General features: G+C 46.7%; 1 pseudogene; it reads right to left on the bottom strand.

The window, feature by feature from the left end:
* Positions 1–36,997: 36,997 nt before the first annotated feature.
* LOC147749160 (large ribosomal subunit protein uL11 pseudogene) lies at positions 36,998–59,462 on the bottom strand (annotated as a pseudogene).
* Positions 59,463–72,089: the final 12,627 nt, after the last annotated feature.

Here is a 72,089-nt window from a genome sequence, read left to right as displayed (position 1 = left end):
GTCGTCCACCTCTATGCCATCATTCACCCAGAGCTCTCTCAATCGTCTAAGCAAATCAACTCTCACATTAATGAGTTTCTTGTACGTTAGGGAGATAGCGCTGTCCGGCATGTGGCCGTCCAGCACCCGATCCTCCAGAGGTGATGACTCGGGGATCGCCTCCCCTACCGATATGTGGGGGGAGAGGGCATGACTGAGCTGGGCGTGCCGGAAGTATTCCGTCGCCGCCAGTTGGAACTCAGACTGCAACGCCTCAAACGACTTGATCCTCCCCCCAGCCACCATGTCCCCAACCTTAGATATTCCGATGGTGTCCCATCTATCGAAACCCTTGGTATGCCACAGCTTCCCCAATATGTCCGAGTCATACAATGGAGTGGCCATGGTAACCCTATCCTGCCAGCCCAGAGTTTTAGTGACTGCGCGCCATATGTGTACCATCGTCTTAGTGGGGCCCGTCAGCTTCCGATCCAGAGACCTGGAGTACAATGCTCTATAGTAGTTCCCGTCCCCCACCAGCCACCGATCCATGGCGTAGCCCGGGTTGGTCGCCGGGCCATAGAGGCCATGGTTGACTGCCGCGAGCTGGGACGCCCAATAGTAGCGTCGCACATCAGGCAAGGCAATGCCCCCATCATAGCTCGGTATGGTCAGCTTGACCAACGAGATCCGTGGTCTACCATCCCACAACAACGCTCGCTGCAAGGATTCGATCTCCCCGAAATACTTAGCTGGCACGGGGTCTTGAGTATTCTGTAGTGCATAAAGGAAGCGTGGCAACGCCATCATTTTGAGCAGCGCAGCCCTGGCCATCAGGGAGATCGGTAGTTTTTTCCAACCCTCAACGTCCCGGCGCAACCGCACCAGAGGCGGAAGCAGGTTGTGCAAATACCGGGCTCGGGAGATCCGCGACACGTAAATGCCCAAGTACCGAAAGCCCTGTTGGGCCAACTGTATTGAGCATCCACGGGGGAGGCGCGGAGTGTCTCCACACAACGTGTACAGTGAGGACTTGGACCAGTTGATCACCAGGCCCGAGTGGGCCCCAAAGGTTCCCAACAGGTCGAAGACCACTATAAGTGAGCGGCAGGGAGAGGTCAGGTACAGAAGGATGTCGTCCGCGTAAAGCGACACCCGGTCCTCGAAACCTGGAGACCACGTTATCCCGGAGATATCGGGGTGCGTCCTGACCCAAGCCGCCAGAGGCTCGAGCGCCAGGGCGAACAGGAGCGGCGAAAGCGGACAACCCTGTCTAGTGCCCCTGTGCAACGCAAAGGAGGCCGACAACCGACCATTAACAGCCACGTTAGCCAGCGGGGCAGAGTACAGTAGCCGGACCCAGCCGATGTAAGCGGGTCCGAACCCCAACTTGGTCAGGACGGCCCATAGGTAGTTCCACTCCAGCGAGTCGAAGGCCATAGTGGCGTCAAGCGAGGCGAGAACTGTGGGTTCACTAAGCAGATGAGCGCGTGCCATGACCGCGTGAAGCCGTCGCAAGTTGAGCGCCGTATTCCGGTGCGGTATGAAGCCAGACTGGTCCGGGTGGACCAGGTCCGAGATCACTCCCACCAGCCGGTTGGCTAACAGTTTGGCCAGAATCTTGGGCTCGGCGTTCAAAAGTGAGATGGGTCGGTAGGACCGGCAAAGATCACGCGGTTTCCCCTCCTTGTGTATCACCACAATGGTGGCGAGACGTTGGTCTAGGGGGAGTTCTCCGGCCTCGCGGGCCTCGAGGAACATGTTCAGCAGGGGTGCGGCAAGTGTGTCAGCCTTGAGTTTATAAAGCTCAACCGGGATGCCGTTGGGCCCCGGCGCTTTGCCAGAGCGCAGCGACCGGATCGCCAAAGCCACCTCATCAACGGTCAGGTCCCGATCCATGTCGTCTCGCTCGAGATCCGAGAGGCAGGGAAGTTCGATGTCTTCCAGAAGGGAAGCCGAAGCAGACTCCGGGAGGGGGTTCGCGGAGGTATAGACCTCTTCAAAATATTCCGCAAAGGACCCAACTATGGCCGCCGGGTCCGTTAGGGACAGGCCGTCCGCACCCACCAACTCTGGGACCACCCGGGACGCAAGCTCCTTTCTATCCAGCCATGCCAAGAGCTTGCCCGCTTTGTCTCCCGAGTCATATATCCTGCCCTGTTGTTCCCTGCTCAAGGCCTTCGCCGCATCCGTGGCCGTCGCCCGGAGTTCGGACTGTTTGAGGGAGAGAGCGTGCAACAGTTTGAGAGATGGGCCCAGTGCCAGCTGGGAGTTTAAGTCAGCGAGGTCAGACTCCAGCCTCACCACGTCTTCATCCCGCCGACGGCGGGCTTCCGCGATCAGGGAGAAGGCCTCGCCGCGAAGCACGGTTTTAAAGGCCTCCCAAAGGGAGACGGCGGATTCAACAAAGCCAGTATTCTCGGCGAAGTACCGATCCATAGCTTTAGCCAGGAGCGCCCTGGTCTTCGGATCGCGGAAGTACCATGGGTTAATGGGAGCAACCCGCGAGGACGCGGGTATCTGGAAGTCAAAAGAGACCCAAACTGGGGAATGATCCGAAATGCCCCTAGCCAAAAGACGCGCGGTGGAAACAGACTGCGCCTGGGCAGCCGGGGTGAGAACGTAATCTATTCGAGAAAGGCTGCCGTGGGCACCCGAGAGAAAGGTGTACTGCCGCTGGGTAGGGTGCAGCAATCGCCAGCAATCCACCATCCCCATGGAGCTCAGAAAGTCAGGTAGCCAAGACTGAGAAGGACGCAGGTCTCTGGATGGGAAGCGGTCCAAGTCCCCCGAGACTACAGAATTTAAGTCACCACCCACGAGTAGCAATCCCTCGGGGAGACCTAAAATGGCGCCACCCAGGTCCCTGAAAGTAGTCTCCTGCAGCCCTGGGGGAACATAAACCGAAACCAAAACTAGCGTGCGGCCCTCCCATTTGCCCGCCACAGCCACATACCTGCCCCTCTCGTCAACAAGCACAGACACCACCTCCAACGGGAGGGACATGCGCACCATGATGCCCACCCCTCTAGATCCCGAGGAGAACCCCGAATGTGCCACCATTTTGAACCCACGTCTATTCAAAGCCTTACAAGCGTGTCCCACTAGGTGGGTCTCTTGCAGGAAAACCACATCCGGCGAACAGCGCTTGAGCATTTGTAAAACAATACCCCTTTTAATGCGGTCCCCCAACCCGTTCACGTTCCAGCTCAACAAGTTAAGAGATTTACCCCCCATCATCAAGGACGGTCCGCCCCCTCCCCCCCGCCCGTAATGGCGCCCACAATGAAAACATATCAGTCCAATGAATCCTCAGCCAGAACAAGGAATAAAACAAGGAAAGAAATAGAGAAAACACACCCCAACTACCCCCCACCCTGCACCCCTGCATTAGACTATAATCCACCCCAACTAGCAGTGTGCCTGTCGCCCCTTAACTAATCTACAAGAAGCCCACAGAGGAGAAAGGAGGCATCCTATCCCCCCCCGTCATCCCCCATATTATTGACAAAACGAGTCAAACCGATAGCTGCAGTGTCTTAAGTCGATGCCCCTTGCGGCAACCCAGCTCCCAGAGAGTCAAGTGATGAAACAATCATTCCTGTGCGTCTGCGCCTCCGGTGGTCTCCTCCGTCTGGTCAGCCGGCTCATGTCGTTCTTGGGGCAGGGTATCAAGCCAGTGTCCCACCTCATCCGGGAAGTCGAAAAACAAAGTCCGGTGGTCTCGTTCGATGCGGAGTTTGGCAGGATAGAGCATGGAGTAACGCAGGCCCATCTCCCTCAGTCTTCGTTTCACCCCCGCAAAGCTCTGGCGCTTTTTCTGTACTGCCTGGGTGAAGTCCGGGAAAAAGTTCACATCCGAGTTCTGGAAGCGTAGAGGGCCCGCGGTCCTCGATGCCTGCAGGATAGCGTCTCTGTCCCTATAGTTGAAGAGCCTTGCGATGATAGGGCGAGGGGAAGCGCCCGACTTTGGCGGCCCACCCGGTACCCTGTGGGCTCGTTCCACCGAAAAGAACTTACTTAGGCCCCCCGGCGCCAAGTTCTTAACCACCAGGTCTTCCACGAAGAGTTCAGTCGAGTCCTCCTCAGCCTTCTCCGGTACCCCGGTGATGCGGACGTTCTGGCGCCGCGCGCGGCCTTCGAACTCATCCAGTCGACGCGCCAGCAGTCCATTCGCCATCTTCAGGTCCCGCACCTCTGTCTGGATATCGGATACATCAGTGACCAGGCTAGAAGTCTTGAGATCCAGCGATTTCACCCGGTCATTAGTTTTCCCGAGGTCGGTCCTGATGAGGTTTAACTCAATCTTCAGGGAGTCAACCTTGCTGGACAGCGCCTCGTGGAGAGTGCATCTCCGTCTTCACCCCCGTTATCGCGCCCATGACGTCTCGAAGTGTTATTTCAGAGTCGTCTGGTGATTCATCCCTTCTCGGGTCTTTAGTGCGGCCCGCCAGTCCCGGTGATCCCTTAGACTGGGAGAATCGCTCCGGAATGGTGGATTGGGACTGGGACGGTTTTCTGCTGACCCGCTGAGACTTGCCTTTGTCCAAGTCTCCTCTGCCCGCCATGTTGGCACTCCCGGGCCGGGCGGTCAACAGGGGCGAAGGAGCCTCGTGAGGTGTGCGCAATGTGCGCAATGGTGATGCCAAGGTCCGTTACTGAGGCCACGTAGCAATAGCGTTCAAATACCAGAGGCAGTCCTCGGGGGGACGAAGCGCAGGCAGGGAGGCACCGTGTGAAGACACCGCTGTACCCCTCGACGGTCGCCAATGACACGGGCGGAGCCTCCGGGGTCCGTCGAGCTAACTAAGTCCAGGAATGTCCGATTTTCACTCCGAAAGCGGGTGCCATCTCAGGACCGGCTTAGCAGTTGATTCCCACTATCGTGGGACAGGATAGGTAGCAGGATTGTTGCGGAGGATCGGGAGGTCTTCGGAGCTCCGAGCTCACGCGGCCATCTCGGTCGCCGGCGAAGCTCCTCCCCGGGAATAGTAATTTTAACCCCAACGCTATCCAACGCTTTCCCTACTGTTGCACCCACTGGAGTGGGAATAGTAATTTTAACTCCTACGCTATCCAACGCTTTCCCTACTGTTGCACTCTTTGGACTGGGAATAGTAATTTTTACCCCTACGCTATCCAACGCTTTCCCTACTGTTGCAACCACTGGAGTGGGAATAGTAATTTTAAACCCTGAGCTATCCAACGCTTTCCCTACTGTTGCAACCACTGGAGTAGGAATAGTAATTTTAACCCCTACGCTATCCAACGCTTTCCCTACTGTTGCACCCACTGGAGTGGGAATAGTAATTTTAACCCCTACGCTATCCAAAGCTTTCCCTACTGTTGCACCCACTGGAGTGGGAATAGTAATTTTAACCCCTACGCTATCCAACGCTTTCCCTACTGTTGCACCCACTGGAGTGGGAATAGTAAATTTTACCTCTACGCTATCCAACGTTTTCCCTATTGTTGCACCCACTGGAGTGGGAATAGTAATTTAAACCCCTACGCTATCCAACCCTTTCCCTACTGTTGCACTCATGGAGTGGGAATAGTAATTCTAACCCCTATGCTATCCAACGCTTTCCCTACTGTTGCACTCTTTGGAGTGGGAATAGTAATTTTTACCTCTACGCTATCCAACGCTTTCCGTACTGTTGCACCCACTGGAGTGGGAATAGTAATTTTAACCCCTACGCTATCCAATGCTTACCCTATGTTTGCACTGTTTGGAGTGGGAAGAGTAACTTTTACACTTTTGTTATTGTACGTTAGTAATATTGGCTAATATTTAATTATATTTTGTTACTATATATATATATGTTTTAAGAAATATGAATTGAATTTTTTTTTACTTTCATTAATTATTTAATTTTTATAAGTTAATTTAAGTATTTTTAAGTATATTTTAGTAATTCATTTTTAATATTATTTTAATTTAACATTGTTTTTAGTAAAGTCGATATTTTTTAAAACTATATTTTTGTAAATAATATTTTTAACTCAATATTTTTGTACTTACCTGTTTGTAGATAGAAAATCGATATTTTGTCAGTCGATATTTTGTCAACGATATTCTTGATGGTCGATATTCTGTCTCTCAATATTATTTCAGTGATCCTGTTGGGACTGTGATTTGTGCGCTGGGTTCCCCTGGTTGAAGCAGACTGTGCTTTGTGCTTGGTCTTGTTACCCCAAGGGCCCGAGGTGAGCTGGCTCCCTGTTTGGAGACACAGGAGCACAAAAGTTTCCAGAGGAGTTTCGAGCAACTCGGTAGGGGCGTGATGTGGCAGCTTGAGACCCTCGGAAGTTGTGCCCTGTGATCTTGGACACACGGAGAAGTGGACTCGGACGCGCTGGGTGCGTGTTGTGGTGCACAGGAGGCGTTAGTGAAGAGCGCCTGCTCAACCTGTGCATTGGAGGTGAAGTGAGACACAGGCGACCTGGATGCATGTCGTGGTGCACCACATGCGCTAGCGAAGAGCTCCTGGTCAGCGTGTGCATCGAAGGTGAAGGGAGTCTCGGGCATGTATGGGGTGTGTCGTGGTACACCGGAGGCGTTGGTGAGGAGCGCCTGGTCAACATGTGCATCAGAAGTGGAGTGAGTCTCGGATGCGCAGGGTGCATGTTGGGGTGCACCGGAGGCACTGGTGAGGAGCGCCTGGTCAACATGTGCATCAGAAGTGGAGTGAGTCTCGGATGTGCAGGGTGCATGTCAGGGTGCACCGGAGGTGCTGGTGAAGAGCGCCTGGTCATCGAGTGCACCGGAATTGGAGTAAGTCTTAGTGAAGCAGTGTGCGTGCTTTGATGCAACCTGGGACTGTGGAGGTGATTGGCTGATCATCGTGTGCACCAGAAGAAAGTGAGTCTCTGCAGTGCGGTGTGCGTTTCTTGATGCCAACTGAGAGCGCAGGAAGGAGTGTCTGGTGAACATGCACTCAGAGTTGATGGGAAGTCCCATCAGTGTTGTGAGTGTGGCTTCGTGCCATAGGAGACCCGGAGGGTGCTGTGGTGAACGTGCACCCGGAGTAACGTAATCTCAGAGGTGTGGGGTACATGTGCCCTGCGGCCGCCTGAGACCTTCCTAACAGTTGCGGCCCAGACCGGCAGCCCCGGAGGAGCTGAGCTGCCAGCCCGAGCTGCTGAGGCCCATTAAGAAAGTTCTGCACAGAAGGCCCAGTTGCCTGAAGGAGGAGAGGAGAGTGGGGTTGCGCCCCCCAGGTAAAGTGTTTTACTGCCTGGGCGGGGCGGAGGGACACTCTCTCACCCTGTACTTTATGTCATCGTTGATACATGCGGGGGGCAACTGTTATCACACATTGCCATTTTGCTGCTAACGAACTGCCGGACTGTCTTATGACACCTGACATTATTTCTGCATAAAGTACACAATTGTAGCACTACGCATTGCCTTATTTCTCCATTGCAAAGTACAGAATTGTAGTGGCCCGCATTGCATTATTTCTTCATTGCAAAGTACAAGATTGTAGCGGTGCACATTGTATTATTTCTTCATTGCAAAGTATGTGATTGGGCTATGACGCATTTCATTATTTCTTCATTGCGCAGTACATGATTGTAGCGGTACGCATTGCATTAGGTCTCCCATTGCAAGGTACCGAGATGTACTGTTACGCATTGTATTATTTCTCCTTTGTCCAGCAAAGGATTGGATCGCTATGCAGCGCACTATTGTTTGTTTATTGCAACGTGTGTGATTCTAGCAATACGACCAGCATAGCTTTATAAAAGCAGTAGTTGGGATTTGAACCTACCAGCCAGCCGGAACAAATATTATCCTTTATTATATGTTGGCTTTTGTTGTGTGGTTTGATCGTATATCTTTTTACGTAAAGTTTATACTTGTTTTATCAAACTCGTGTGGAGTCCATTTGTGGTGTCACCAGTGGGTTGCTGTGAGTGTAGTTGTACATACTGTACACTCGTGCCTTGCAGATAGACCTGGCTGCTCGTGCCAAGCTACTAAGGGGGTGAGCAGGGCTATCTCAAACGGTGTCCTTACTTGGCCTAACGTTGAGGGAGGAGTCCCGGGTCCCGCATTTGGTTACATTGGTGCGGATTGGGACTCTGGCTTCCAACACTTCTAGACACTACAATATGTAGGCATGACCACAAGACCTGTGAAAACCAGTAACAGCAAACACAAGAGTATTGTTTGCTGTGGTCAAACAACTACAAAACTGATGAGCCAATTCCTCAAGTTTAAACACACCTCAAAATACATAATTTGAGTTGGTGCTGAGATAGTCAAGGATAATGCAAACACCAAGGAGTGTCTATTTGAAAATGAACAGAGATGGGTTTTTAAATTGCAGACATCTAAGTAGGAACTTAGTGTTGAAATACCGTGGTCCCTTTTATCACACAAATGATTTTAGGATCACAAAACCTAAGAATTATGAACCCCATTTGTAAAACACAGGATTACACCAACACGCATGGAACGCAGTATCTTAATATGTTATGATATATGGAAAAAGTACCTGTCATACATTATAAAGACACTGAAAGTCACAGAGGGGTTCCATAACCATATAGAGGAACGAGGTCGTAGGCAGAGTTCCTTTATAAGATTATGGAACTCCAAGGTGACTTTCAATATCCCTAGCATGTACAGCAGGGGGTACTTTATCCCATGTAATACATGGTCACACCATCACCTTTACCAAAAACCACTTAAAACCTTGTGGTATAGCTCTGTCAGAAAGAGACAGCACATTTGCAAACATGAAGAATAAAAATAGAACCTCTAGTGCAAAATTAAACACATCAAAATCCTGGTAAATATGTGTTGCAAAAAAATATTAAAAACAAATCAAAACAGGTCAGTTGTTTAAAAAAAGAAAAAGCTGCAGTATCCCACAATGTGTAGGCACAGGCAGAAAGCGTCTAACTTTTTAAAGAAATATAAAAAAAATCATGTTCTTTCTGCTAGTCGCTGTAAGCTAAAAAAAATAGATCTGAAGAAAGAAAAGCAATGTTTCATTTTCGTTGCTTTAAACAGCTGCTCTGTGATCTGACCTGCCATTCATCTTGGCTGCTAGTTCTGGCAGGAGGCACAATGAGATCAGAACTCGACTGCAATAACTTATTAAAGTCGAGGACTGATGTCTTTTCTTTATAATCAGCAACTGAGTGCTTCACTAGGTGCCAATTATAAAGAAATTAGAGGTGTGCATTTATAAAGGGATTGCAGAATCCCATGTATTATGAATAATAAAAGATACCATAAATTTGCCACTTTGTAACAGCATGAGCGGTATCTATTTTTCAGGAAGCGACTTGGTTTACAGGGTATATCTTCGGTCCCAGTTTTGCCTTTCTTTTATACATTAATTTAGAAAAGTTGGATTCTTTTACCACTTTAAGATGGTGCCCAATGCAACATGTATGGGTTAACATTCTTTATGACCACTTGCAGTGACATTTTAAGATGGCGCTCAATGCAATATATATGGGTTAACACACTTTATGATTACATGCGATGACACTAACACTGCAAACATGGCGTTTTTAGTCCCTGTGTTTCCTTTCTTCTTACTTTAATTTAGGAAAGTGTGATTTTTTTGCGTTTGGGTTAAGCATGCTTTTTGAATATACGCTGTGATCCTAACACCGCACGCATGCTGTCATGACAGCACCGTACATCACGCTAAAGCCCCAGCAAATCAGGAAATCGGAGCTTTAATAGATCCTCTGTGTCCCGCAATCAGCATATCTCCGATCCCAGGTAGATTGTTTACAGTCCAGAGAGGACCTGGCCTGGCAGTTCTGGCTGGACTGGTCCCATTGGGCGCAGGGTCAAGACTAATTTGCATATGGCTGGGTTCAAACTGGAATGGCATGGGGAGCAAAAAAAAAAGATGGATTGAGGCCTAGATCTCTGTATTGGGGTGAATGTATGACATTGTTCTGCATTCTGTCCATCAATTGTTCTTTTTGCATTTGTCACCCTGAGTGGGACATGGGTCCTGTGCTCTCCATGCCACTGGAATCAAGCTATCCTGGCTGGTGAGGGGTGAAACCCAGAAACCGGTCCTAGGATGCTTGTTTCCAGTACAGGGAGGACCAGGCCTGGCAGTTCTGGCTGGACTGTTCCCATTGGGCGCAGGATCAAGACTGATTTGCATATGGCTGGGTTAAACTGGAATGGCATGGGGAGCAAAAAATGATGGATTTAGGCCCAGATCTCTGTACTGGGGTGAATGTATGACATTATTCTGCATTCTGTCCATCAATTCTTCGTTTTGCATTTGCCTACCCAGAGACAGGTAGTCATAAGGCAGGGACCTTCCAAAGGAACAAGTAAGTATTCTATTGTATGAACTTTAAACCAGGGCTGCATTTAACCTTTAATGCATATTCTGAAGGCCAGCGCTCTCATGCAGATACTCCAAATTGATGATCCTTGTCTACGAGTAGCCAAGGAACTGATGCAAATAGAGTTTGAGGTGAGACTTTCTTTTCTTATTTATTTCAGAAGGAGACCAACACAGCTATTGATTTGGCACGATTATGCATGCAGCATGAGGCATGTTCTTGTGTGTACACACCATTTTTGGCACAACACAGGAAGTTTAAACGAACAAGCAAATAAGCATGATGATGGCGTGTTTGCATGATTACATCATACGAGAAAGCTCCTTTTTTTTAACAGCATCAAGATATTTTCTTTTTGATTGCTGTTGCATGTCTTGTCTATCTTTGTATTTCAGGCCTTATACAACACAATAGGGGGGTTTCTCAACTTGGGGTAATTTCAGACTATTGACACGAATAGTCTCTTTGCAGTGAGACATCAGGTGTGGGGCTATCGAACAGGGAACAGCAATACTTCCTTAATAAGGTAAGGCCCATCATGGAGATTAGGCACTAGAACGGTGGTCCTGATGAATTCCAATGATCCATTTAGGGACAATACCAGGCAAAAGACAGGGTTGATTGCATGGATCATTATTTCCCTAAGCTCTCCATTGTTTGTAACATTAACAAAGACCCCTATGATTAAAAGTGTGTTTATGGGGGCTTTTAGGTAGTTTTATCTATTCCTTCACTCACCTTCCTGGCCAATCTACCCTACACACATCAAGTCTGAAATTTCGGACTCTAAGGCTGATCTAAGGCTGATCTAAGGCTGATTTTGAGAAGATCTCCAGCAAAGAGCCCCCTTGAGGAACTGCAGCGCCAGCCCGACAAGGAGAATGAAGCATACCACCAATTGGTGGGTGAAAGCTTGTGCTTTATAAAAAATATTGTTGTGGTTGACCTCTATACGTTCTACTTGTCACAACAGATAGTCTGAACCATTACTTCAGAATTGTACACATTGTTTATAAAGCTTACTTTGTTAGGGAGGAGGTGTGCTGGACAGATCATATCCACTATTCCCCTCCACATTTAACCCACTGGCACACAGACCAAGTCCCAGATATAGCATATATTCTCCTATGACTGTAACTACATACAGTGATGGAAAGTTGTGTCAGAGGGGGCTGTCTCATTCAAGTTTGAATGTCGTGAAAGAACACCTATTCACACTCTCTCTTTCTATACAATTGATCTGTTATGTTCGTCCGCAGCGCTGGGACGCCCCATTGCTGGGGTAGCCATGCGCTATACAAACTAACCTAACATAACATAACCTATTAAAGCTTAGTGGAGTTATGGACTTAATTACTAGGGCCGCACCAGGTATACAATACAAGATTCATACTCTGATACATGCTGCTATAAAAAAAGAGCAAAGCAAAACCAAAGGGGGTGAATGTATGACATTGTTCTGCATTCTGTCCATCAACTGTTGCTTTTGCATAAAAGAAGAGCAGGCATATTTTGAAAAGGAAGCTGCAGTAACAATTGGGGAATCTGACAAATAAATAATGCAGAGCGCATTTAAAATGATCAACAGTAGCGTTTAAACACTTTCCAAACATATTCCCATAATCTCAACATTTGTTTCTTCTGCTCTCAAGCTTTTAAAAGAAGATTTGAATCTATTGCAACAGTAGAACAGCTGGAGAGCACTCTGTTTTCTATAGCAGAAGATCCACATTTTATGTTACTCTGCATATAGTAATTTTATAAACAATCACTGCTTTTCATTCGTGCGGTATTTTAAAAAGCGCATCCTTGGGTTGGTATGAAAAATTATGCAATGATTTTCTTAAATATGTATGGATATTTTCTATTAAATTCAGCTTTTGCATAAAAGACTAATTAGCACATCTGGATGCAGTAATCCATTAGGATACTCACTCATTTCACTTTATGTGGAGCTTGGAAATCTTTAAATCCCAGTCTAACTTGTAAACTCCTTGTAGCACCAGCCTAATTCATTCTTTCTTATTGTTAGAATTGGGGGTCTCTAGTTGGCACAGGTGGGTACTTGTGACAAATAGGGATCCTCTCCTCTAGTCAGGATAAGAGGATTACACTCCTAAAATAACCCCTGCTCACCCCCTTCGTAACTTGGCAGGAGCAGTAAGGCTTTATCTCAGAGGCGTTGTAAGTTAAGCATTTGTGACCACATACAGTAATCCAGTGACAACACTACAAATGGACACCACACAAGGTTTTATATAAAAAATAAGTGTATTTTATATAGAGTTACCACAAGACCAATAAACAACAAAAAAAATCCATAATACTATTAGATTTCAAAAGTTCTGGTTAAAAGGCTTAAATTAAGGTTCTGTGCGAGTCGGTAGCCTTGTCTGGCTAAAGCGTTGTTTGAAATAACACAGAGTCTAGCAAATCCAGCGGACCTCGTCAGTACGGGCCCACTCAAATGTCAACAGAATCAGTCACAGTACCTTTAACTTGAGGAAGCCGGCACGGATGTGCGAGCCGGTTCCGGTGTTTGTCGCGGTGCAGAAAAGGAAGCGTTGCAGGACGCGTTGTCTCTCGATGCGGTGCAGACAGCGGCCCTTTGACAGAGTCGGTGAATCCAAGGCGTGCGTTGCAGGGCGAGACGGTGCTTTGATGCGGTGCTTGCAGCTTGCGGTCCGGCGACAGAGCCGGAGTTTGGGAGATGGTGTCGATCAGTCCGGATAGCGGTGCGAGTTGGGCGGTGCGTCGCAAAGCATGCGAGGCAGTGCCAAACTCCGGTGCGTTCACAGGACTCAGAGTCAGCAGCAGTGACTGCGTCGGTTATACCAGTACGAGTCGGTGTAGCGAAGCATTGCACATCACGGTGTCCACCAGTCACGGTGCAGGCAACGGCTCGGTGACGGAGTCAGTGAGCTCAGAGCTTGCGTTGTTCGAGGCGGACGTTGCTTGATGAGGTGCCTACAGGACACCGGGCCAGTCGTGAGAGTCGGCCTCTGTAGCCACTGAAACAGAGTTTTCAGCAGCAATCCACAAAGGCTGGTGAAGTCAACTGGTTCTGAGACTTCGGTCAGGGCGCAAGCTTTCTTCCAAGCCCTTGGAGATCTTTTCACAAGTTGAAAGTAAAGTACACAAAGTTCTTTCTCTTCTCTTTGGTAGTCAGGCAACCACTGCAGGCCAATCCCCCGAGCAGCACTTCAGCTTGGGAATAGTCTCTACTTAGTTTCCTCAGGTTCCTCTCTTCAGCAGAGGTTTTGTCTTGTAAGTCCAGAAGTGATCTAATTTCTTGGGAACAGGGTCCCAATAATTAGACCCCAAAATTCTTTGTTCTCTTAGGGAAGAGGGGCCTGTGCTCAGTCAAAACCAGTTCTGAAGCACTCTGTTTACCAGACTTCTCCTTTCCTTTCACAGCGCAGGGCAGGCACATCAGACGCCCCACAGGAGGTGGAGCCAGCATTGTGGAAGGCAAGTACAGTCCTGGAGCACTTTGTTGACAGTCTTCCTTCTCTTCTTTCAGTGTGCAGGGCAGAGACATCAGACACACCACAGGGGGTGGAGCCAACACTGTGGGCGGCGGGCACAGTCCTTTTCAGGTCCCAGGTGCAACTTGTCCCTCCCATCTAGATGCAGATCTCTCTATTCACCACTGGGCTGACTCATTCTGTCTCCTGAAATCCCCCAGCCCTATCACTCAAACTCCAGACAAGGAATGCACAACTTCGCAGAGGCAGGCTTAAATGGTTAGGCAAACAAATACCTACTTTCTAAAAGTGGTATTTGCAAACACAGAATATTAAAATAAACGTCACTAAAAGATGTATATTATTATTCCGAGTGCAGGCATACTAAACTCAAATTTCTACCATGTTCTCTGAGTCTGCTAGGATTATAAACAGGTAATAATCTAGCAGCCCATTCTGGCCTATGGAGAAAAGGTAGCCTTGCAATAGTTAAACGAAAATGGCTGTAATTCACTATTAGGACATGCCACACACATCAGGGCTTGTCCTACCTTATACTTAAAATGCACCCTGCCCGTGGGCCTTCCATAGGGGTGACTAATATGAAGAAAAGGGAAGGTTTAGGGACTGGCAAGTGGGTGCACTCGCCCAGTCAGCATGACAGTTCCAGACTGCACGCAGGCTCTGCAATGGCAGACCTTAGACACGTTTTACAAGGCCGCTTCTGTGGGTGGCACAACCAGTGCTGCAAGCCCACTAGCAGCATTTGGATTTACACGCCCTGGGCACACTCAGTGCACTGTACTAGGATCTGACAGGTAAACCAAATAGTCAATCTGATGTAAATAATTAATTTACTCTCTTAATTTCTATGCAGGTAAGTACTTAATCAATAATAACTCAATCGGAAAGAAGGAAAACAGAGTCCGTGGTGTAAGAGTTTCTAAGGGTTTTATTCCTCATAAAGGAATCAGGATATCATGTTCTGACCACCACACAGGATGTCAGAAGGGATAGATGAGCGCGCCGTCGTTTATTGACAATACATAGCTTATATACTTGATTTACATCATAATGTTCAATGTAAGAGGCGTAACAGCTGAGAGAAGACAAGATAACAGTATACACGTGGTGCTAGTACATCATCAAGAGGCGTAAACTAGGCGTGAACTAGGGTGTGTGCTAGAAAACGTCACTGATAGGTGACGCAAGTGGGTGGCACCAAGGGGTGGTGCTAACAGAATGTTGCAATGTCAGCAGAAATCGGAAGCTTGGATGCGCGCGCAGCTGCATGACGTGTGATAGACGGGGTGCAGGGGACTTGACATTTACACTGGCGGAAAGAGACAGAAGTCTGGCATGTCAGATCAACTTGTGCTTCTATCATATCTGATATCTGATGTTTAGGAACTAAGCTATCTGGGCAGAAAGGTCTCTAGAGCAGAAGCTATTCTATACTTGCTGTGAGTGCGTGTATAAGCGCCTGAGTGTCTGTATGAGAAGCGTGGGGGCATGGGGCCTTCCATGGAAGCATGGCAACAGAGGCTATGAATTACTTGCATAAAGACAGGTCGGCCCTTTAGCCCTGTAGCTGAGGAAGGATGTTTACTGAAGCTAGCAGGCTGGAATGTATCTTCGGGGAGGAAAACAGATAACTCGAAGGTTATAGTCAATCTTGGCAGGCAGCAGGCTGAGCTGAGCACGGAGGGCCGCGCTAGAAGTAAGTCAGAGTTCACGGGTACGGGGGCTGCTTGGGCAGAGGCCCTCGCAGTCAGAAGCCAGAAAAGAGGCTCGGTGGCAGAGATTCAGGGCCTACTTTCAGCCAGGCTGAAAAACGTAGGAGTACACTTCAAAAAGACGTTGGCATAGCATACTTAGGAACGGACCATCAAACCCATTCATGGTGGGTCTGAAAGAGGACAAGTTAACGTTGGACGCAAATGTATTTGCGTCTTCATAGCTGGTACAGGAGGGAAGTTACATGCACTTTTAACTCGTACATGGAGTCGGTGGGGTACTCGCTAGGGAACACAACATGACCATAAAATTTATATTACCTCATTCCCTCCTTGTTCCCTACGGACCCTTCATGATATATCGATCCTCATAAATCGATCAGTTTGTTCTTGTAACATTATATGTTCGTCTTTCTTTCTTTGACTGTTTGAGAGGCAACTGGAATGCTTAATGCAGGATGTGGCACACAGTCCACATATCGCTGGCCCACACTGCAGGCATAGGCAACAACTGAATACTATAACAAGACCAATGCCTAGGAAGGATAAGATCTTCCATCCCCAAGCCGTTAACGTAGTCCAGAACCAACCGGACCAAGTCCAGGTGCCTGGATTCTGATGTATCTGATTTGCAATTTTATGTAAACGGGTGATAGCTTGATAGACAGATGGTGCGTTTTGTGGAATGAAAACACAGCAACTTGACCCGATGACCTTACAAGCTCCACCTCTATCTGCCAAGATGACGTCAATCACAAGACGATTTTGAAGGACAACAGTCCGTATAGCAGACTGCTCCTCTGTTAAGTTACCTAGAGCGGAGGCAGTTTCGTTCACTACTGCTTCAAGTGTTCTCGTTAATCTGCGTATTAATTTACTGTTTTGGACAGGTCCTAGGAAGAAAAAGAATCCTTTATTGAAATCAGTGTACTGTTCCCATGCCGTTTCTGTGTAGTCGACAAGGGGAATATCTCTTTTGGGTCTATTCGGTGCTAGATTCGTATTTCTATGGTAATCAGGAGGAGCTAGGAAAACAGGTGGCAGAAGGAATGCAATGTAACAGGTACCATCCCAGTCTGGAGGCAAACGTATGTATGCGGTATGACCACAAACAAAGTAGGAATGACTGATAGCTTTAAAGGACGATTTACCATGGTCACTGAACTCGACCACAGTAGTGCATTTACTATGACCTACGTGTACTGAACCTTTCTTGCTAACACATAATTCACCTGTGACTGGTAGTACTAACATATGGGGCAGAACTGGAGCAGTTTCAGATTCAACAGTGAGGATCATAAGGCTAATTGTGTAATTACCTAATCCATATACTTCATTTTCTAGATCAGTTCCTATTCGAGTGGGAAGTCCCTCTTTATCCGGATAACAGACGTTGAGCAGGACTAAGTTCAAGTTTCCCCAAACCCAGCCCCCATCGAAAACAGCAATATCAGGATCTAAAGAATTAATTATTTTAAACCATGCTCCACAGGAGCCATTGTGAGTGAATGGGTACGGAAAGAGAGGCAGAGCTCCCTTGTAATTCTGGTAGGGAGGGAGTCGGCCACATATCCAACAGTCTGTAGCATTATTTGTCTGATGGGAATGGTGTAACATACTAATGAATGTATTGTTGCGCAGCGCAAGTCTGTAAGAGAGTTCATGTGCAGGAAGTTCACTAAAAGTGTGTTCAGCAGAGACATTGTAAGCAGATTGTTCACGCCTGAAAATAGGCCAGTACATAGGAAGCAGAATGCTGGCAATAATAATAAGAATACTCAAAATAAAACATGATTATTAGTGTCACTATGCAGTGACTACGAAGTGATTTGCAATATGTTCTTCTCTTTTCCTCTCTCTCTCTAACTCGATCTAGGGGATACATGTCAGAAACTATTTAACCGATTCACCTAAGGGAGGACTTAAACAATTAAACTGTCTGACTTGCTAGATCGAAGCTTCATTCGGTAAAGTTCTTGAGGAGTCTTTTCTCTTTTAGGCACAGTAACGTCTTGTGCTTCAACACAGTCTTTGGTGGGGGTGGACGAGTCAGAGTCCTGTTTCAGTCCGTTTTTTAGTTCATTGCATAGTTTGATGTGACTCGTGTGGACCCACCCCTTTCTCCCCTCGATTTTCACGGCGGTCCTGGTGGTAAGCAGAACGGTCTTTGGAGACTTCCAGCGGGGCTCCAGCGGACTTTTCCGGTCGAAATTCCGGACGACTACCAGGTCACCTGGGCGGACCTCATGCGCCTTTACATCGGTGTTGTCAGGGAAGGCTGCGGCAACCTGTGAACGACATGATTGGAGTGCAGACATCAAGGAGGCAAGGTAATCTGTCAACATGTTACAATCAATATCAGTGATCTTTTTCGGAACGGGCGTCCCCCACATATTCGGCGGTCTGCCAAAGACCACTTCGTACGGGGATAGCCCTGATCTCGAGTGGGCAACCATCCTCATGTAGAATAGTGCCACGGGCAGGGCGACTATCCAGTCGACCCCTTTTTCCTGACAGATCTTGGCAAGACGGATTTTTAGTGTCTGATTATGCCTTTCTACAAGGCCAGCTGCTTCGGGATGTCGGACACAGTGGAACCTCCACTGATATCCTAGCAAGAGGGAAACTTGTCTCATCAGCTCGGACGAGAACGGCTGTCCGTTATCTGAGTACACGACACGGGGCAAACCGTACCGTGGGAAGAATTCACGAACCAACTGTCTGGCAGTGGTCGGAGCAGTGTAGTCTGGGACTGGGTATGCTTCGGTCCAGCGGGACAGAGCACAAACAATTACAAGGACATACTTAAATCCTCTACAGCTATTCATCTGGATATAATCCATCTGGAGGACTTCAAAAGGGTGATCGGGAGGATGAAATCCACCTTGCTCAACAGGGACGCTTTTACCTGGATTGAACTGACAACAGATCATGCAAGTACGCACTTTCTGTTTTGCTGCTGCTCGTAAGTGTTTGTTGTACCAGAGATTCTGTAAACTGTCTAACATGGCTTTCTCTCCAAGATGGGCAGGACTATGTGCTGTATTTATCATGACTTGAACCATTGAGTCGGGGAGAAACCATATAGATTTTCCCTTCGTCACCCAACCTTGATCTGTCTGAATCCCTCCTAGTTCAGTCCATTTCTTTATCTCCTCTGGAGTAGCATGTGTCTGGATATCAATTACATCTAGGGCGGGATCTCTAACTGCCATACACTGGGTCTGAACTATTGTCTTTGTCACATCAGTAGTCTGGGTGTAAGTCAATGCTGTATGTTTTGCTGTCTGGTCTGCCAGGTCGTTACCCTGGGAAACAGAATCTGTGACTTTAGTATGTGCCTTACACTTCATGACTGATATGCCCGAGGGCAAATGTATTGCTTCTAACAGTGCTTGAATGAGGGGGCCATGTTGTATCTTGGCCCCATGGGAAGTCAGAAAACCTCGTTCTTGCCAGAGGACTCCGAAGTCGTGTACAACTCCGAAGGCATAGCGGGAATCTGTGTATATGTTAACATTTCTGTTCTTGGCTAGAATACAAGCTCGAGTCAGAGCGATGAGCTCTGCTGCTTGAGCAGACAGGGTGTCAATACGATGTGTTTCTTTAATTTCAGTTTCAGTGGTCACGGCGTACGCGGCCACTAATTCTCCTGTACTTGTTCTCATGCATGAACCGTCCACATAAAGTGTCAGGTCTGGATTTGTCAATGGGACATCTGTTAAGTCTCGTCTAGGCTTAGTTACTGCATTAATTATTTCTATACAATCATGCGGAGCTGGATCTGTCATAACTGTAGGTAACAGTGTTGCGGGGTTCAGGATGCTGCAACGTCTGATTTCTATGTGTGGCTGGAATAGTGTTAATTCATAACCTGTCAGTCGTGCTATAGTTAAGTGTTGAGTCTGGGTTCTGTTTAACAAAACCTCTACAGAATGTGGTACTTGAACTGTTAACTGATGACCTAAAACAATTGAATCACTTTGTCTTATTGCTAACGCTGTTGCTGCTACTGACTTTAAGCACGCAGGGAGTGCTTGAGCTACTGAATCCAATGTACTAGAAAAATAAGCACAAGGCTTATGTGAACCTGCTTGGTCTTGAGTGAGGACAGACAACGCTGTGCCATCACGTTCTGTAACAAAAAGTGTAAACGGTTTGCTGTAACATGGTGTCGCTAAAACTGGTGCTTGGCATAAAACTTTCTTTAATTCTTCAAAAGCTTGTGTGTGTTCCTGAGTCCAAGGGAGGACAGTCGAAGTCGCTGCCTCCTGTGTCGTTAACTGGATGAGTGGTTTAGCTAAGAATGCATACTGGGGAATCCATTGTCTGCAGTACGAGGTGAGGCCTATGAAGGCCCGCACTTCCTTTTGTGTCTTGGGTTGCGGCATGTTCACAATTAACTGAATGCGATCGGGAGTGAGCTGTCTCCCCACTTTGGACAGCAAGTGACCCAAGTACACAACTTGCTGAACACAGAATTGTAGCTTCGAAGGAGACACCTTGTGTCCCTTGTCGGCCAGGAAATGTAAAACTGTCAGTGATGCTTTTTCACATTCGGGCTCACTTCGTGCGGTGATCAGCAGATCATCGACGTATTGTAGTAAAGCGGTGTTAACTGGCATTTGAATACAATCTAGTTGTCTTTTCAGTGCTTGACTATAGATGCTGGGGCTTTCTGTGAATCCTTGAGGTGCGCGCGAAAATTTGAAACTGCGTCCATTTAAACAGAATCCGAAGAGATATTGGCTCTCTGGATCAATAGGCACGCTGAAGAAGGCGTTCTTGAGATCAATTACAGTAAAGAACGTTGCTTCTGAATCAATAGCAGTCAAGAGAGATGATATATCGGGGACCACAGGATACTGTGGGATAATGCATTTATTCAATTCTCGGAGATCAATCACCAGCCGATATACTGGCGGTGCATTGGGATCAGTACGTTTAAGAATCGGAATGATGGGTGAATTACAGATATTGGAGTCGGTCTCGACGACCACTCCTTGGGCAATGAGCTCTTCAATGATTTTCAGTAAAGCCGCTACAGCATCGGGTGGTAACTTGTATTGTCTGATTCTGGGTAATACAACACCTGCCTTGAGGGTAACGCGGTATGGTGTAATGTGCATACATCCTACATCAGTTGGGCCTTTTGCCCACAAGTAATCAGGTACATTTTTCAATCTGACGTCAAACTCACGAAGGACGTAATGACCCTTGAAATCCCGCAGAAAGAGTCTAACTCCCTCCGGGGAGCAGCATATTATAGCCCCTAGAGCCTTCAGTGTTTTAATTCCTAACAGATTTTCCGGACATGATTTTGTTAGTAACAGGTCTGTAACACGCGATAATGGACCCACAGCCAGGGGAACTGGTTCTGATACTTCATTTACAATAGGTTGTCCTGAAAAACCAAGGGAAACATTTTGTGAGCCTGAGAGGGGTGCCCCTGGAACTTCGTCATGACTTATTGTAGTGCGACTTGCCCCTGTGTCAATTAAAAACTTTCTATCTTTCCCCAATACTTGACTGTGTACATAAGGACCTTCTTGATCTACAGGAATCTCGATAAGAGGCAAGCCACCTTCCCTCTCTAGGCTGTTTCATGTATATCGGGAATATTCGGGGTAAGCAGACTGGGCATACTGGTACATCTGTTGTGAGACTTGCTGAGTTGCAGCAATGGGCTGTGGCTGTGGTACTGCTACGGTCTGTGCTGTCTGTGCGGATGCATGCATGGGCTGTGTATTCTGTGTAGACTGATGCTGGTTATGGTCTTGTCTAGGCGGATGCGGTCTCTCTTTAGTTTTACCTGTCGCTATGTTATGTTTCAGAACTGCACATTCGTGTACGTAGTGACCTGGCTGCTTGCAATAATTGCATGTCCCTTTAACAGGAGCTGCAGTGTGACTTGTCTGGGTCGTACCTTTCCTGTGACTGTCGGATGGGACCGTCTGGGCTACTAACATTTTCATTTTCGTGTCTTTCATACGTTTCTGTTCCTGATCTTGTTCTTCCCTAATTCTATTCTGGTGATATTGTAACATTTGTAACATCTGGGATGGCGTATTTGCTTGCCATGTACTCTCGACTTTATACACTCTATTTTTAACTACCGGTAGGGAATTCTCTACTAACTTTGATACGAAAAGATGTGGGTACGACTCGCTACTTGGCTGGAGGCCACTATTGATAATAAAACATTTCTCGAATCTTGAATAAAAGTCGCTAGTATCTTCATCATGTTTCTGTTTACAGGACGAGATTGCATCCCAATCCTCCTTTCTAGTTGTCAATAATCTGGGCAGGACCTGTACTATTAAACCTGGTAATGCTTTAGTTTTGTCCCCAAGGCCTAACCCTGGAACCCGTTTCTTTTCTTCATCCTCTATTTCTGCCCAGGCAATCTTTGCGTCTCCCACCTCCCAGTCCTTTTCCTTTAATTTCTCGAATATACCCGTAGGCAATAATACTTTCAACATTTTCATGATATCATCATATGTGTAGTCCCCCATCAGTAACATGTCTTTGAGCTCTCTATGAAAACCTGCAGGGTCTTTATCATGGCACGGTACTAATTTCTTCATTTCTAACAGTTCTAATTTAGTTAGAGGCGTGTGTACATACACGCGTTTCAAAATTTTATCCTCACCCATAACAGGGTGCACTTCTCGCAAGGGGTTCTGACTTTCAATACCACCCCCGCACTGCATATGGTACATTTTCCTTTCTGGAGGTGGGGCGGGGACATATTCAGGACTTACAAAAGTATCATATCTGCGTCGTTGTTCTAGAATTATTTGAACTAATTTAGTGCTTAGGCCTCTCCATCTATCCATCAGTAGTGCTTCTAGTGTCTCATGTAAGGGACCTGGATCGGAATAATGTTTTCTGTACTTAATGAGAAGGTGCTGAATCATATATATACCTGCTAATTTCTGTTCGTCGGGGGAGAGGTTCAGAAATGTCTGTGCTACGGTGTCATCATTATATATGTCTGCATTTTCGGCCCATGATACCGCTGATCGGGCTAATTCTTGTTCATCCATAGAATTGAGTACATGGTACCCAACTCGATCTCGAAGCCGTTTATCAGTTTCCTGGAACTGATGTTCAGCAGAATTCGGATTCGTTAAGGCAGAGAAGAAAACTCTCTTGCTTTCTGGACGGATACCCTTCCTAAGATAAGTTCCCTTACCTACATATGCTATAGTGCTTGTAGTTGGTTCTGGTTCTTCAGATTCTTCTTCCTCCTCGGAGGGAGCCTTTTCTTTCTCTTTCTCGTGTACTGCTATCACTGCTTTCTTAATCTTTTTATACATGGCCTCTATGCAATTTTGTCTGTCATGTTTTCCATCGGCTATATTTTGACCCCACTTGTTCAATGCATCCAATTCACTCTGCTCTGTTCCGGGCCTGTCTCGTTCTCTTATTAGACAATTTATGAAAAATCGTAGTATCAGTGCTTGCATGGTAACTTTCTGTTTCTCCAGGGCATCCTTAATACTGTCGGGGTCCTTTCCCGTTTGAACGAACTCATATATTCTATCTAGGTGCTCCTTCATTCCTGCATAACATAACAAACTATCAGTAGCAGATCTTAACCGTAAAGACGCTAATACCATTAAGTCGTCCTGTCCAGGTTCTGGATCATATCTACAAACTGACATATTTTCTTTTAGTGCATCAAGACGGGATGAATTAGAAGAACGGGGGGATCTGTGCGTAAAAGGACTCTGCATACCTCTGAGATTTAATCTGTGAGTCGGTGGCGGGGTCTGGAGACCCGCGGTCGCACCTCCTGAAGCGGAAACTTGGGCATTATCTCTGTGTGTAGTCAGTATCTGAATTTGTCTTTTAGTAGGATCTGATTGAAGTGGTTTCGGCAGATCAGTTTTAGGTGAGGGAAGTGGCGGAGCTGGCGGAACGGGACTAGTCTTTTTCGGTGTCGGCTGAGAGTGATCTTGGGGGGCAGTACCACCCCCGGCCCTGTCAGTAGGCAGGGCACGAACAGGCAGATTGGTGTAAGCTGGCGCTACATCTTCGAGATATGAATTTAGGAATATGTCTTTAGTAGTCTTATGCATTACTTTAGTTGGAACTAATGGTGACGGCAAATTTTTCGGTATTTCTGAAATGGCGTCAGGGGTACCATCGGCCAAAAGATACATGTTGTTCACCTTGCCATTTAGGATACGATCTATTTGTTCTACTTTTACTCGAATTCCCTCAGTAACTAATTCGTTTTCTTGGGCCTTTTCTGATTCTTTAAGCCTGTCTTCTCTACGGAGTGCTCTATCAGCACGCTTACGTGATTCCTTACGCCAAAATTCTATGGCGTCTTTCTGAGATTGTCTAGCTTTCTTTTTCCGTAATATTTCTTCTACCTTTATGATGCACTCGGCATCCCATGTTCCGTTAACTGGCCATCGGTATCTTTCTTCTAGGTGCTTGGTATAATCGGTCCATAACTCGAGATACAGGATGGCGTCTATGCCATGCTTATTATACATGAAATTACCTGGAGTGTCCCTAGGGGGGATTGGAATTTCTTCCTCTAACATCCCTTTCCTAGTTCCTATCTGCTTTAATTTGTTGAAAAACGGCATTGTGCCTACTTGATACTGAAATGCTTGATCCTAAATACTTAATTAGCATGTAACTATTTAAACAAGAAAACACAATAATGCACAAAAACAATCACATTCATACCACGACATTAATCACATGAAACATTTAAAGACATAGCTAACTTCCCCCTACTCTGAATGTACCGCTCAACGATACAGATACACTGCTGTAACAGTGCAGAAATTCGGAATACTTTATATACTGCTAAACAGTACAGATACACTGCCTAAAAACAGTGCAGACCGGACTTGCGTACCCAAACCCGTCTAGATACGACCCAGCAATGGTACTCACCGGGAAGCACGGAAAACAGAAGGCCTCGGAAACTCGACTGGACTCGACTCGGAACTTCGGAAAACTTCGGAAAATCGGAAAACTTCGGAAAACTTCGGAAAACTGGTGGGCCTCTTCACACCTCGGACCTTGCTTCCTTCGGCTGGGCTCTGGTCGGGATCCTCCGCACTCCTCACCGCCTCGTCTGGGCACTGATCGCAGTCTTCGTCACCTCCGTGTGTCAGAGGGGGATGCAGGAAATCCTGCCAGTACACGTGTTGTCCGTCTAACTGATGGCAGGGGACACGGATTGCAACGCACCTTCCGGCGCGTGAGGTGGGGGAGGGGTCCCTATTCGGGCGCCAAAATGATGTAAATAATTAATTTACTCTCTTAATTTCTATGCAGGTAAGTACTTAATCAATAATAACTCAATCGGAAAGAAGGAAAACAGAGTCCGTGGTGTAAGAGTTTCTAAGGGTTTTATTCCTCATAAAGGAATCAGGATATCATGTTCTGACCACCACACAGGATGTCAGAAGGGATAGATGAGCGCGCCGTCGTTTATTGACAATACATAGCTTATATACTTGATTTACATCATAATGTTCAATGTAAGAGGCGTAACAGCTGAGAGAAGACAAGATAACAGTATACACGTGGTGCTAGTACATCATCAAGAGGCGTAAACTAGGCGTGAACTAGGGTGTGTGCTAGAAAACGTCACTGATAGGTGACGCAAGTGGGTGGCACCAAGGGGTGGTGCTAACAGAATGTTGCAATGTCAGCAGAAATCGGAAGCTTGGATGCGCGCGCAGCTGCATGACGTGTGATAGACGGGGTGCAGGGGACTTGACATTTACACTGGCGGAAAGAGACAGAAGTCTGGCATGTCAGATCAACTTGTGCTTCTATCATATCTGATATCTGATGTTTAGGAACTAAGCTATCTGGGCAGAAAGGTCTCTAGAGCAGAAGCTATTCTATACTTGCTGTGAGTGCGTGTATAAGCGCCTGAGTGTCTGTATGAGAAGCGTGGGGGCATGGGGCCTTCCATGGAAGCATGGCAACAGAGGCTATGAATTACTTGCATAAAGACAGGTCGGCCCTTTAGCCCTGTAGCTGAGGAAGGATGTTTACTGAAGCTAGCAGGCTGGAATGTATCTTCGGGGAGGAAAACAGATAACTCGAAGGTTATAGTCAATCTTGGCAGGCAGCAGGCTGAGCTGAGCACGGAGGGCCGCGCTAGAAGTAAGTCAGAGTTCACGGGTACGGGGGCTGCTTGGGCAGAGGCCCTCGCAGTCAGAAGCCAGAAAAGAGGCTCGGTGGCAGAGATTCAGGGCCTACTTTCAGCCAGGCTGAAAAACGTAGGAGTACACTTCAAAAAGACGTTGGCATAGCATACTTAGGAACGGACCATCAAACCCATTCATGGTGGGTCTGAAAGAGGACAAGTTAACGTTGGACGCAAATGTATTTGCGTCTTCATAGCTGGTACAGGAGGGAAGTTACATGCACTTTTAACTCGTACATGGAGTCGGTGGGGTACTCGCTAGGGAACACAACATGACCATAAAATTTATATTACCTCAAATCATGGAATCATTAATTAATACATTCATTTTACAGTAGGGAGAGCATAGGCACTTTAGCACTGATCAGCAGTGGTAAAGTGCCCAGAGTCATAAACTAGCCAACAACAGGTCATAAAAATATTGGAGAAAGGCAAAAAGCTCAGGGATGAGCATGCAAAAAAGGCCAAGTCCCTCACTTATCATGAACTCTTAGGAATTGGTTTAATTTCATTACAGTAAATGAATCTTGCTATGGGTTGACTCCTCGTTTTGCATATGTAGTAAAGGTTCAAAAACAAAGACATTATGTGGCATTACATTTTATCCTACCCTCAAGAAATTGTTTGAAAGCATTTCTTGGCCAAAAGTAGACATGATAAATAAGCGCTTTGAAAAAATTGTGATTCTACCAGAGAAAAAGGCGTCTTTAAGCTCTGAGACAGAAAAATTTCCCTGGCAAACAGCCCGATCTACATCTGGGGTTCTGCTGCTCCTTCAGACTCAATTCACGACACATTTTTCTGACATATTGCAGGATATATTCCATGCTCAAACACAACAGGCAGTGTGCATGTTTTAGAACCAGCATCTGGCTTATGGATGGGCTTTAAAAAGTATTGTGAAGAAATGGCATTCTACTTTGGAAAAGGCAGATTAAGCAAGAACTGGGCTTTGTCATTTCAAAAACTTTCAAGCTCCCCAAGTGCGACCTGCTTTCTGGCGTGTGATCTGTTTCTAAAGAGTTTATTTGGATTTTCCATTAGAACCTCCACCAGTAATGTTTCTTGACAGTTGGGAAATAATTCGACCAATTAGAGTACATCAAGCATATTTTACTGGAGCACAGTTACCTAACATAAAGGAAAATACATAAGATATTGCTCCAGTGTCTCACCTGTGCCTGATCTTGTAAACAACAACCTGCTTACAGTTTCTGCATTGGTTTCAATTAGTGTGTTTTTGCAAAATGCCTCAACTATGTCTCCGATATTGCCACTGACACCGCTGACATGAAATTCACATGTGGTTTCAACGTCTTAATTTTTTGAGTGACTTATGTCTTCCTCAGCATTATCTACTTTTGGAGTTGTTGGTCTCTTTCACTACAGAATAATCATAATTATTCTCATCTGCTTATTGTTTTTTTCCTCCTTCCCGGTGCTGCAAGTTTTTAAATTTCCATGGTTTTTCATAATAGTGCGAACTTAAATGAGGCTATCGGAAGCTATTTTATTTATATAATCACGTTTTTTTAATCAGTGTTGTGTTTGTACTCCCTTTTAGATTAATTTTTGGGCTCTTTGTACCAAGCTGAGAAAACTAAAAATACAAATAGAATATATTTTAAAGTATTTCTTCATTTATCATTGCAAATAAATCCTGACATGTATATTTAGAGAATATGTGTCATTATCATTCGGGGGATTATATAACCTTCATATATCTTTTATTTTAGGTATTCCTTTTGGATTATACATGTTCATGTATTTAGGTTTTTGCTTAAAATATAAATGCACAATTATTAATGTGATTAAAATACTTGTTTCTTTACAATGCGACCATTCATCTAGCTCAAATAAAATCCTGTTTACTTTAACATGGCTTTAATTGTATTTCTAGTTATTATTTTTAATGAATGAATAAGGGTTCAAATAAATTACTATCTTGATTGCTCATTTATTATTTTCAAACAGTAAGCAATGTTTTACAAAGTATGAGTAGGTGAAAAGCTAGGGGGGGCTTCATTATTGATTATTTATTTTTAAAATGTTCAACACTGTCCAGACAGAGTATATAAACCTAAACAAAGTGTTAGACCTAGCATCAGTAGCATGGTTTACCCCCTACATTTTTGCCTTCAACCCTCCTGTTTGCTGACTTTGGTTTTGCTGGCTTTGGGATTAAGTGCACGTTGTCACTGCCAACCAGTGCTAAATATGCTTGTGCTTTTACTTTAACATGGTAGAATTGGCTTATACCTAATTGGCATATTTAACTTACATATAGGTCCTTAGTAAAGTGGCACTACCTGTGCCCAGGGACTGTAAATTACATGTTACAAGAGGGCCTGCAGCACTGATTGTGCCCCCCACTTAAATAGTACTTTAAACATGTCTCGGGTCTGTCAGCGCAGCCAGTGTGTGTGTCGTTTTGAGCTGCCATTTCAACCTGGCAATATGAACTTTTTGCCAGGCCCAATCCTTTCCTTTTTGATACATTTGTTTCCCCTAGGGTAGGCCTTTGACAGCCCAGAGTGCAGTGTATTTAAAAAGTTGGACAGGTACTTTTTAAAATGTATTAATTAAATGTTTTATTGGACAGATACCTTTAAGTTTTACATGTTCTGGTAGTGAAAAATGCTTGTTTTTCACTCCTGAGAGGCCGGCCTCTCTCCTAGGATAACATTGGAGTTACCTTATTACATTTAATAAGCTGTGATTTCCGAATGGTAACAGGTAACCAGTTCATGTTTGGTGTCATTGGAACTGTAATGAAAAATCCTAACTTATGGTAAAGTCGGATTTTGAATGACAATTTAAACAAGCATTTACAATGCAACAGTCTCGCCTTTGCAAAAGTTAGAGCTATTGGCATTGTAAATGTCAAACTTTTTATTTATGCGTTGGTTTTGAAAACAGATACATAAATGGCATTGTCATTTACAATGCCAATAGCTTAATCTCTCGGAAATGCAAGACCTATTGCATTGCATTTCGCTGCCTGTGCAAGAAAAGTGTGGGGTGCAGGACGAGATACGACAGGATGCATGCATATTCCGCTAACAAGAAAAGCAATAGTGCTGGGGTTTGACTTCACTAAGTGTGAGGGGGTAGAGGAAGAGGTGCGGGTATCCTCCACGGGAGTGGGGTGGGGGTACTTGTGCAGTTATCAGTTTCTGGACTCTCTGGGATATATGCCATTCTAAAGGAGGCCCAGATGTTAAATGTCAAAGCCTGCCTGGGCCGTGACCGACCTTTTCAGCTGTTGGGGGTCTGAGACCCCCCTCCACCATGGCATGGTGTTCTCTCGACCAACAGGTGGAAACTGGAAGGACTGGTTCATGAGCTGGGGTGGGGGGGTGTCAGGCCTTCTCTGCCAGGGCCTCCCTTAGCTGTGATCTCCTTGTCCAGGGAGCACGTGTGCTCTAAGGCCCCCTCCTCCGGCAGTGAAGGGGGAGCCGAGGCCTTTCCTCTGCCTCAGACCTGCAGGAAGGCAGCTGCACCCACCAGCTGCATGGGAGATGTTTTCAGATTTCTGAAGTCTATGGCCTTTGAGAAGAGAGACCGGGAGACTGTTGGAGGGAAGTGCGCTGCCGAAGCAGGTCTGAGGTAGCCACCGGGAGTGAAGATGTGGCGAGGAAGAGAACTCGCGATGAAGGGAGGTAGCCGCAGGGTGACATGTTCGCTGGATGAGGGGAACTCACGGGGTTGTCTCTCTCACACTGATGTGCTGTCTCTCTCACACTGCTGTGCTGTCTCTCTCACACTGCTGTCTCTCTCTCACTGCTGTCTCTCTCACACTGCTGTGCTGTCTCTCTCACACTACTGTCTCTCTCACACTGCTGTCTCTCTCACACTGCTGTCTCTCTCACACTGCTGTCTCTCTCACACTGCTGTCTCTCACTCACTGCTGTCCCCCACTCTCTGCTGTCTCACACACCATGCTCTCCCTAGAACACACACACTGCTGTCTCTCACACTGCTGTCTCTCTCACACACACACTGCTGTCTCTCTCACACACACACTGCTGTCTCTCTCACACACACACTGCTGTTCCTCTCACACACACACTGCTGTCTTTCTTACACACAATGCTGCCTCACAGTGCTGTCTCTCATACACACTGCTGTCTCTCACACTGCAGGTGTGGGTTGTGGGTTTTCAGAGAGTACACATTTTTTTACTGTACGCCCCCTTTTCCCACCCAGAAAAAAGGTGTAGGCCTCTCAAAATATCCAACTTTTTCCAGTGTGGAAAGAGAACACTGTGGAGCTATCAAATACCATCAAACATGCATTGGTAGATATTTACAGATTCACAGTGCGTTCAAACCCTGGAAATATTGCTTTCAAACCTCTGTACGAAGATTTCTGAAAAAATGGCAAAACACTAACATCTAACCCTCGATACAATGAGCCCTAGTGTAATCCGAGAGGTATTATCAGAGCTCCAATACAATATGAACGCAGCCGTAATTTGTCACCTCGGTAGATTGTACGAAAGGTATAAGTGGATTTATTTTATAAGGACACAGAGGTTTGAAGTATTGTGACCCTTTAACTAGCAGATATTTAATAAAATTCCACACCATTGGATGGGGTACGGTTTGCTCGCCATGCACTGTTGATGGAGGTTTTGCCGGGCTCGATCGGCTAGCGGGGGCTGTTTGTGGAGAGATGGGAGGGAAGTGGAGGTTTCAGCGAGCGGGTTTGCGGCTTCAATTTGGATGAGTGAGGGAAGTGGGGAGGGTCGCATGGCTCGGGAGCAGGGGGAGGCGCCTGTAAGGGGGAATTGTGTCCCGAACGGCAGGAGTTTCAATGGCAGTATAGGAATGCTGGCGGGCGGGGGGTCGGGCGGTCAGGAGCACGTAGGGGATGAGTAGGTGCTGGAACTATTGAGGCAGTAAATAAAGAGGTACACGCAAACAGATCTATCAAGTCTGAGGCCCGTGCTCTTTAAGTTATTTCACGGACTCTGTAGGAAGGTACCTCCTGACTATGGTTGCCCCCAACTTTTTGCCCTGTGTTTTAGCTGGTTTTTGACATAGTCGACCTGGGGCCCTGCCAATCAGGACCCCAGGCCTACTGCTCTCTCTGTAAAATGGATTCCATGTACCCTAGGTGCATTTCCAATTGGTACTGGGCCACCCTATCAGACCCTGTAACTCAGGGCATGGGTGTACCCAGGGCTGCCAGGGGCTGAAGCATATATTATGCCACCCCTGGCTGGCCTCCTAAATTTGACACAACTGGCTGCACGACAGCTGGGGCAAAGTCGTGTAATCACCCTTTGCTGTAGATATAGTATACCTATATCTAACCCTAAAATGGACACACAGATTCCTATCAGTCACTCCTAGGGCAGGCCTTAACAATCCTGAAAGCAGAGTGCTTGGAATCGTGTGAGATGGTGCTCTGGCATGAGCTGAGCCTGTCTGCAGCTTGCGGAATCAAGTCCTAATAGCTGTTCCATGATATCGCATACCATATACTCTTAAGTGCATTATAATCCTCGCGGTTAAATGCTAACTTTGGTATTGCTTTATCAAAACATGTCGAGTAAGGTGTCATACGAATTGGAATACTAACCCCTCGCCAATTCTGGCGACGGGGTTAGCATTCCACCCTTCTAGAGGGACACAACATGTATGTAACTATGAACCCCGGTTAAAGTTAACTGAAGCCTCAGCTCCACAAAATGGATGCTGCCACCACAGACACGAGTCTGACCTCCTGCTGCTGGGAGTCCTTCCAGCGAGGGAGGCTTGGACAAAGGGTTTCCTGTCCGGGGCGGTGCTAGCACCGTCCCAGACATGGTTTTGTGTATCCTGGGTAGGCAGGGCTTTTCAGGAAGGTGACTGCTGAGTGGCACCCCGGTGCTCACTACGCATAGGCCGGTCTGAACCAGTTCCAGGGGCACACCAGCCCCTGGCCTGGGGAAAGCCCGGCATGGCAGAGGGGTGTAACCACCCCCCTCCTAGTCCCACCCATAGGCAGGACCTAGTCACCGGGTCAGCCCCCTTTTTTAGTATAAAGATTTCAAATTAGATCATCTTTGGAATCAAGACACGACTTTCTTCGAAAGGACATCAAGATTTCTTCTTCAAGATTCCCCCTTGTGGCTAAGGAGTAGTCACCCTGCATCAAGCGGGCACCATCCTAAGAACACTGCGGTCTGCTGCAAGTCCTTCTTCACGAATCCGACGACCCAGCTCGACGAGACCCGGCTTCCCTGGCACCTCTGACCTCTACTCACCTCTACAGCAAAGCTGAGAACCGTGAGTGCGACGAGACCTCGAGGGACCGACGATCGCCAAGACTGCACGACTTCTTTGCAACAAGCCCACTGTGTGCTCCACTGGTGAGTGCTTTGGGGTCCGAGAAGCCCCAACCCTGAGCAGCTCCAGCACCGAAGATCAGCCCTCCAGCTTCTCCACGACCTGCGTGGGGCCCTTCTGCTTTTGCGTGCTTACCGCGCTGTGTGGCTACTAGCCGGCTGGCTTGTGGCCTTCTTCACGACGCCCGACGACATCACTGCTGCTGGTCTGGTTGCTCCAGACTGGCCCTTGCTTCCTTCTTCAAGAGAGGCACCCCGGACCCTCCTGGTCCACTCCAGACGCCATTTTAGGTCCACCGCGTGGGCTTGAATTTGCCAAGGCTTTGTTGCCCAATCCTGGGTCCAGCGACGCCGACAGCTTCATCCACCGTGGGACAGATCACTCCTCCATCCTGGTCGCCGACAACGCCTCCTGGTCCGTGAGATCTGCGGTCACAGCGTCACCCACTCACCTTGTCGAGGTGGCTACCATCCGGTACCCTCCTGGTGCCCACTGACTACTGGCTAGTAGTCTCGAACTTGGTCCCCTCTGCTTTCAGGTGTCATCTTCCATCGATCCAGGCTTGGATCCACCGAACTTTCTTCACTGGTCGCCTGCCAGCAACTTCTTTCTTCCAGGCTCCTGGTCCGTCTACGAGGATTCCCGACGTCTTTTGAGTCCTATGCAGCTGCAGCCCCTGGGCTAGGTAACTTCGGCATTTCGGTGCCCCAGCATAGCCTCACTATCCAAGGGTCAGAATCCACTTTCGTTTTCCTCCTACCAGGTCGGGTTCGCCCGAGAACACTAACTTTGCAATTCCTAGCTACCATAGACTTTGTCCCGCATCACGCGTGAGAGTGCACACTCTGCACCCGAGTCCCCTGGGTCTCCTAGAAGTAATCTAACGATTCTATATTCAAGTCCTAGCGATTCCAAAGCCTATTAGTTCTGTACTTACCTGCTAGTAATTTCGCATTCCACTTTCTGAGTATATGGTTTTCCGTGCCCCTCGGGCATTTGTATATACTGTGCTAACTTAAGTATTTTTGTAAGAGTTTTGGTTTGTGCTTAGTACCCTGTCCTCATAAAGAGTACAGGGCTGTTGTGATTCTTAATAAATAACTGTTTATTTTCATAACACTTGTGTGGTGTCCTTTCACTGGGTATTCAAGGGGTATATGTGTGGTAAACAGCTGGCTTAACACGCCCTCTCGAGTCTTTAGCCTTAGACTGCTCGTATCCATGCTACTAGGATAGCTGGTCTATAAGGTTGACTTACAACCAATCATCAATAAGGGTTGCTGGACTGATACATAGTGTTCACTAGAATAGTGACCACTGCATATCAGGCCACCTTCCCACAGACTCGAGGTAAAAATTTAAGTTTTACCTCACTCCGTCATTCATAGCGCTAGATAGACCCGAAGGAGTGTTTGAAACTCTCCAGTCTGACCTCGAACAGCGGAGAACGTTTACTGTGCCTCCTCAAATTAAATCAACACGTCTCCTACATATAAATCACTCAGTTCCCATTACCTTCTTGCAATCCACTCCGCTGTCTTTGCCGTCTCTTTCAGGTTTTGAAAGCCTGGGCAGATTCATATTTCCAAGTGAGGCATAAAGGGGGAGTCCCTGCACTACATGCATAGAGAAGCGCTCAAAGATCCAAAACATCAGTGCTATTAAATAAGGTGTTCCCGGCCACCCTCTCATCTCAGCATGAAGTGCACCGTGCCCAGATCATTTAAGGGATAATATCCTGCCAGGAGGTTTCTCTGAGGGCTCATGTGGAAAGGGGCAAGGGGGAACTGTGTTTAGGCAGCCTGGGGAGGAGGTAGCGAGGAGTTTAGTTGTTAAGTTAGGGGGAGCGCTTGGAGGGCCGCATTTCTGCTGTTTTGGCCGCGGGAGGTTTGTGATCAGGATGGAGAAAACGGATTGGGACGAAGGTGCGCCAGGGGGTGCGGTGGGGGAGGGGCGGTAAGTTGGACAGCTGGGGAGGAGGTAGCGAGGGGTCTGGTGGCAGGACGGATGGAGGGACGAGGCCGTAGCCACAGGGGACCTTTGCGGCTGGGGGGGAATGGGGGGGGAGGAGTAGTCATGCTAATGCCTTTCATCCTTCAGAGGCCAGTTGGGTAGTGCCGCGGGCACTCAGACATGGCAGGCGCTGTCTGTGAGGGGTGCAAGGGAGGTTGCGGGGAGGGCCGAGGGAGATGGGTGCCGAGCAGATTGTCACCTTCAGAGGTGACATGGATGGAGTGACCTGAGTTAGCCGGGCTGAGGGTGTGAGGTTCCACGGGGCGCAGGGGGGCGGCAGCACCCGAGGCTGGGCCCATGGTCACGTGACGGACCTTGCAGCGAGCCCATGGAGGTTGGGGTACGGTTTGCTCGCCATGCAGTGTTGATGGAGGTTTTGCCGGGCTCGATCAGCTAGTGTGGGCTGTTTGTGGAGGGTTGGGAGGGAAGAGGAGGTTTCAGCGAGCGGGTTTGGGGCTCCAATTTGGTTGAGTGAGGGAAGTGGGGAGGGTCGCATGGCTCGGGAGCAGGGGGAGGCGCCCGGATAGGACACACAGACAGACATACATACACTCCCGCAATAAACTTGAGCATTACGTGTAAAAATTTCAGGACAAGCCACACCGACTAAAATAACAAAACGGCGATAAGTGTGTTCTCTTAGACAAATACAGGGGTATGAAATGTGCGTTGCTGAGGCTGCATCTTCCCTCCCGCAAACATGCGAATCCGATGAAGGGAACGCCAGAGCGGCTGGGGCCTGTTCGCTGTGCATGCCCTGTGCATTATTCAACACACCAGGTGAGCCTGCTCTGGTGCCCTCTGGATGAGCCTCCACCCACAGCCAGCAATCACCTGGACGGGGGCTGTGTGCTTCAGAGACAACAATACTAAAACAAGTTTCCAGGTGTCTGTGTGAGTAGCTCCGGGAGGGGGTGCGGGAACGGAGACATGGACAGCGGGAGGGGGGCGGGAACGGAGACACGGACAGCGGGAGGGGGGGAAGGAACTAAGACACGGACAGTGGGAGGGGGGACGGGAACAAAGACACGGACAGCGGGAGGGGGGCAGGATACAACCACCCGGGACCGGGACGCGGGGGTCTTTAGAGGGGACCGGGAGCGGCAACAGCGACGTTACCAATGACGAAAAAACAGCCCTGTAAAAAAAAAAAAAGTAAACGCCCCCTCCGAATGATGAACAAAAGGGGCGGGGCTTAAAAAAAGCAAGAAACGCCCACGAATCTGCTCCTGCCCCGAGTGACACACATCTGCTCCAATGGCTAGCCTCCATTTACGAAGCTAGCCAATGGAAGAGAGAGGCGGGTTAAAGCCCCACTGTTGAAGTCATTTAATCTTCGGCTCCGCCCCCACTGCTTCGCAGTGCGACGGTAGCCTCGACCTAAAAAATTACAATTTTAATACCGTTGCCATTTTCCTACCTTAGCCATTTAGTGCCAGCAGCCTGTCAGTGGGTCAGATGACTGGTGTGGTTGACAGTTGGGCTCTGTGTAGCCCTTCTAGACAGTCACACACAATAGGTGCTTTGGTGTGCCTGGATGGGTCATCACTGGCAGGATGGGAGGAAGGAGCTGGGCCCAGTCCTACTTACACTTGAATAGGCTGTGTCCTGTCTTCACACAAAGAGCTGCATACCCCCTGTAGTTAGTCTGGACACGAAGGCCAGGAAGGTAGGGCACATGTGCACTTCACAGGCCTGCCTCTTGAAGCTTCTCTCCATTACAAATGCAAAACTGGGAATAAATAATGAAACTCAAACACCAACTTTTCAGTACACTTCTGGACCTGTTAACTCTCCTCCAGGAAGAAGGACTGTTGTGCTGCTGAAAGGACTGCCACTCTCCCCAACTGCTGCCCAGAAAGCCCTGCCATCCTGCTGTGCTGACCTGCTGCATGCTACCTTCTTCTCTGGGTGAAAAAACTGGACCTGCATCTCTTGAACCCAAAACCCAGAGTGACTCCAAGGGCGAGTTGGCTGGCCTCCTGATCCGAAGCCTCAGGTAAATAATAGGCTTCCAACAAACTTGCACTGGGATGCTGCCATCTGTGATTCTAACTTGTCATGTGGTGCCACCCCAGTGCCAGACCCATTGAAGTGGGCCTAAGGTGCTTGCCAGCCTCTGTGAATCCAGCGAACTGACGCCTCTTCTCCACTGTGCAGCGCAACTCTGAGCAGAATTGATGCATCACCACTATTGCGTGAATTGGACTTATCGCAAAGACCCATATCAAACTTGCAACCCACAGCAGCTTCGGAACCACCGCTGCATGATGCATCCTCAGCGCAGGTCTTCGCATCCCGACAGCCTAAATGACAACACTGGACTCTGCAACGCAGCCCACAGCTCCTCGGAATAGACACATGGCCCGACTGTGCAATGCACCCTCGAAACTTGACTTTGCATCACAAGCCCTCGTCGATGGGATTTTCGAAGCAATGCAGAAACTAGCAGCGCAGTCTCGCCACATCTCGGAACCAATGCATTGCTTCTGCTGTGCTATGCATCTTCTACGCGGATCCTCACTATGCTCCTCAAAACAGAATTTAAGATACTCTATTCAGCAGGCCTAATAGGTTTCCTGTTGCTAGTCTGAGCTCCATTGTGGTCGGCCCGACCTTGTGACTTTGTCCCAGTTCGGCGTGACCAGTTATCAACAATAGACCCTTTCTACTTTTTGGTTCTATTTTCACAAAAATCTTTAAAATTGCATATCTCCGGTACTACTGATTGGATTTTTGTTGTCTTAGTCTTGGTTTATTTATTAGAAACTATCTATTTTTCTAATCTGCTGTGGGATCCCTTTTGTATGGTGTTTCCACTTTATTACTGTTTGAAATGCTGCACAAATACATTACACATTTCCTCTAAGTTTTTTTGTGAGCTTATTTCTGGTTTTTATTAAACTGCACAGTGCAACGTTTTTAATTAGCCGGACATTCGACAGCACCACTATTTATATAGTCAATTATGTCATGCGGCGGCCTTCCATCAACATTGCATCCAACAGACTGGGCAGTGCCAACGATTTTCTTCACGGTACTAGAGAGCTCTCTGGCCAGAGATTGGTGCCTCATCTGACGGGTAATGGAATTAAACTCATCCATACTGACGCAGCCACTATGTTTGATGTTCTTCTGCTTCTTTCTGTCGCATGGTGGCTCCTTCAGGGCTTTGATAATCAGAGCACTTGTAAATGGGACATCTTTAATCTGAGCTTGCATATCCTGGATGGTGAGCTTGATTGTGATCCTCAGGCCATTCCAGTCACCGGTTGCCTTGGCAATGTCATCACCAACTTTCTTGGGAGACAGACCCAGAGGAGTGATCTTGGGAGCCAAAGCAGCATCCACCTCACCTCCAGTGCATCTTAAATAAACAACTTTGATCTCAGTGGGGTCAAACTTAGGAAGCTTTGCAGAAAGGTATTACTGTGGGCTGCACCAAAGATTGTGGTTTCAGTGTCGGATGAACCCGGATCCGGCACTACCAAAGTAAATTTACACCACAACCATCTAGAGGAAGCAACATTTCCTCTAAGGTAAGCCAGATTTCTCTGTGCAAAGTTACCAGAGGGTTGAGCACAGGTTAATTTAGGATTGACTTTTGCCTCACCCTGACAAGAATTGTTGTTGCTGCTTGACCAAAACTCACACCCAGTCAACCAACAACCCAATGTCATACACAAAATATTATGAGATACAGAGGAACTCTGATCCAAGGACTTCAGATGGAGGGTCGTGCAGATGTATGCACCCTTCCTTGCTGAAGGCTACAGAAAAGGCTCCAAGTCCTTCAACAAGCTTATCGGCCTGTTCAAGAACAACACAGCCACGAAGATGAAGACAGTAACTGCTGTCTCTTTATTGAAAACGTTTTCTATTTTTCAGAAAAGATATGCGGGTGTCAACCATCTATGAGGCTTAAGTAGGCCCCTATGGTGCTAATATCAGTTTACTTAGCCAAGTGAAGGGAGGGGTTGGGGTTATCTAATTAGAGAAACCTTAAAATACTGTAATAATGTAACAATGTTTGCTCTTGTTCTGTCTATCGACAGTATTATTGCCACTACTCATATTTTACACACTAGGATAGGATTTTAAATTTGAAAATCTTGAAAATATATTCTTAACTTCCTATTGTGCTTGAGTGTATCTATTCATGAATAAGGAGGGTTTAACCCTTTAATTGCTGCCGTCGGCCAACGGTCGTCACGAGCGCTACCTCCCCAGTGCTGCGCACGACCGTTGGCCGACGGGCCAGCATTCGTTCTCCGAACGTTCAGCACTGGGCGCTGAACGTTCGACGCTGGGAACGGGTTAAGTACCACTAACTAGTCCTGTGGGCTGCCCTGTGCTTGTAATACTGTTATAAGGCTTTGCTGAGGTTAGTAGCTGCAGTGCGTCTGACACCCTGTTTGCTTTGTATGGCAAGACTGAGGAATTATTTTGTCCCCTCACAGGTTTCTAGTTGCTCTGTGGTGCTTGCTTGCTCCTCCCCCTCAGATGCAGTACCTAGGGCTGCCTCTCATTGGCTCCCTGTAGTAGTGCATCATAGGTTCCCACTAAGACCGTGCTGGAATGATTATTCCTCAAGGTACATGTTTTTGTGGAAAACCAATTTAATGTATCAGTTGCCATACTTATACCCCATTAAATACGTTTACCTACTCTTTCTGATAACATTTTATATTGTTATCCAAATTGCCCTCTAATGTTTAACATTGCATCAGCTCAGGCGAAAGAGTCACCCTCTCAATTACAATTTTGTCTTTCAATACCCGTTTAGCAATAAAACATCACATTGAAATTGAAGACATTCTACCTAACACTGATATTGATATTTTCTTTCTCTCCGAAACATTGTTTTATTCAGGGATGATCCCCTTCGATCTCCTAACCCATAAGTTACTTACTAGCAACATAGGATAATGATAAGGAAGACCAAGTAGGACTTTTCTTTAAGACCCCTTTCCCACTCAAACTTCTCACTTTTTTCCTTCAATGCCTTTGGAGGGAACCATAGGCACTTCTATTCAGCTGTTTCCAACCTTTAAGACAGCTGTCTAACTATATTACTGCCCTCCAGGTCAGAACAAACAGCATTCAAATTATTTTTTCGATATCTTCTGCACCGCGTCACGTTACTATTTTTTGATTATGTATGCAATTTTAATGCATGGCTGGAATCAGATACAGACTCCACTGATTATTCACTTGTATACATATTAGGTACCTGTGTCTTAATACGAGCAAACACCGCCCACTCGTGAGACAGGTCATGCATTTGACCCAATATTCTCTAGTTCGTCTTTGCATCTGGTCAAGTAATTTTTTATATTTTTCTCCCCCCTATCTTTCCAATGCTTAAACAAGTCCATCCGACTGTGAGCTAAGAATAGTAACTGCCTTTGTTGGATTATCTTTGTGGATGTGAAATCTTTTATGATCAAGAATCCTCATTTGGATCATCATATAAATCCCATCAAACTCCTCTGTTTATCGTACGATTAAGGACATAAAACAAAATTGAAGGCATGTTGAGTCAAAACATTTACCATTCTATAAAATGGCATCCTGTTGAAGGGAGGTCGCTCCCCACGCCACGTAGCTCCACCTGAGTGCCCCATGCCCAGGGCCCAGCTGCTGAGGAGTTCAAGGCCCACCTCCACCTGCGCCTCATCCCTGGTGGCCAGTGGTAGGCCTTAGGTTTGTTTTCTGCCCGCTTTTTGTGCGCTCTGATTTTCGTGCCTTGTGACCTGTATTGTAGTCTATTTGCCTGTTTAGCATTTTTGCCTGTACTTGCTTTGTATTTTGTGCCACTTGTTTTGCCTTTGCCAGTGCTTGTTCTGTGTTCTCCAGCTGCCTGTTTTGCCTTTACCTGTTTTCCACCCCCCCGGTCCCGCTTCCCGCCGCTGCGTCCCCTGCGGGCCCGTCCGCCGCTGCCATTCGCCCGTTCCCCCCTCCCAGCTGCTCCTCCCTCCCACCTCCCCCTCTTATGGCGGCCGCTGCGCGGCAGTGAGAGCGACCCTTGACCCTGTTGAAGGGAAGTTGCTCCCCACGCCGCGTAGCTGCACCTGAGTGCGCCGTGCCCAGGACCCAGCTGCTGCTGAGTTCGAGGCCCACCTCCATCTGCAGGCTACCACCTGTGCCTCATCCTTGGTGGCCAGTGGTCGACCTTAGGTTTGTTTTCGGTTCGCTTTTTGTGCGCTCTAATATCCGTGCCTTGTGACCTGTATTGTAGTCTAATTGCCTGTTTAGCCTTTTTGCCTGTACTTGCTTTGTATTTTGTGCCGTTTGTTTTGCATTTGCCTGCGCTTGCTCTGTGTTCTCCTGCTGCCTATTTTGCCTTTACCTGTGCCTGTTTTCCGCACCCTGCTCCCTCGCCGGTCCTGCTTCCCGCCGCTGCGTTCCCTGCGGCTCCGCCCCCTCTCCCATTCGCCTGTTCCCTCCTCCCAGCTGCTCCTCCCTCCCACCTCCCCTCTTATGGAGGCCGCTGGCGCACCAAAGGCAAGCCCGTCTGCGCCCGTCCGTGCCTGGACCGTGCCCAGTGCCAGAACCCCTGGACCCCGGAGACGCCACGACGCTCGACTGCACTACGACGCCAGCACCCTCCACGCACTCAACCCCAGTCGAGAACACACCTGCTACCGGGATACCCCGAAGTGCACCCAAGGACCCTTTACCTGCAGAAACTGCAACTTCACCAGCATTCGGCCAGCCAAACCGCCCACCAAGGAACCCAACTACCTCAGATGCATCCTCCTCAACACCCGCTCCACCCACAAACACGCCGTCGTGCTCTGGGACCTCCTCGACTCTACCTCCCCTGACTTCGCCTTCCTGACAGAGACCTGGCTGAACCTTGCCTCCATCCCAGACATTGCCATTGCCATTCCGGAAGGATACAAGATCACGCGCAGGGACCGCACCAATGGAACAGGAGAAGGAATCGCCATCGTCCACAGGAACACCCTCAAAGTATCGGCCAACACCGACGACACCCTCAGCACCGCCGAACACATGCACTTCCAGATCCACACCGATCCCAACACCACCCTCAGAGGAACCCTACAGACCCCCCAGACCCCGACCACAGTTCAGCGACTCCATCACCGACTTCATCAGCACGCACACCCTCGCCTCCACGGACTACATCTTCCTAGGAGACCTGAACTTTCATCTCGAGAACAACAACACCAACTCCACCACCCTGCTCAACAACCTCGCCAACCTCAGACTCAGGCAGCTCATGACAACACCCTCCCACACCGCTGGCCACACGCTCGACCCCATCTTCTCCGCAAACCCCCATGTCTCCTTCAGTCACACCACCGAACCCCACTGGACCGACCACCACTGCATCCACTTCACATTCAGGAAGCCCACCAAGCACCACCGCACCCAACTGCTGCCTCGAGGATGCTGGAGCAAAGTCACCGATGACCAACTCACCACCACCCTTGCCCAGAACCCACCCCCTGACTCCACCGTCCCCAACACCGCCGCCCGCTACCTCAGACAATGGATCGACTACTGCGCCAACACCCTCGCCCCACTCAAGACACCCTCCAGCAGCCACACCAGCAAGAAAGCCACCTGGTTCACCGAAGGCCTCCAGGCCTCCAAAAGAACATGCCGAAAACTGGAGAAGAAATGGCTCCGCGAACGATCACCGGACAGCTACACCGCCCACAAGAACAGCACCAGCAGACATCACCAACTCATCAGAGCCACCAAGAAGGCCTCATTCAAGGACTGCCTAGACAACAATGCACACAATAGCAAGGAGCTCTTCAACATCGTGAAGGAGCTCTCTAACCCCAGCTCCAATGCCAACGACATCCCACCGTCGTAACTTATGCAACTCACCGGCTACCTTCTTCCACCGCAAGATCACCGACATCCACGACAGCTTCAATGCCACGACCGCCCTGACGACGACCACCGCCCCCATTACCACCACACGCACCAACCACCTACTATTCTGGACAAGCGTCAACGACAAGGACACCAGCGAGATTATGAAGACCATCCACTCCGGCTCACCGCTAGACCCATGCCCCCACCACATCTTCAACAAAGCCAGCGCATCCTCGCACCCCATCTCAGCAAGGCCATCATTATCTCCTTCGAGACAGCAACCTTCCCGGAAAGCTGGAAACACGCCAAGATCAACGCCTTACTCAAGAAACTAAAGGCGGACCCCAAGGACCTCAAGATCTTACGGCCCATCGCCCTGCTCCCATTTCAGGCTAAGGTCACAGAGAAAATCATCAACAAACAGCTGACCCGCTACCTCGAAGACAACAACATCCTGGACTCATCCCAGTCTAGCTTCTGCAGCAACCACAGCAACAAAACCACCCTCATTGCCGCCACGGATGACATCAGTACCCTGCTAGACAACGGAGAAACAGCAGCCCTCATCCTCCTGGACCCATCAGCTGCCTTCGACACGGTCTGCCACCGCACCCTACGCACACGCCTCCACAACGCCGGAATCCAAGGTAAGGCCCTGGACTGGACCACATCCTTCCTCTACGGCAGAACTCAGAGCGTCCGCCTCACCCCCCACCACTCTAATGCCACCAAGATCATCTGCAGCGTACCCCAGGGCTCGTCTCTCAACCCGATGCTGTTCAATATCTACATGGCACACCTCGCCCATCAACATGACCTCAACATCATGTCCTACGCTGATGACACCCAGTTGATCATCTCCCTCACCAAAGACCCTCATACAGCCAAAACCAACCTCCACGAAGGAATGAGGGCCGTCATTGACTGGATGAGGAACAGCCGACTGAAGCTGAACTCAGACAAAATGGAGGTCCTCATCCTTGGGTCCACCCCCTCGGCCTGGGACGACTCCTGGTGGCCGACCGCACTGGGAACTGCTCTGACTTCCACAGACCACGCGCGCAACCTAGGGGTCATCCTCGACTCCACCCTCACCATGACTTAGCAGGTCAACGCCATCTCCTCCTCCTGCTTCAACACCCACCGAATGCTACGTAGGATCTTCAAGTGGATCCCCACTGAAACAAGAATAACAGTCACCCAGGCCCTCGTCACCAGTGGGCTGGACTACGGTAACGCCCTCTACGCTGGAGCATCCGCCAAGCTCCTAAGATGGCTGCAACGCATCCAGAATGCCTCAGGACCTCTGATCCTCGACATCCCCCGCCGCGGCCACATCACTACCCACCTGAGAGATCTACACTGGTTCCCCATCAACAAGAGGATAACCTTCAAGCTCCTCATCCACGCACACAAAGTCCACCACTACGCCGGCCCAGCATACCTCAACAGACGACTCTGCTTCCACACACCCACCCACAAGCTCTGCTCTGCCGACCTCGCCCTCGCCGAGGTACCCCCCATCCGAAGAATGACAGCGGAGGCAGATCCTTCTCCCACCTCGCAGCCAAGACCTGGAACACCCTCCCCACCAACATCCGGCAGACCCAAGACATACTGGCCTTCAGAAGACTACTCAAGACCTGGCTCTATGATCAGTAGCAGCTCCCTCCCCCCCCCCCCCCCCCAGTACCTTGAGACCTTCACTAGTATGTAGCGTGCTTTACAAGTGCCCTGATTGATTGATCGATTGATAAAATGGCATCCGAAATTGAAAAAAATCACACTGGAACCTTAAAATTGAAAAGGTACCTAAAAAATCATGGTCACTTTTTTAGTTGCGTAAATTCAGCCTGTTCAATTCAGATAAATCTAGTTCAGTCACACCACCTCAAGAATTGTGTAACAATCTTAGTAAATCGTTCGCCGATAAAATCAACAAATTGAAACTTTCCTTGTCCATGACTTATAAACGGCCATTGCATTTAAGTAATTCTTCAACAAGTATCTACAGCATGCATTTGTTTCTTACAATCCAGTCTGAAACTTACTGACATTTTGCCAACATCCAATGAGCTTTGGATCAGTAAAATTGTATTTAGTTAATCTTTTTAGTATTTTAGACCTCTTGTCTCTCCCTCCCTGGTAGAAATTGGGTCTCTAGTTGGCAGAATTTTGCACTCTGTCCAAGTAGAAACCGTAATCCTAGTCAGGATAAGTCCGATACACAACCTAAATTGACATGTGCTCACCCTTTGGTAGCTTGGCACAAGCAGCCAGGCATAACTTAAGAGGAAATGTGTGTAGTATTTGTGCACACTTTAATTACAGTAACACAGTGAACACACCACAAAAAGACTCCACATCCATTTAGAAAAATAGAGAATATTTATCTGAGTAGCACAAGACCAAAATGACAAAAATCCAATAAGTAGAACTTGAGATATGAAGTATTCAAGATTGAACTGCAATATAGTGCTTAGAAGCAAATAGCACATAGGAGCTACTTGAGATCGCTCTAGACCGGGGTAAATCCAAAGTTCAGGCCAACCGCGATGAAGGGCAGGTCGGCTACAAGGTCTACACAGGGCCTGCTGAAAAAGTGCCTTAGATGGAACAAGAGTCGGAGTTGAGGAATCAATGTATTCCAATTCACGCAGCTGGGTCGATGCATCGAAATCAAGCCTCACCATTGGGTCCCACCTTGTCGGCGTGCCTCGCAGTGCATCGTCTTTGAGCCATGCAGGGATGTCCTTGGATCAGTACTGCTTCGTTATTGAGGGGCACTGCGTCGGTTCCGTTCAGCACAGAGATGACGCAGTGTCGATTTGGGAGCAAAACAGCTGCAGAACCCAATTCTGAGGTCCAGGACTGGAGGGGCAACTCAGAAAAGGGAAGACTAACAGATGGCAGAGTTCAGCAGCTGAAGCAGAGTTGAAGGAATTCTTTCATGGGCCTATGACTTTAAGAACAGGGGGAAAGCCAGAATGCCCTTGGAGAATCTTAGGTTCAAGGATATAGAGAGCAGGTCGAGTCCTTCTCACTCCCAGGCTAGAAGCAGAAGGCCAACATCGCAAAGTAGTTAGCAAATTGGCAGTCCCTCATGGAGCACAGCAGCTCTTCTTCAGGCAGAATGTCCTTCGTTCCAGCAAAGTGCTGATTTGGTGGTGCCAGGGGTCCATGACTTTTTTATACAGGGACTGATTTCAATGCAATATATAATTATTTTAAAAAACTCACTTGTACATCAACAAACCAAAACAGGAGTGAAAAAGTGTGACAGCTATCACCCAATGATACTCGCCGCAGAGAATAAGTGAGATTGAATATTAACAACAACCTTCAGTGGAGGCCGACAACAGTCAGATTTGCAGAAAGAGAGATCAGTGTTAAGGCGCTTCCATATTTATATCATGATGACAATCACTGACAAATAGTACAATTAAACGCCAACACTAGTTTAGGTTCTTCCTTTGTTTTAGCTGATCCTTCTTCAGTACCAGACTGAGTATTGACATTGTTATGAATGTAAAGGTCTAGCTAACTTGCATTGCTATTGTTGGTACAGAGAAAAGGCCCATACAGGGTTCTAGACAGCATGCACCGTTTCTTCGAGTTACTGGTGAGATGGCGTTTTTGTCATATCAGCGCCCACAGAAATTACACATGTGTACTAGAGGCCTTTGAAGCCTGCACATGTGCACGGAGGGCAAGGATTGCAACTCAGAGCTAGGCTCTGGTCTGAAGGTGCACAACATGTGCACCCTCCATACTTAGCATGCCTAGCATCAACTCCCGGGCTTTGGAGAAATGGCAGTGGTGCCAGTGATAAGACTGTATTGGCAAGAAAAGTCCTAAGATCTGTTTCTGCTAGGGGTGTCGCTTATGATCTCTCCAACCATTTTTTAAAATTGATCTGCCAGCCCCCTTCCCCCTACATATGGGACATTATTGTTGCATGTGTAGGCATACCTGAGTGTGTAGAGGATGTATGGGTGGACCGTGTGTAACTAATACTCTGAAATGCATGTTATTTTCACACATGACAGAGGTACCAAAAATGGAGGGTGGAGAAATCCCCAGACAGCAGTGTGAACTGAGGGCTACTCCAAGACATTCCAGAGATCTTTGCAGTGGTTTAGACTTTGGAGGAGAGAAGACATAGGGCCCCTTTTGAGGCCTATAGAGTTTCCGATGCCCCCTCTTAACCCACTGTCAATTGAAGAGCTAGCCCCCAGAGATTTAGAGGTAGTCAAAAGGTCTGTTGTACCCTTGCTCTGGGGCTCGCGTAACAGGTGACCCCGAACTCCACCCCACCTATCTTGAACACCAAGCAATAAACTTTAAAGCTGGGCTACTATCAGTGGAATATGCAAAAGGGAAGAAACTTCCTAGAACCAGTGTCAGAGCTAACTGTAGGAAAACACAAATGCCATCACCATATTTAGTATAAAGATGGAACCAAACGTTCCAGCCAGTTTAGGAAGATTTCTGGGGTCTCTGCGTCAGTAGCGACCACAATACTATATATACTGTCTGTGCTGTAAACTGGGGGTAACTTCCACCAATTCCTTTTGTCAGGTTCGAGAGCAGAACCTGGGAAGTTCTACTAAACCTGACAGGATAGATTGCTTGCTATTGCTTAAGGGTGAGAAATAACAGAACCTCAGGAGGGGCATCGGAGGTGCCCATGCGCAAGGAGAACGCTACTCATAAGGATGCAATGGGGCTGAGCTGGAACTGTCTGCTGCAATTTGGTGAGGACCAGCACTGCTCTACTGAGGATGCCCAGGAGCATCACTACGTCATAGATCCAACCCTGTGCACCTGGAACCCAAGGGTGCCACAGAACCTGACATGCTGAGGGTTCTGCTGGAGCGATCAACCACAAGAAGTCTTGAGGTCCTAGACAGACCTTAACATATCCTGCAGTCTCCTAAGTAAAGACCTAGAGCGCCGGAAGAGGGTCTACAACAATGGAGGGCACTTTAACCAGTCTGAACTACTCAGTTCTGTGAACCGGTGTGGAGATCTAGCTGGTTTAGGTGATGGGTATCCATTAGTCAAAGAGCCCGGAAAGAACACAAGCAGCAAGACCCATTGGTCCACAAGCACCATGACCCAGCTGCAACCTCCTCTTCAGTGGTTCCCAAACTCTATCGACCCGCGGTTCCCTTGATCAATTGACCATTCACTGCAGCTCCCTATTGCATTACTTTTTTTGGTGGGGGTTGCAGGCAGGTGGGTGTGGGGGGGTAATATGTAAGGGGGAACATCCTTTACAATGCAACTTTTACTCTGCACTACCATTACGACGCAGCTATTACAACGCAAGTCGTTACAACAACTTGCGCTGTAGGGCGCTGTAGGATAGGGAATAGTTTAATTTTCTATGCAACACCTTCTCTACTATCCACAGGGACTGGAGTTGTAATAAAAAATTAAACTATTCCACTATCCAGCGCCTCCCAACGCAAGTCGTTGTAACGACTTGCTTTGTAAAAACTGCGTTGTAATGGCATGCGGAGTAAAAGCATGCGTTGTGATGACATACATCCGATGTAAGACCAGCCTCTGCAGTACTTCCATTTTAATCCCTGAAGGGAAATTGGGATGAAGGTATGGAGAATAGTGCATGCAATGCGAGGATATGTCTACTCACCATTTTCACAATATTCGTGTGCTCTCTGACGATGTAGTGACTGCATCTGTTTGCTGTTTGTGCACACTAAACCTGGAGCACGACACATCCAGCCACAACCAGCCATAGGCACTGGGGTGCCACGGTGCACAGTTTGGGAATCTCTGCCCTATGCAACGGCTCCTACCTTCAATATCTGCAGGTGATATTCTCCAATTTGTCAAAAATCCAGGTGAGAACCTGGCGCACATAATAAAGGACGTGATCAGGTTTGGGGAATACTTAGGTATCAGATCAAATGGAGCAAGTCGGAGATGTTACCACTCTCCAATAACTCTACTAGGATGGTGCTGCTCTTTCCTTTGACGTGGAGGAAAGAGTGAAATATCTGGGTATCCTCATCAATAGAAACAGCTCTTAGAGACAGTTATGGACTAAGGACTGAAAAACTTGCCACGAAAGTAAAGAGATGGATTTGACTACCCGAAGCTTTATGAGGCAGACTCACCCTTGCTAAAGTGGTAGTACTGCTCAAAAGTTTGTATTTGTTCATGCATATACCCATACCCCCAGGTTATCATACAATAGACTTGGAGCACTGCCGACTAAATTCGCTCAGAGAGGGAAAAGTCTGTGACTTAGATGGGAGTGGCTTACTCAGACCCACAAGGCCAGCCTGTTTACAATGACTGACCTCAAACAAAATCTTTTTTCCCGCACAATAGCACCCCTCGAGAGAGCTTAAGGTGTTTGGGACACTAAGTATTGTGTTAATGTCTAATTCAGTGTCTAACATATACATTAATTGAAACAGTTAACTGTCCACACTGGGCTATATGATGGTTGATAATATGACAGGAAAAACAAAGGTGTACTCTCTAAAACGCTCATTGCATATAGTTTTGCCTCAATCATTGGATACATCAATAAATGCCACACTACGCCGGCCACAGCTGCACAAGATGAGGCAACTATTCCCTAATGGTTGTTTTATAACTGAGCAGCTTTGTGAAACTGGCACAGTCGATGCACAAGTTATATTTGCATTCGTCCAAATCAGAAAGGTGGCCTTAGAATTTCAATTACACCTGAAACGTAATGAACGTCTGGCATTAAAAATATTCTGATTGAGTACAGAGAGAAAGTCTTGAGGTGTGAGCTCATACAGGCATCTAGTGGCAACTATAAGAACTGCAGTTTATTGAAAAAGTTTCACTGCTGATGAATAACATTGATACCACAGAATATGGATTCTCCTCAGCAACTGGGACCGTGGCGGGTTGGTTTTGGTGGCGCACCAGGGTGACGCAGCACACGTTTGGGAACTCCAGCCATAAGTTGTGATTTTAAATTGGGAGTCCAGGGACACCAAACGGCAAATCTCTATCTTTTTTTCAATTAAAATTATACTTAAAAGATGTTTTAAGGCAATCCCAATGTTAACCTATCGGAGAGATAGGCCTTGCAGTAGTGAAAATTAATGTATCCGTTTTTCGCTACCAGGACATGTAAAACTCAAAAGTACATGCCCTACCTTTTAAATACACTGCTCACTGCTCATAGGGCTGCATAGGGCCTACCTGAGGGTGATTTACATGTAATAAAAGGGAAGGTGTGGGCCTGACAAGTAGGTTAACTTGCCATGTCGAAATGGCAGTTTACACTGCACACACAGGATCTGCAGTGGCAGGCCTGAGCCATGTTGAAAGAGCTACTGAAGTGGGTGGCACAATCAGTGCTACAGGCCCACTAGTAGCATTTATTTTACAGGCCCTGGGCAAATACAGTGCATTTTACTAGGGACTTATTAGTAAATAAATATTGCAATTGCGGATAAGCCAATGTTACCATGTTTTAAGTACAGAACATATGCACTTATCACTGGTTAGCAGTGGTAAAGTGCCCAGACCCAGAATCCTAAAGCCAATAAAACAGGTCAGAAGACAAAAAGCCATAGGAAACCACGCCAAGAATGGCAGGTCTAACATGAGTCCACCCTAGTTGAAGGTGGGGAGAGCTACCCAACCCCTTTGGAGTTGTCATCACTAAGGCGAAAGAACCTGGAGAGACCATCACCTTTGGTGTGGTCTGTTCCAGGACGGTGTTCCACCATAAAGTCCATTCCCTGTAGGGAGATGGACCACAACAGTTTGAGATTCTCACTCCTCATCTGCATTAATCATCTGAGGGGCATGTGATCTGTCTGAGCCCAGAAGTGAGTGCCAAACAGGTATTGCCATAGCTTTTCAGCTCCCAGACCACAGCAAAGACTTGCCTTTTGATTGCACACCACTCTGTTCCCTGGGAAGTAGCCTCCTGCTGATGAAGGATACAGGCTGATCCAGGCCCTCTTCATTTAGCTGTGAGAATATGACCCCTATGCCATGCTTTGAGACTTCAGTCTGCACACCAAACTCTTGGGAGAAATCGGTGGGCCTGGACCCCAGGTGCCTTGCACTTGGCTTCCTTTAGGGTGTCAAAAACTTTCTGGCACACTTCTTTCCAAATCACCTGATGTGGCTGTGTCTTGGAAGTCTGTTCTGATGGGCCAACAATGGTGCAATATCCCTTGATGAATCTCCTGTAATATCCAGTGAAACCTAAAAAGGCTCTCACTTCTATCTAATCCTTGGGGGTATTGTCAAGCCAGAATGATGTCAATTTTGGACTGCAGGGGCTGCACCTTGTCGCCCCCTACTTGGTGTCTCAAGTAGACCACAGAACGCTGCCCTATTGGGCACTTACTGGCCTTGATGGTCAGACCTATGCTCTGCAGAGCCAGAAGAACTTCCTGGAGGTCGTTCAATTGGTCCTCCCAAATAGACCTGATGACCGCAATGACGTCTAGGCAAGCAGCACTGAAGTTCTCCAACCCAGCCGGGACCTGATTGACCAGCCTCTGGAAGGTGGCAGGGGAGTTCTTCAAACCAAAAGGCATGTCCTGGAACTGGAGGTGCCCTTTTGGTGTTGAGAATGCGGACCTCTCTTCACCTCCCTCGGTCAAGGTAATCTGCCAGTACCTAGACTTTAATTTAAACGTGCTGAGGAACTTTGCAGCTCCAAGCCGATCAATGAGCTCATCAGCCCTGGGGATGGGGTATGCGTCAGTCCTGGTGACTGCATTGAGCCCGCAGTAGTCCACACAGAACCTAAGTTCAGGTGTGACACCTTGAGGGGCAGCCTTGGGAACCAACACCACTGAGCTGGATCAAGGGCTGTTTGGAGGCTCAATAACCCCTAACGCCAGCATCTTGGAGACCTCACCCTTAATGTTGCCTCTCACCTTATCAGACACATTTTGTACATTTTGTTCTTCACTGGTATGCTGTCCCCAGTATCAATATCATGGGCACACCATGTTGTGAGTCCTGGGGTAAGGAAGAAGAAAAAGGCAAACTGCTCCAGCAACTGGCAGGAGTCTCTCTGTTGATCTAGGGTCAGTGTAAGGGAGAGTCTGACACCCTCCACTGAGCCATCCTGCTCCTTGGAAGATAGAAGGTCAGGGAGAGGTTCACTCTCCTCTTCCATCCCATCATCAGTAACCAGGAGCATGTTAATCTTTGACCTCTCAAAGTGGAGCTTGAGGCAATTCACATGCAGGACCCTCAAATGGTTCCTAGGAGTCTTGAGGTCCACCAAGTAGGTGACATCACTCTTGCGCTCCTTCACCTCATAAGGCCCACACCAACAGTCTTGAAGGGCCCGGGGCTCCACTGGCTCCATTACCCACACTTTAACCAGGCGGAAACTTTACCACAGTGGTATTTTAGTCATACCTGCATTTTATGTCCTCCTGGCTAGCTTCTTCTGAGCGAGTGTTCAGAAGCGGGCTGTCTAATTGTGGAATGCTAGCATGTAGCTAACTACATCCTGGGGTGGCTTCTTGGGAGCTTTCTCCCAGACTCCCTTAACCAAACTGAGAGGTCCTCTTACAGGGTGACCATATAGAAGTTCAAAAGTACTGAAGCCAACCACCTTCTGTGGTACTTCCATGTAGGCGAACAAAATGCATGGCAGTAGGATGTCCCACTTACGCCTCATGAATTCAGGTAGACCCATAATCATGCCTTTAAGGGTACGGTTGAACCTTTAAACCAATCCATTGGTTTGGGGGTGGTAAGGAGTGGTGAACTAATAGGTCACTTTTGAAAAAAATGTTGTAATGCACTCTGTTTAACAATTCTCAAAACAATATACTCATAATATATATATATATATATATATATAGCTACTGCATGAAAATCTATACCGAACCTAGTGTATGTGCTGTAAAGAGGGCTCCATTGAAGCCCAATACGACGGCTATAAAGAAACCTAGAACAGATGTCCTAGAAACAGCAAGCACTACTGTGCCCTTAGGCTATCTAGTAATCAAATGTATCACTTGTAAATTAAAGTCCAAAACAGGAACCCAATGAGAGCCTTCTAAAGTAAATTGTAGTTTGTTGAACTTATAGGTCACCCCACACTCCTTCCACATGGCCTTCATGTAACTGGACAGGAAGTTGGTAACCCGATCTGATACCAATAGTAGGAAAGTGCTCCTTTTTGACATGGTCACCCACACTTTTTGCCTGGTATCTCATGCAATTTTTACAGAAGTACACAGTGTTCCTTCTATCCAGGTCTCCAGTACCAGATCTCTTTCCCTAAAACTGTACAATTGTTCCCCCAATTGGCAATACCTTTAGCACCTCCTGTAAGTCCCTGGTAAATGGTACCCCTGGTACCTAGGGCACTGAAGCTAAAGATGGTTTTTAAGGGCTGCAGCATGTATTGTGCCACCCTAAGCGATCCCTCAGCACCTCACATGCAAACTGCCAGTGCAGGCTGCGCGTCATGGTGCAGACAAAAGTGAAGACATGACACAACAAACCTCCTGTGTGCCATGTCTGCAGAAACTACCTCCAGTATAGGTAAGTCGCCCCTACAGCATGCCTTACAGCCCTAAGGTTAGGTGCACTATGCTACTTGTGTGGACATATATGCATGAGCAGATATGCCCCTGTGACGTGTTAGTCGATTCTTAGATATTACAAGTGAACATGGAAGCCATTTTGAGCACATGTGCTGGACACATGAGTTCCCCAATAACATGATAAGTAGTCAGCATATCAAGGCAGAAGTCTTCAAAGTCCTCTGCCACCTTTGATGTGCAATCCCAAGGCTTCTGTGACATGTGTTTCCTGTGACACAGGGACCACTCCTTCCTTGCACTCCTTTAATCTTTCATTCAATTATTACTCAGTGTTTTCAATGCTATTTGCAAATTTTATTTTCATGTTTCTTTTATCATTGTTTTGTATTTCATTTCACAAAAGTATTTAGTCCCTAAATACTTTTGTGAAATGAAATACAAAACAATGATAAAAGAAACATAAAGAATGAAAAACTCGCTAAAATGAAATGTTTGGAAATGAAAATAAAATTTGCAAACAGCATTGAAAACCCTGAGTAATAATTGAATGAAAGATTAAAGGAGTGCAAGGAAGGAGTGGTCCCTGTGTCACAGGAAACACATGTCACAATATTTTATAAATCTACCCTGACAGCTCAGCAGGATACCTACCTATGCACCAACGACATTTGTGACAAAAAAACAAATTCAAAACAACAAACAAAACTAAGAGTGCGTTATCACTAAAAACAGTTTTTGAGACAATCCCAAGGCTTCCCCAGACTAGGCAAATTCCACCCCCTGCCCTGACCCCATTTGGCACCAGGATAGGTGAGAAAATTAGCTAGTCAGGAGACGTGTTCCCCTCTCAGCCTACTACCACCCCTAAGGTGTGCTACCTGAAGTGAATAAAACTTTTGGAATTCCACCATCTAGTTTTAGCAGAATTAGGCTCTCTGGGTCAGGGTTATGCCCACTTCCCACAGGAAGCGGTCATATAGAGGGTGGACCCACACTAAAGGTAAGTAGCCCATTGGCCAATACCGGTCACTCCCCCTAATGTCCCTAAATTAAGTATTTAGGTGGCGTCCTTGACACCAGGAACTTAGATTTGGCAGAACAAGAAGAGAGTACAAAGAAGAGCCGCAAAAAAAGCGAGGACAGAAGACTGATTGTTGACTTTTGGTGCAAACCTTGTCTGCCTGCACCAAGTCTCGATAATCGTGACCAGCTACTTGTCCTGCAGCTGACCAGCTTCCAATAACCCCGGGAGACTGCCAGTCCTTTAAAAATAGCCAGTAATCTCCCTTGGAGTAGAGGAGCTACTCCCCTGTAGTCCTCAAGCACCAAACAGCAATGTCCAGTTCACTGAGTTGCTGCTCACCAGCCAGCCTGACCCTGCAGCCCCCAGGAAGAGGTACTTGTCCTGAAGATCAGGTCTGTTTCCCCACCAAGTGAGAGGACACCAGGACCAACCAGAGCCACACAGAGCCAATACCCAGGGTACCGGACCCCTTGCAGCAAACAGAGTCTGTAAGAGTCCAGTCCGGACTCCACCAAAACCGAGACCAAGCAGCATTCAAGGGATGTCCCCATCGCAGAGGCCCACTTCCAGAGTGGTCCGAGTTGTCCTGAGATTTGCACCCTGAACTGGTGAGACTGACGACCGCAAGTTCCTAGGATGCACAGAGCCCAGCTGACCTTTTCACTCTTCACTCAGGTGCCCGAGCCTGGATACTGACAAACCGGCTGTGCTTTTGTGACTCAAACCCCTCGTTGGGAGCTTCGGTAATTGTCCCCAAGTCCCCCTCCGCAGCTTGTTTCTAGGTGCCCCCCTTCCTTCCTCCGACGTAGCACGCACAGTTACCAACTCGACCAGCACTTCTGCACTCGGATGCCCCAGGGCAGGTAACGAGTAACTGCTGGTGGTACTTTGGAACTTGACCCCCTACAACCCTAAGTCCCGAAGGAGACCCCTGGAGACCAACCGTAAATACTTGTATGCAATGCATGCCTTTTCCCTTCATAGGAAAACATTGTATGTAAAGGTGCATTTAAGTGACTGTTTTAGTTATCTGCAGAATTCAATATTTTAAAAAGTATTTACTTGATAATGAAGTTCTTGGTATCAAAATGTATATAAAAATGCAATATATTTTTCTAAATTGCTCTCGGATTTGTTCTTGGTGTGTGTTTCATTCATTGCCTCTGTGAGTACAACAAATGCTTACCGCTACCCTCTGATAGTCTAATTGTTCGCCCACTCTACTGCAGTGGTGGCCCGCATGGCTCGCTGGCGGCCGGGCAGGTTGCGGGTGTGGGGAGGTCACGGGAGGATGCGTAAAACAAAACAAAGAAAAATAAAATATAAAAACTTACGTTCCTGTCTGGTCCCTCGTCTCTGCCCCACGCCTCAGGAATCATGAAGCACAGCCATGCCCCACTGACCAATCCCAAAGTTGCTATTCAGCATTGTGATTGGTAGGCACCCAGGCTCCCCTGACCAACCACAACACTGCAATGCAGTGTTGTGATTGCTTTGCAATGCAGTGTTGTGATTGCTTTTCAGCTTCCTGGTTTGACGCTCAAACAGGAAATATGGTCCTGGGCATGTTCTCCTAGCAGGCTGTAATGCAGCCTGCATGGAGAAGGGAGAAAATGCACATGACTGGTTTGGTAGTCCAAAAGGGCCGACCAGTCATTGCGCACTTAGGAGTGGGCAAGCCACCCCTCTCCGGCCCTGCTCCGAGAGCAGAGCAGCCCCACCCGCAGCACAGCACAATACACATAAAATGATAATAACTGAAAGTTATTATCATTTTATGTTTTTTCCTCTCACTCTGCTTGAAAGCAGTGGGGAGACACTCCTCTGTATAATGGAAGAGTCGCCACTGCTCTACTGCAAAATAGAGCATTTGGGCTCTCATGTGTGCCTCTGTAAATCAATTGGGGTTTGCCTGGACTCTTTGGACAGCGTACCCACGATTTGGTCCACTATATAAAGAGCCAGCTTCCTACATCACCTCCTTGGGTTCCCCACATGGGCAAGGATGCCCATCAGTGCCCTGGCCAAGGCAGGCACAGTCACTGTCCTCAGAGGGATAGCTTCCCGATACCAAGTGGCATGATCCACCAAAACCAGAACAAATCTGTTGCCCATGGCTGTCTTGGGATCCAGAGGCACCACAGTGTTGATGCCAACCTCCTCAATTGGGATGCTAGCGACAGGGAAAGGTTGCAGAGGGGCCTTGAACTTCCCCTCTGACTTTCCACTCTTCTTGCAGGTAGGACATTACCTACAGAACACATCTGAGGCCTTACTCATTTGAGGTCAATAGAAGTGGGTGGCAAGTCTGTCAAAGGTCTTGTTATGCTCCAGATGACCTCCCAGTGGCACATCATGAGCCAAACCCAGTAGGAAGTTCCTGAAGTACTGGGGTACCATCAACACGCATGTTACACCAGGTTCAAGAGCCTTAGGTTCACTATACAGAAGATCATTCTACCAATAAATCAGGTGTTTGTCAGAGGCCTCACCAACCAGCTGGGCCTCAATCTGCTGCCGTAGACCCACAAGAGTAGAGCACTCTTTCTGCACCTCGCAGAACTCTTCCCTGGAGGTACCTCCTTCCTGCTGCCAGGCCAGGTGGTCAGCTCATGCAGGTTCCCGAGTTCTGAGGGGGACGCCCGGACACCCTGTAGGTGTCCGGGCGTCCCCCTCAGGGTTAGTCTTCTCCTGACTGTGTGAACCTCAGGAGTGGGTTTCACGTGCCCCTTTTTGACAGAAACCTGGGCCAGGCTTCAGGTCCTCTAGACAACCCTGCCATAGAACGTGTGGTCAGGAAAACCTACTCAGGCAACTCCATCATCTCCAAATGTGGCCTGAGCTCCACCTCCTTCCAGATAGTATGCTCCAGGTCATTGCCCGTTATTATATACGGGGTGACCCAAAGAAAGTCCTAGGACCTGGGTATTGAGTGTTACAGATAAGGTGGTCCTAGACGTTAACTCTACACACAATTATTGATACTTTGTTATACAACTCAATTCAATTTCCATTCCACATGCGATTGAATCCTGCAATGAAGAATTTTGGAGACAAAAAGGAGAAAACAATAGCCCAAAAGTAAACAGATGTCCAACTCACACAATACGTTTTGAATGTCTTAAACGTAGAGGAAAAGACTACTATTTTTTTTTTTTTAAATTCCTCATCATGATACAATATACAAATATACAAATTTTGGGAAAACAAAGAAGGGGTTACCAACAGGTAAAGTGCATAGAGTGAAAAAATTGGTGCTCGTGTGGGATAGAAAAGGACCAAGATGGTCAAAAGAAAGTAAATTCCAAATAGTTCTTGAGTCCAAGGTTAAATAATCCTTAGAGAGATTCTGGAGGAGCTGCCCTCAATGTTTATTTCGCAAAAAATGTCATCCTTTCTCGCTAAGTTACGGTGAACAGTTCATCCGTTGCTCTTATTTTCCAAAGGAGTGGGGGACAGGGGTACAGAAGATGCAGGCTCCAGGTAGGGGGAAGGATTGTCGTCGTTTCGACCCAAGGATAAGAAGGGCAGATGATATCCTCATGAACGGGTCTTCATCAGGACGGGCGGGGTGGTGAAGGGAGGGGACTAAGTTACATTGAAATCATGTAACCCCAGTAGTGTGGGCGGACACCTGTAACAACAAATATTCGGGCTAAGTATCTCAAACCAACAACATGAAGGTCAAAAATGGATATCAGAACTCCATAAGCACTCACCCTTTAATGGTGTGCCATGTATGAAAAATCAATAGGTTTTAGAAAGCCGTCCAAACGTGCTCTCGAGTACTGGAGAAAGAGGAGAACACATAGCCATCAATGCTGTATTCCCGAAGTTACCTGCCGGGTTCAGACTAATCCTTTGGTTCGGACTTACAGTCCGGTTGGCTAATAATACACTCTTGTCCACAGACGCAGCGTGTATAACTGTTTGACAAACTAATCGATACCCACCCGCCGCCATTGACAGCGAGGGTGAGTGTAACCAGCGTTTCCAAGCGCTTTTGTCTAGTGTCGTCTTGTTGAGTTCTGTCTTGGTTCAATTAATGTTTCATGTTTATTTGTAACTTCGGGAATACAGCATTGATGGCTATGTGTTCTCCTCTTTCTCCAGTACTCGAGAGCACGTTTGTATATTGTATCATGATGAGGAATTAAAAAAAAAAAAAATAGTAGAGTCTATTCCTCTACTTTTAAGACATTCAAAACGTATTGTGTGAGTTGGACATCTGTTTACTTTTGGGCTATTGTTTTCTCCTTTGTGTCTCCAAAATTCTTTGCATGATTCAATCGCATGTGGAATAGAAATTGAATTGAGTTGTATAACAAAGTATCAATAATTGTGAGTCCAGGTCATTGCCCAGCAGACAATTCACAGGCATGGCTGGACTCACATCTACCTTAAGCAGGCCTGAGATCACCCCCCCCCACACTCAAAAGGAACCAGAGCCTCTGGGTTGTGGCTCTCACGGTTGTAAGCAGCATCAACATAGTGGAACTTATTTGGGACTACCTACTCTGAAGACGCCAGATGACACCTGATGGTGGTCATTATGGCTCTTGTGTCTCTCAGAGCCTCCATCCTCAGCCCACGGATTGACACCCACAGACTGTACTTCCTATATTGTCAGGCATGCGGGTTCTCTGTACCATCTCTCCATCACCCAGTGACACTAGAGTCAAATCTATACTCCCCTGAATCCATCTAGGGCAATCTCCTCCCTATGCGTTACACTAGCCAAACCTAGTGACTGCCCACCGATGGGAGGCTGTGCCTACTTGGGATCCCCTTTATGGTGTCTTTCTTGCTGCAACTCATAACACTTCACCTGAGCCTTACCTGCAGACTTATTCTCAGGGTACCATTTCTTTTTCTTAGGAGGAGGAAGGGAACCGTGACCAAATGACTAGTTTGTTGCCCTTTAGAGATCTCCTTACTCTTTTTGTCCCCCCCCCCCACTCCTTCTGGTGATAAGCCTGCCCCCCAATTTGGTGATCTCCCCCACATGCTTTCCTGTGGATACTGGAGCTAAGCCAGCAGTCCACATCCTTAGCAAGCTCTCTGAGGTCAGTGAGCTTACTATCGACAAAGTATTGGTGCAGATCCGGAAAGCAAATACAGAACATATTCTCAGTTGCAAACAAATTATATAGCCCCTGATAATCTTTTACCTCGCTGCCCTGCACCAAACCATGGTTTGCAACAGGAATTCACACAATCCACTCAGGAACGTTGGGAAAGCTTCTGACTATCCCTGAATTTTTGTCTTTATTTTTATGGGGTGAAAGCAAACTTCCTGATTGGGGCCTCATCATGAGGCGATACCTCATCCTGTCACTCCCCTCTAGGGTCAATAGACTGTCCCTCAAACCATCTGCCTATGTCATATCCCACTATAAAATCAGACACCAGTCCCTTGGCTATGTGGACCCTCCTGTTAGGGGGCCTGGAAGAAATGCTTCCACCATCACTGTTGGACTCCACCTGTCTGGCGTAGGTGTCTAGCTCTCTCATACTCCGTCCTGAGACAACATCATTTTCTTCTCTTCCAAGGCCAACCTTTTCCTTTTCTCGTCTTCCTCTATGGCCAGTTGCTTTTGTTTTTCCTCAAATGTGAGTTTGGCCAGCTACAATCTGAACTTTTTCTCCTCCCTCCTGTCCTCCAGCTCCTCTGGGGACACACCTGTGGATGACGCACTGCTCCCTGCCCTGTAGAGAATCACCACTTTTTTTAGGCCTAGGTCCAAATCATTCTCCTCATCTAGCTCCTCCTCATCTTCCTCTGGGGTCTCATTCAATGCAGCATGGGCTTCAGACTAGCTACCAGTGAGTTTTGCAGCTCCACCTTCCTGGTGATGCTCTTTACAGGAAGCCCAAAGTCCTTGCAGAAATCCTTAAGCTGGGCCACAGTGTTACCCTTAAGTTTGGCGAGCTCAAACTCCATACTTCCAGGTGCAGAAGCACAGCCTCCAATTAGAGACACAATTTTAGGAAAAAGCAAAAATGTGAATCAAGGAGAATTGAAAAATTAAAACTGCCAGCTAAAGAGAGCAGAAAAAAATGCCAGTGGGGATCAGAGACAATTGATTTAAATTGGTCTAGATGTGGATTGTAGTGTACAGCACAGTACTGTAAGTTACTGTAAGTTACTTCACAAACACAAGTCCTATCCTCACAGCTGATCATCAATGTTAGAAATTGGGTCTCTAGTTAGCAGAAGTTTGCACCATGTACGAGTAGGGACCACAATCCTAGTCAGGTTAAGTCAGATACACAACCAATTTGTTTTGGGATAAACAGATTTTATTGATTTTTCCACAACGAAATGTCAATAGGACACACGCTTGATTTGTCAGATAAAATTACATAGAGAGATGCAAAGCACTGGTATTCAGTTGGTATAATACAGCTTTACAAAATAACGTCAATAGCGGCATCTACGTTCTCAGGCAGTATCATGGACTCATTGACCCAGCCATTTTCCCCACACTCGGTTGTATTGACGAGTGCAGCCCCTGGTCTCATAGACTGTTTTTTTCTGATCGCACACCAGCTCACCCCTCTGCACTATTGTGGAAGAATTGGAGGATAAGGAAATTTCCATACATAACAAAACACCAATATCATAGACATGTAGAATCAATGAATGAAACAAATCGAAAGAATGGGGAATATGGTCAACTGAATGACTCGAAATTGATAATGTCTTGACTGGCTAATCCTAGTATTGTTTGTTAATAATGCTCTATTCCACCAAAGCTTTGACCATATTCCCCATTCTTTCGATTTGTTTCATTCATTGATTCTATATGTATAAGATATTGGTGTTTTGTTATGTATTCATTTCTTTGTAGGATGTTTGATGTTTTATATATTATTTTGACATTGTTTGTTTCTATGTGTATCAAACCAGTTGTACAGTGATGTAAATATTGAATGCACAGTCCGTTTCATTTCTGCCTATTAATGTTAAAAAAGATACTTTAAAAGTCAAAATAATTGGCATTTAAAAAGCATGCCTGGTTGGAATGTAATAAATATTTTTCTAACCTAAAAATGTTTTTTCGTTTAAGTAAGTGTGGTTTAGGCAATTTGTGTGCTTTATAGCTCTGATACTTTAGCAGGCAAATATTTATTTGCCTACCAGACTTCACAAGTGTTATAGGCTGAGCCCGCAAGGCAATGTACATCCTTAGGAGAGAGCCAACGTCACCTGTAAAGAAGCCATCATTGTGTAGCCACTGACCCTGACTTCTACACTACAGCATTAACCCTGCACACACTTTTCCATGTGCACAGCCAACATAGGGTTGTCACCTGACTGTTTTTCTACCATACTATACTGTATTATGACGTCCAGGCCGGTACAAAATTAGACAAAATCACAAAAGGCCGGTTATGTTTAGCCTTTATCTGCACATACTTCAAACAGCAAATATATCTAGAAATTACTTTTACATTTGCTTTAGAGCTGTGTTGATGATCCACGACTAATAATTAAAGTTAACAAAGGCAGAAAAGTCATGTTACAAACTAATACATGCAGACTCTTAATACAACAACAAATAGGCAGTATTTTTCTCTTTAAAAGGTGGCAACCCTAAGCTCACATGAATAGGCCGCCGACCTATCACACAAAACTTCACGAGCCTGGGAAAGGCCACGAACTATTGATGAGACAGCTGCCTGGGGCGTAGGGGCCGGTAGAACCCCCCCCCCCTCCCCTACCGGGTTATGGTGAGCCAAAATGACTAGAGGGGGGCAGTTGGCATCCCTTGATCACTTCAAGTTATGACAGCATTTATTTTTTGCAAAAAAGAAAGATACCGTGAGGTTACAAAACTAAAACAAACAAAAACAAGCATTGGAAATGCAATAGGTCTCGCATTAGGAAAGTTTGAGCTATTGGTCTTATAAATGACAATTTTTTTATTTATGTGTTGGTTTTGAAAATAGCTAAATTAATAGCTTTGTCATTTACAATGCTAATAGTTATAATTTTCGCAAATGTGACACCTATAGCATTTGTAATGCAACATGTTTTGTATTTACGTGACTTAGATGTATTGATATTACAAATAACAATGGCTTTTAACTTTTTAAAATAATTAATACTTAAATAAAAGTGATTGTAATTTATAATGGCAATAGCTTAAACTTTTGTAAATAACTTTAGTGAAGATTATGTTCAGTGTATTTTATTGTGACGAAAATCCAAGAACAGAAGTGAAATATTAACATCTTTTTTGACATTTGTAATAAAGCTTGAAACATTGAGAGAACATATTTGAACCAGCGATGCTGTGGTTGCACTGAGTGATGCTGTGGTTGCACTGAGTGATGCTGTGGTTGCGCTGAGTGATGCTGTGGTTGTGTTGAGTGATGCTGTGGTTGTGTTGAGTGATGATGTGGTTGCGCTGAGTGATGCTGTGGTTGCGCTGAGTGGTGCTGTGGGTGTGCTGCGTGGTGCTGTGGTTGCGCTGAGTGGTGCTGTGGTTGCTCTGAGTGGTGCTGTGGTGGTGCTGAGTGATGCTGTGGTGGTGCTGAGTGATGCTGTGGTGGTGTTGAGTGGTGCTGTGGTGGTGCTGAGTGGTGCTGTGATGGTGCTGGGTGGTGCTGTGGTGGTGCTGTGTGGTGGTGCTGAGTCATGCCGTGGTGGTGCCGAGTGGTGCTGTGGTGGTGCCGAGTGATGCTGTGGTTATGCTGTGGTGGTCCTGACTGAAAATGTGGTGGTGCTGAGTGATAATGTGGTGGTGCTGAGTGGTGCTGTGGTGGTGCTGTGTGGTGCTGTGGTGGTGTTTAGTGGTGCTGTGGTGGTGCTGGGTGGTGCTGAGTGGTGCTGAATGATGCTGTGGTGGTGCAGAGTGGCACTTGGAATCTGGGAGTACAACTGACCTTCTAAAGGGATGTTTTAGTTGATTCAAGTGCTCCTCGATGCTTGTTAATTATGACTCGCGGTATCTGTTGATTACAATAGGTAATTAACAGCAAAGTTTCAGACTTTTTTATTTTAACTATGAGGAACATACATGAGCCAGCATCCAAAGCCTGTATGCCACAACTGGATGTCAGAGACCCTTTGTAACTGGCGAACTGGGCATGTACTTACTTGGGTTAGCGTCATAAGCCTGGTGTGTTTTGGAGCTAACAGCCTGGTGTTTCGAACTCCCCCTAAGTGGTGTTAATTAACACCCACCATGAAATGTGTGAGGTGCTGCTCGATTTTTTTTTTTTTTTTAAAAGACCCGACTGGAAACGAATTCTGAAGTGTTGGGTGGGGCTGTCGACTTTGAAACAGATGAACAAGCCTGGAGTTTAGGCGCCGGCTCAACATTCGGCGATTCTGGGGAAACAACTTAATCTCCCGTGCCTAAATATGAATGTGACTTGTGTAATGTAACTGATGCTCATGTAAAGGCTCCAATACCTCCCAGTCGAGTTCGCGCTATATAAAACTGGGAAAGAAAGTTATTTTGTAATTTCGATCTAAATGTGCACACGGTTGCAGTAACTCATTATGTCAACCCAACATCCTACATTTACTATTCACGACATTTAAGAATAAAAATATATTAACACTTTGGTTCTTTATCATTCAAAGGACCATCTGTACTCGTTATGCAGTTTTCAAAATCTTTGATAATGAAACGTATTTACCCCACACCGAGCCAGCCTACACTTTATCAACACATTTGCAGAATTGTTTATTAAGAAAAAACTAAGAAACAAATGCGAAATACACGATGATATTATTACCTAAAACACAGAAATAAAAGATAAACGCATTTCATAAACACCGAGCTGTTCATTCCGAGTCTACTCAAACCCATTACACCGTTTATAGGTTGTATTACCTGTATAAACAAAGTGAACTTTCCGAGGTTACTCCAAACAATGTCATTAAACTGTACCGGAAGCCATCATTCTTGGCAGGCCACAGTGCACAGAGCATTAATCCACCGCGGCTAGAAGTTACTGCTGCAGCTTAAAGGGGATCTCTGTGATATAAAGGGCTGTTTTCCATCAAAGTTCTCTGAAACGCATTAGGTCAACCCGGCTAGCTAGTGGCTCTAATATCTAATGTGGACCCCGTACTATCGAAATGAATACCACATGCTGTGTGCGTGCTTACATAAAATACATTATACCGCCCACATATATCGTCATTATTTCCAGAGCGATGACAAACTGGTGTAAACTACAAGGCACGCGAAATGCGGCTAGGACTGGATGCTGTACAGAAACAGGCTATCGCGGTTCAAGCTCTAAGTGTGTTTTTCGCACCCGTTGATAGTAACAAAGCCGTTGAGTGTGTGTTTAGATTGCCCAAACTCCAGCGGGCAGAGTGCATAAGTGCATTTTTTAGGTTACAAAATATGATTACATGTTGCATCTGTCAGCTGTATAAGTTATGTGCACTTGTGCGGGACACCTTTTTTAAACCAAAAGGCGCATTTAAAGTGTGCTGTTTTACAATGCCTCCCAGGCCTTTCCTGCCGAGCTTGTACTAACTAGAAGCGTCACATGGCACATGAAAAGCGTCACACGGTACATGAAAGGAGAGCGAGCTGTGATCCGTGTGTTTCTTGGAAGAACTGAGTTTCAGTAAATTGAAGGGAAATAAACATGGAAATATAGGATAGAAAACATACATGTAGTCTTATTAGTAGCGGCTTCGAGAGACGATGGGGCCTCGTTTACTGTCTTCCTGGCTCAATGCTGTTTGGGAGGTGGGAGGGGGGAGTGATAGGGATGTAAGCGCTAGGGGCACGTGGGAGGAGAAGTAGGAGAGTGGTGCAGGCGGGGAGCGGAGCCTTTGAAGAGACAAATGGTGGTTTGTGACGTAGGAGGCTAAGCTGGGGAACAGATGGCTGGTGATTTGATGCTGTGCACGCGCATTTTAGCTCAATGCGCTTGCGCATTGACCTAAAAGCGCACGGGCACAGCATCAAATCGCCAGTTTGATTAAACTCTAGATAAGGACCTATATCTCTCGCCAGCTCGAATGCGCAAGCGCATCGGCAGGCAAGACCTAAAAAGCACGTTTTTTTAGCCGGAAACTGAAAATCTTTGCATTTTCCAGAGGTAAAAATCCCCTTGAGACTTTAAAAGTTACAGTCGGCTAGGGTTGGAATCTGTTTGCAAAATAGATCCCTGACTTAAATGTTACTGGGCTTATTTACACGAAAGACCCTTGCACCGCCAGTGTCTCAGTTTCAATATGAGCAAAAGTGACGTACCGGTGGCGTAAGGGGCTTATAAACTAGCCACTACAGGGCTTATTTACAAGCCCCTTGTGTTTAACCAGAGTGACTTTTTATGCGTTTGTTCTGACGGCGTTGTAACAATACATGTTTAAACGTACCTTACGGCCCAGTGATTATAAAAAGTGAGCAATCGTACTAGTAGCATGGTCCTACACTGACATCTAGCGGTCATATTTAGCATGACTGTCTCACAAAAGAAAATACGTGACAACATACAACTAACAATCAGAGCACTAAATATTCTGCTCGAGGAAACCTCGATGTTTTTACCCCTAGTAAATTGAAATACACGTCTAGAATAATGTCATTAGCTAATATAGTTATACAAACAATATTAATATTATTGGATGCACAGCTCACCATGGGACCTCACCGAATCACACTGTAACCAGGGTCGAACTATGGCAATCAATCAGCCAGTGCCAAAAGGGCTGCTCTGTCAGGTGTGTGGATCGTTTTTTGGCTGTTTGTGGGTCTGTTTGAGGGTCTACTGGTCCTGTTTTTTCTGTTGATTTCCCTGATATTAAAACAAATATTACCTGCAGCAAGCACAAATCCATAAAGTCTCCCACACCTTGCAAAACTCTTATACAACGTGTCTTCACAAGTTCAAATCTGCCCCTATTTGAAAACATAGGCCTCTTTTTTAGCTATATAATTCACTTAAGAGGGTCACTTTTATTTTGGTGCCAGGGCCTATTTTATGTCCCCATCCGATACCGTTTGTAACACAGAATCCACGTGATAGAGTCAGTTTTTTCCCAAAGTCAAAAATTTGCATTTCTAGACTTCTGCGACTCAGGGTCAGGAGGTGCCACTGTCAAGATGCGGGAGATCCTACGGCGTACATGCCGGGCTACATAGGAGAACATCTTGTATTTCATGGGAACCTGTCCTCTGTTATGTTGGTGAGCAGTCTCTGTGGCATGCACAACTCATGGGAAATCTCCCTAAAAAGCCTAGGTTTCAAATGTCTTGTACATGATGTCAAATGTGGTCACTTTCTCAGTTCTGGGCTTAGAGAGTTCAATAGCTTTTCAGCTAGAACTGTCTTTCCTCCAAGTGCCTTTCAGGTGAATCCAGTGTGAGCAATCTATTTGCTTTACTTTACCCAACGCTAAGGCATGGTGCATAGACAGAGCCACTGGAAATATGAAAATCTGCAGTTGCAGCGTTTTTTGCAAAATTATGCATTTGCTGCATTTGTCATATAACCTGCTGCATAATTTGCAGATTTCATCAAAAAAAGAGTTTCTGGCTCAAAGGATTCTTTTTTTTGTCCTCATTCACCTCAGACTCAAAACTGTTGCCCACCCTTTTTTTTCAATTCATGTTCCTGGCCAGTTGTGAGGTAGACAATTGCCCCAGGAGGCTGCGTCTTTCTCATGTTATCCTAATTTCAGGAGCCACATTTTAAACACAGCCAGGAGAGCAATATAGGTGTAATCATTGAACAAGATATGTATTCTTTGCTTTACCACCCACTTAACCCACCTTTGCCCCTGACCACTTCAGCACTAGTCTCAAGAACCTTTTCCTCTTGGATACTTTCCCTGTCAGATCCATTTTAGATATATAGAAAAGTGCATTGAGCTACCCGGCATGCTGGTGGGGGAGGAGGTGGGGGCCTGTCACTCACCCATTTTCAACATATTTGCCTTCCATTAGATAGAAAAGAATGGTTCTTGCAGTTCTTAATTTGTGCTGGTGCTTTCCGGTGTTCAGCAACGGCACTTATTTCACAGGGCTGGGTCTATTGAATCTCAGGATACTGGTTGGGATTACCAATGTTTGATGGCTGCTAAGGTACACTGTATGTTTTTATGGGCCATTTTCTATCTCTCGCATACCACAGTATTGTCTCTGCCTTGGAACGGAAGCAGAAGCTGAGTTGTAACTTGCTGTGTGACTGAGAGGGACAGAGAAGTTCTGCATAAGGCCCACAGCCACGCAGTGTGGGGGGCCCTAGGTCACATACACCTGGAGGGGCCCCTCTCAGCCTGGATTGTTTATTACAAAATGATGATAAAAACAATTTGCAGCTGCTGCTGCCAGGCTGGACCCTGCTGGATGCCATTTCAGAAACAGAAATGTATCTATTTCAGGAGGCAGGAGGCCCAGGCTTTCCTTCCAGGAGTGGATGTGACATCCCTAGATTGAGTGGATGAACTGAAGCTACAACTTATTTTGACGTACAGCTCCCTGCACCAGCCTTCACTCCAAACTGAAGAGCTGGGCTGGGCTTGTAAAGCATATGGCCTGACCTTCAGATGCTCTCTCCATCCGCACTGCACTCAGAGGTGCTGCAAGAGCCTATGCTCCCCCTTCCTGCTTTGAAATCAGGTAAATCAAAGTAGGGACAACTCCGTCCTGCTGGCCTAATTGTTTGTCATGTTTCTTGACCCTACTTAGTGTTGCCCACCTTCCCAGAGAAAAGAATTGATCATCTATTCAGGCTTTAACATTCTGCAAAGACCTGGACGGGATTCTAAGAGAAAACTCCATGTGACAAGATCTCTACTAATTCTAACATGGGCTTTCTGTCTTTGTTTACTATAATTATCAGTCGAGATCAGTAGGGCGGTAGTAGAAAACATTTCTGCATCTGGAGAAGTAGATGTTCAGGCCACACTGTGGTTTCCAATTTTGGTGGATGATATTTGTTTTCCAACTCACTAGTACTCACATTGAAATCAAGAATGAAAGTTTGACGCAGCACCTCAAATATTAAACTGTATGTCTTGTGATCTGAAAGTTACTTACGAATCACAGCACCAAGCACATGAACCTGCTAAGCTATGATATTTGAATGATGGTGCGACATTATCTTCCTGACTGCTGAGCAACAGGCATGATAACATTCCAGTTTTTTTTTTAAATTTATGATTATGTGAACCTGTGATCAGCAGGTTCCACACAGGTATCTGCAGCAAGAGCATTAACCCCCCTAGCTATCTTACCAGAAAAGCAGAGACCTACTTCATAATAACCAATTGCTGCAATGGGTATTTTAACCCTTGGCGCTAGTCTTCCACAGATATATTTATGTAGCACGTTGTACTGCTTGCTGAGGACAGTTGAAAGGTCACACTTTTGAATCTTGTTGTAGCAGCATAGTCTTTTATGCTTCTAGGATCGATAAATGTGTATTTCTCAGTTGGATAAAAATAAAAAATAAATAAAACTACCATTTACACTGCCACTCAACTGTGGTACCAACTGCTATGTCTAAGAAAAAGTAGTATATAAATACAACCAAAGGAGGGAGGGAAAGGAAGAAGTGGATTCAGTCTCCCCTAACAATCCGTTTAAACAAAATAGAATCCACTCAGAAAGGGGTAGTGATCCCTAAAGTGATGGGGAGCACACAGTGTTGTTTGAATACCCCTCACACACCAACAGGCCCCTTGGTGTCATGCTTCATCATCGGGGCCTTCGCATCCCTCTACGGGACGCGGCGTGCTGCAACTCACGAATACGTAGGAGCACTGATAGTGAACTATGTGTGTGTGTGTGTGAGAGGGGGAGTGAGTGGTGAGGTGAGAAAGTGAAGGTTAAAAAATACCTGGCTCGTAGGAAAAAATATTTATTATGTCCTCGGCTGGTATTGTTAAAAGGGGTGCAAGACAAGGTTGTCAGTTATACGTATTAGGGTATACCAACCTCAGAAAGTGCGTCGACATGTTTCAGAGTACAGCGACTCCTTCTTCAGGACGAGGATATGCACGACTATCCTCACCTTACTCACATGGGATTGAATGTAAAAGTGTATTCTACAAAAAGCACTAGGTGAAATGTACCTATAGGTGTTATCGTATGTATAAGTTCTGTTGCACCCAATTGGCGTTGAAGATATAGCACCTGTAGGATAAATCAAAAGCATAATAAACATCACAGTTGGACGTCCAGGATCAGGAAAAATTATTCCATACATGGCAGGTTTAAATTGAACCAAAAGTGAGGTTCAAGGACCCTGTGGAATAAAACACGAAAAAGACACACAATAGACAAAGACATACACTAATTGCAGATACGTCAAATATCTTCCCAAACATTAACTGTGGAGGAAGGAAAAAGATCTTATCATTGTGGCTTACTTATGGACCAAGGTTATCTGACCTCATGAGCCTTAGCGTGGTATTGGGGTTTCCTTCCTCACTGCTTAATATAGCAACCTATAAGATGTTAAAGGTAGGTTTTAGGGTCATGAATACGTGGTAATACTGGATAACCCAGTTGCCCTTCTTTGAACAATAAAACTCACGGTTACTGCACGACCTAGTAGACTGCCATCCCCTCAATGCGGCTCCGACGATGTGTCGAGTCTTGTTGATTCGTCTCTTTTATACTGCAAAAACCGCTCCAATTAGGTGGTAATTGGAAGCGGAATCATGCCCAAAGAAGGGACAAATGTACCCCCAATGGGGACCAGACCAAACTACCGTACCCCAGAATGCTCAGCCTTTTTTATCATGGGGCCAAGGACCCCGCAGAGGGAGGTACAAGAAGGGGAACAATGTCAACTGGCAGCCAGCAGACCAAGCAGACCCCAGGGTCCATACCCGGAGCATGACTGCGAACCAAGCCTCAACAAGCAAGAGGGGGACCTAGTCATTAATATAACCCCCTGGCCGTTAACTAAAGTACAGAATGAGGTACTTAATAAGGGCTTAGGATACGTCCCCACTAATAAACCGGACTCATTCCTTCTACATAAGGAGATCCAGGGTTTCATTAAAACTATAAAACTGAGGGCTTTCTTTAAAGACAAAGAACCATCCCAAGAGACTTCAGATACGGGTCTAAAACCTAAATCTACCTTTACACCCCTGGACAATCAACTTCCCGTTGAGGTACTGGCATTCGAGAAAGCCATCATGCTAGAACTCAGTAAATTGAACATCAAGCATAATGTTTTCCAAAATATGAGTAAACTTGAGAATGAGGCGATAAAAGAACTCACACAGAACAAACAAATCACCATAAAACCTGCAGATAAGGGCGGGGCAGTGGTGATTCAAACCACAACTGCATATGAAGAGGAATGCAGAAGATTACTCTCTGATAGGAGGAACTACCAGGTTCTGGTAGAAGACCCCACTGAGTATTGGGAAGATATTTGACGTATCTGCAATTAGTGCATGTCTTTGTCTTTTGTGTGTCTTTTTCGTGTTTTATTCCACAGGGTCCTTGAACCTCACTTTTGGTTCAATTTAACCCTCCCATATATGGAATTATTTTTTCCTGATCCTGGACGTCCAACTGTGATGTTTATTATGCTTTTGATTTATCCTACAGGTTCTATATCTTCAACGCCAATTGGGCGCAACAGAACTTATACATACGATAACACCTATAGGTACATTTCACCTAGTGTTTTTTGTAGAATACACTTTTACATTCAATCCCATGTGAGTAAGGTGAGGATAGTCGTGCATATCCTCGTCCTGAAGGAGTTGCTGTACTCCGAAACATGTCGACGCACTTTCTGAGGTTGGTATACCCTAATACGTATAACTGACAACCTCGTCTTGCACCCTTTTTAACAATACCAGCCGAGGACATAATAAATATTTTTTCCTACGAGCCAGGTATTTTTTAACCTTCACTTTCTCACCTCACCACTCACTCCCTCTCTCACACACACACACACACATAGTTCACTATCAGTGCTCCTACGTATTCGTGAGTCGCAGCACGCCGCGTCCCGTAGAAGGATGCAAAGGCCCCGATGATGAAGCATGACACCAAGGGGCCTGTTGGTGTGTGAGGGGTATTCAAACAACACTGTGTGCTCCCCATCACTTTAGGGATCACTACCACTTTGAGTGGATTCTATTTCATATAAGAAAAATTAGTGCCAGTGTGTGACTCGCCTATAAAAATTTGTACTGGAATTGGTTTGTTTTAGCCCATTCTCAACTTTGAAATCTACAAACCTCGGAACTCATGCTGGCTCTTGATCCTACTTTATCAAATTCAGTTTTCCTATCATGGTCAGCTGTGTCACTGTATCTCTGATCCGATATCTAACAAAGCTAGAAGTGCTAGAAACTTGCTAGCCTCAGAAGTACTATATTAATTCACACTATGATTCCAATCGTTTTGGCTTTTATATATTGCCAGCTATAAGAAAGCGCCCTCTTTTTGTATGGTTGCCCCCACTTTTTGCCAAACTGTTGATGTGCTTTGACTGAGTGTACCCCGGGTTTCAGCCAATGAGGTACCCAGAGCCTATATTCTTTCCCTAAACTGCATTGATACAAAACCCAATCAGCACTTTTTGCTCTGCTCCCCCCCTCTTGCAGGCTTCCTGTTTTGGTGGTGAACAGAGTGAAGAGTCAACATGGCACACATCCCTGTGTGCCATACCTACAACCCACTGCCCTGGCATAGGTAAGGTGAACCAATTTTGTAAGTGCAGTAATGTCATTAAGAGTATATGATGCTGGGAGTTCGTCATTACGAACTCCACAGCACCATAATGGCTTTACTGAAAACTGGGAGGTTTGGTATCAAACTTCTCATCACTTTAAACCTACACTGATGCCATTGTGGTACTAAATGATTAATGCACTCAGAGGGCATCTTAGAGATGCCCCCTGAAAAACGACCTAAGTCTAGGGTCCTGGCTGAATGGCTGCTCACCAGCTGCCGCCACCAGGCATGTTTCTGGAGCTCTGGGTCGGAGTCCTGAAATAATGCACATCCTTGGACAAGGTGTCAAGTCTCCTCCCAAAGGATCGGCAGGGTCCACGAAGGGGTAGCTTCAAAGGCTTTGCCGTCTTTGTGAGCTACCTCAGCCATTTGCTGCTTCCAGCAACTGGCCCCCACCAGTTCTGACCCCCGCACTTTGGCGGGAGAATCAGCAGGAAAACCAATTGAGGAAGGGAGGTGTGCCCACCTTTGCCAACCTCACCCCTCAGGTGAGGGAGGCGAGGTAAAGCACAACTCTCAGTCCCCACGATCTTGCAGATGGGGGGACCCAGCCAACCAAAGTGATTCATATGCCCTTCTCCCACTGGAGGGTGGTATAATAGGGGGTGTACCCACCCCAAGGAAGGGACCCATTGGTCCCGACCTATAACGCCCCTAAATCTAGTATTTATGGGCAACCCCGAACCTTGCCTCCTCAGACAAGACCAGACAAGAGAAAAGAAGAAGAAGGGCCAAAGATGCCGTGCTGAACTAAGAAGAGGAGGAAGCCCACTGACTTGGCCCCAGCCCTACCGGCCTGTCCACACCTCGACTTGCTCCAGTGAAATCCTGGTGTGTCCTGCAGCCAGCAGCCTCCAAGAAACTGG

The sequence above is a fragment of the Lissotriton vulgaris genome, chromosome 1_1 (genome assembly GCF_964263255.1).
Source record: "Lissotriton vulgaris chromosome 1_1, aLisVul1.2, whole genome shotgun sequence".
Taxonomy (NCBI): Eukaryota; Metazoa; Chordata; class Amphibia; order Caudata; family Salamandridae; genus Lissotriton; species Lissotriton vulgaris.
This window is presented reverse-complemented; position numbering and strand designations above follow the sequence as displayed.